The sequence below is a fragment of the Bactrocera neohumeralis genome, unplaced genomic scaffold (genome assembly GCF_024586455.1).
Source record: "Bactrocera neohumeralis isolate Rockhampton unplaced genomic scaffold, APGP_CSIRO_Bneo_wtdbg2-racon-allhic-juicebox.fasta_v2 cluster10, whole genome shotgun sequence".
In the NCBI taxonomy this organism is placed as follows: domain Eukaryota; kingdom Metazoa; phylum Arthropoda; class Insecta; order Diptera; family Tephritidae; genus Bactrocera; species Bactrocera neohumeralis.
The window spans coordinates 18,911,925-18,984,013 of NW_026089623.1; the positions used below are offsets into that span (position 1 = coordinate 18,911,925).

The 72,089-nt window shown below is 37.7% G+C and overlaps 3 protein-coding genes across 3 annotated transcripts; 2 read left to right on the forward strand and 1 right to left on the reverse strand.

Moving 5' to 3' along the window:
• Nucleotides 1-38,165: 38,165 nt before the first annotated feature.
• Nucleotides 38,166-39,550, forward strand: LOC126765288 (putative nuclease HARBI1). Its single transcript, XM_050483004.1, has 2 exons — nt 38,166-38,342; nt 38,397-39,550. The coding sequence occupies exon 2, from the start codon at nt 38,561-38,563 to the stop codon at nt 39,530-39,532; it is 972 nt and encodes a 323-aa protein (XP_050338961.1). The 5' UTR covers nt 38,166-38,342; nt 38,397-38,560; the 3' UTR covers nt 39,533-39,550.
• LOC126765337 (putative ankyrin repeat protein RF_0987) lies at nt 39,546-40,471 on the reverse strand. Its single transcript, XM_050483061.1, has 2 exons — nt 40,276-40,471; nt 39,546-40,219 (listed from the first exon to the last, which is right to left on the reverse strand). Exons 1-2 carry the CDS (start codon nt 40,301-40,303, stop codon nt 39,558-39,560), a joined length of 690 nt encoding a protein of 229 aa, XP_050339018.1. The 5' UTR covers nt 40,304-40,471; the 3' UTR covers nt 39,546-39,557.
• Nucleotides 40,472-51,622: 11,151 nt separating this feature from the next.
• Nucleotides 51,623-53,496, forward strand: LOC126765569 (uncharacterized). The gene is made up of 4 exons (XM_050483176.1): nt 51,623-52,797; nt 52,871-52,942; nt 53,044-53,184; nt 53,275-53,496. Exons 1-4 carry the CDS (start codon nt 52,789-52,791, stop codon nt 53,494-53,496), a joined length of 444 nt encoding a protein of 147 aa, XP_050339133.1. The 5' UTR covers nt 51,623-52,788.
• The last annotated feature ends 18,593 nt before the right edge of the window (nt 53,497-72,089 follow it).

Consider the following 72,089-nt stretch of genomic DNA (forward strand, 5'->3'; position numbering starts at 1 on the left):
TGTCTAGGAAGGCGCAGATCGCAAACCCGCCATTATCCAGCGAATCTTGCAGCTCACTCGTGAGTTGGTACAGAGCAGTGTTTGTGGATCTACCCGCTCTGTACGCATGTTGCCTGGCATGTAGGGGTGCGATCTTCAGCGCTTCCAATCTAATGTGGTTATCTATTACACGTGTGTATAACTTGCTCCAAGATTATAAGGGGAAACTCAGGAAGCTGGTTCCACAAGAAGTGCAGCGACTTGAGTGACAGTGGTTTCAAGAAAATTGTTGCTGCGTTTCGGAAAACTGGACGTTTTGTCTGGCGATGCTCTGGTTGTCACTCAGAGGTTAGTATTATTGAGACCGTCAATGACAGTGATGAGAACGATAATGATTTGCCGTTATCAACAAGCAAATCGGAGTTGGAGAAAATGTTTGAGAAATATTTAGCACCGTTCAAGAAAACAATTGAAAATATTCAGACCAGCGTTGCAGGGATTCGGCTGGACTTGAACAAGTTGGCAGAGAACAACAGAGCAATCTCGCAGCATTATAAGCAATTAGAAAAGAGCGTCGGCGCTGTCGAGAATAAATTAACATCGTTCGATGCACTTAATGTGGATCCCAACATTATAATATCGCAGACAAATGATCGCAATAAGCGAGGAAGAGGGGTTATTGCTTTGAACATGCCGGAGTCTAAGAAGCCGATAGGCTATGATCGACGTCTGGATGATTTGGAGAAGGTTGTCGCATTATTACCCCAGGAGATGTCAAAGGTTGGTCCGAAAAACGGTCTCTGTAGACTCGGTCGTCCTGTGGTAGGTAAGATTCGTCCGCTATTACTAACTACAGAGTCCGTAGCAGATGCTACTATTGCGTATCAAGACAGCTGGTGAGTCTGGCATCTCATTTAAGGTGAACCTAACTCGAGCTCAGCAAGAGCATCTCAGAAATCTACGTACGGAGCTTAATAATTTAACTAAGGGCTGAGATAACAGCAAGACAATTAGATATATTAATGGGGTGCCGAGGATAGTCGATAAGCAGACTTTTCGTGCGCCAAAAGAAAAGCATAAAGATTCATAAGTTACATATATACTATCAAATTACCCGAGGGTTAAGAACAAAATTAAAAGAGTTTTTCTCATCAGCAGGGCATCAATGTGACTTGATTTGTGTTAGCGAGTCATAGCTTCATGAATCAATATTAGGTAGCGAAGTGGTAGACGATACGTATTTAGTATTTAGGAAAGATAGAGACAACCAAACAAGCAATTGTACGATAGGTGGAGGTGTTTTCATTGCGGTGAAGCGTAGCATTAATGCTGAGCTACTGCCAACTAACTGTAGTAGTGTCGAGCAAGTTTTTATTAAAGTAAAATGTACTGAGGGCGGATTATTAGTTGGATGTATGTATCTTCCGCCACTGTCGTCGTTGGATAAGTACGCGAGTCCTATGTCAACAATTTCGTATTTGAAGGAAAAATATCCCAACTGTGCATTGATTATCGTTGGCGACTATACTCTCCCCAGTAGCTGTCCTCAAGATGAATGTGAAAATATGGTATACAGTGAGATGAGTGTGGCAAACTGCCAACAGTATAATCTAATTGACTTATGCTCCTCCGTGTCGTGGAAAGATAGCAAATGTGCAAACTAGATGGAAAGCAGGGAGCCGGACCAGATGGAATACCGAACATATTACTGAAGAGCTGTGCAGTCGGACTTGCCAAACCAATAACCCATATCTTTAGTAAATCACTGGAGATGGGTATTTTTCCGTCGGCATGGAAAGGATCGTATATTTGTCCAATTTACAAGGCAGGGTCGAGATCTGAGGTGTCCAACTACAGGCCAATATACATACAGCCGGCAATGGCAAAGTTGTTTGAGAAACTTGTTTTGCAGCAGGTGAATTTCGCCTTCAAGAATACGATCTCGACCAAGCAACATGGGTTCTTTGGCGGCCTTTACCTGTATGTCGATTACGTACTGAGAGCGTTGGACAAGGGTAAAACAGTTCACACTATCTACACGGACTTCAGCAAAGCCTTGAACATGGTAGATCATGAGCTCTTAATAGAGAAGATGGATTGCGTTGGTTTAACTCGTACTTGACTGGGAGATTCCTGCAGGTGCGAGTCAATGGCTATGTGTCATCCAAGTTTAAAGTGTCGTCCGGGGTCCAACTGGGTTCCCATCTGGGGCCAGTGTTGTTTAGCATATTTGTCAACGACATTGGTTAACAAAATATCGTTGGAATTTTTACTATATGCTGATGACCTCGAGATTTTCAGAAAGATAAGCACTGACGATGATATTAGCGCATTACAGCAAGATCTTGATAGACTTGAGGAGTGGTGCGACGAAAATAAGAGTTTGAGTTTAAATTTAAAAAGTACGTGGTGATGTTCTTGTCACGGTCTTTGAGTCGTCCAGCTGTTTACCGTATCGCTGCTCATCAGCTAGAAGAAGTCACAGTAGTAAAAGATCTTGGTGTCATGATTGACAATGCACTAAATTTCGCCGGGCACATTGACAATATTCAGATGTGGGGATGACTTCAGAAATGCTGATGCGTTCGTAAGGCTGTACTCGACCTTGGTGCGTCCGATGTTGGAGTATTGTTCATTGGTTTAGTCTCCTCATACCGACTGTTTCATTGACAAAGTGGAAAGAGTGCAGAAGAAACTCTGTAAATATGTCGCGTACTTCCTGGGTCGTAAAGGATGGAGGTTCGTGGTCAATTTGGGATTTGTGACCTGATGAGTCGGAGACAAGTATCAGATCTCTTGTTTGCTTTTAAATCTCTTAATATGTTTGGTTGTACATATTTGAGCTACGTCTCAAGGGTTAAGGGGTTAAAAATGAATCAATAATGTGTGATTTGTGATCAAACCTAGTCAAAATGCACTCTCCTGATGGTAATACGTTAGTATGCGTGGTTGTACTCGTGAGAGTTAGGTTACATGAGCTAAACTCTAAGAATCTTAGTAATGATCTAGTAATGATACACCAAGATATTGATTTGTGCAATGTTCACAATTAAGTCTCGTTTAAATACTTATATGCCTTTTTCCTTCTTTTTTGTTATACTTCTTTGTATATAGCCGAATGGCGTGAGTAATAATAAATAAATAAATAAATAAATTTTCCTACGAAAATACTATAACTTTTGAAATTATTTCTACACTAATTAATACAATCAATATTTTGATACAATAAAATATTTATTTTTATTTAACGTACATAGTGTAGGGCTATAAAGCTTTTTTTATAACCGCTCAAATTTACAAAACATCGAAAAGTATAAGCGAAACTGCAGCAAAGGTGAAGGACTGATTTTATTGGTACAATTTTCCTTAATTCTCCTTAAATTATATTCTATACAATATTTCGATACCGCTTAATATGTACATAATTCCTCTTTGTATTAATTCATATATACTATACGTATGTATGTATATATGTTATGTACTTCTAACAGTTCATAAAACTAAGTACCTACTTAACGCTATTGCTTCTTCAATAATTTAGTTATTAAAAGGGAAATGTAAAATGAAAATGCAGCATTGCAATATGCTGCTTACATATTAAGCTATATAGGACTACCTAATGTGCACAAACAAACATACAAGTACATACGTGTTAAAGCGTGAGCGAAACATAGCGTTAGCAAAGTGTACAGAGCAAACGCAAGCAAACACAATGCAAATACAATTATTAACTGCGTTGAGATGAATGACTTCTAATGCTTAATAGCCCTGACAGACCAGTAAAATTAATGCGCCTTAAGCAACGCTAATGCGCATTGAAATTTTATGGTGACAGACGGCAGACTTGTGCATTCAAACAGCTGATAGTGAAATTAACGAAAAAAATCGTTTATTATTAACTACGTTAAAAGATAATGGAGTGAAATTTAAAACAATAATTGATTGGAAAAAATGGATAGCAAACTGTGCGTTGCTTATTTTCTGCCATCTAAAAATATAAAAATTTGTTTTTGTAAATATACTCGTACTTGCACATAATTTAATTAGCAATATAAAACTGCTTACCTCTGATGCTGTAAACGCAAAGGAGGCGGCAGACTTTAAGCGACATTTGTCAAAAAATTGCAAAAATCGGTAATTTTTGAGCAGAGATGCCTACTCAAATTTGGTAAATTCAGCTAAATGCACGAAATTATTGCAAACTTGCATTAACATGGGTCAAATGCGCAAGTAAATGTAAATTAAGACCGCTAATGCATATTACCGCTGTCGTCTGTCAGGGCTATTAAGGCGCATTAATTTTGCTCGTCTGTCAGGGCTATTAGGCAAATAGAAATAGCAAAAAATATATAAGAACATATGGTTGAAGTATGCAGTAGTTTGCAATCGGTGACCCAATATCCCGGCCCCGTTGAAAGGCATTTTAAACAGGTAGTAGTGATAGTTTGTGAATAGGTCACCGAATGATTCCCTTCGTTGTTCGAATGTCCACCTCACTTATTTTAGTATTTATCACTGGAATACAGTTTATAACTCTACCAATATGCAATTTTTATGGTGGTAAGTTGTCTTTATGGATGATTGTTGATGTTTGGCTGTTCCGGAAACCACTTTGATCGTATTTTAAGTTTGTTGATATAATCATTTGACCACCTGTTCCAAAACGTCTGTTTAATGCTTGTGACTTGATTCCATCTGTATAAGCTGCTTATTTCAGCTGACAATCTTCGCTCTGGGAGTGCCCTTAGTATTGATTATGCAAAATTGAAATCTTTTAATGCTACTAGTACCTTTGGTCTTGCATGGTAGTGTTTGCGATGTACATAGGTGGCGAGCGTAATGTACAACGAATTCGCATTTGCTTGGCAACAGCATTGGGTGTTCTTTTCTTCTGCAATATATGCTGACTCCAATCGACCTCCAACTTTAAGTATTTGAAATCCTTCGGTATACTCTAAAAACGGATTTAAATAACGAAATGGGCCATTGGTCGTGAGACCTTTCTGTAAAAAATGAATGTCATTAGCAAAATATATATCTTGAATGTTCCAAATTTAGCAAAGTAAGGCGTGATGTAACTCTTGTGGTGAAAGTGTTGATGAAATCATTAAGTTTGGTATTATGTCGACAAATATTGATGAAGCGGAACGTCCAAGCTATTAATCGAAGGCTGCTAGAGAAGTTACTTCGCTGATTCACGATTTCCAAAATATAATTGGTGCTAACGATTGATTTGAATGCAGATTTTCGCTTCTCCTTTTCGACCACTTCCATGTCGATATCATTGCAGCTGTCCTTTGACCAATTATTTGAGTTTTCGTTTAGAAACCCCAGTCCGGTGTACCATATTGAATCAACAAGTTCCTTTACGGCACATCCTCTAGATGCAACATCTACCGGGTTACAATGGGTTGGTACATCTCCAATGGCACGTTTGGTTAAATCCTGGATTTCCGAAACTCGATTGCCAACAAAGGTCGAAAGTGTTGCAGAATGCATCTTCAGCCAATGTAACACTATTTGTGAGTCTGTCCAAAGAAAAATATTAAAAGATTTATGAGAAATTGTTAGTTTGTTTTTTGCTAATAAACGAGCGGGGATAAGAGCGCCACAAAGTTCTAATTTTGGTAACGATTGTTTTTTGATGGGGGCAAATCTGGACTTAGCATTGAATAATCGAATAGTAGCAATGCCAGATTTATTGACAAAACCGAATGTAAATTTCGCAGCCATATACACGATTCGATGCGTCACAAAATCCACGTATCTGAAGTGACTCCATATCTGTCGAAAAACAAGATCTAGGCACCTTAATTGATGAAAGATCCGATAAGGAGTTAAGTAAGTTTTTCCAAACCCATTCAATGTTCTGTGGCACTGATTCATCCCAATCCAACTTTAATAGCCATATTTCTTGCAACAAAATTTTTGAAGTTATAACAACAGGAACAAAACTACCGAGTGGGTCGTAAAGTGACGATGCAACAGAGAGGATGGAACGCTTTGTAAGACGACCATTGAGTCCTAGTTTAGCTTCAATTGAAAAAATAAAACAATCAAGATTTTGGTTTCATTTTAGTCCAAGTGCATTAGTGATAGATGAATCTACGTTTATCGACGATGATTAGAATGCCACTTTATTAATTTAAACTTTCCTAATTCTAACAGTTGTGTTACCTCTTGCTTTATCTGTGAAAGTTCGGTTAGACTCTCAGCACCACACAGTAAGTCGTCTACGTAAAATGATGACTTCAAGATCTTTGCGCCAATTGGGAATTGTTCTGAATGCTGTTCAGCTAGATACAACAAACTCCGTATAGCAAGATATGATGCAGCAGCCATTCCATATGTTACAGTATTTAGTTAGTATGTACTCTCCTCAGTCGGTGGGCTCCTCCACAGAATGTACAGGAACTTTTGATCATCTTCGTGCATTAATACTTGCCGATACATCTTGACTCTGTCCGCAGTGAGTGCAAACTTATTGAATTGGAAACGAATAAGAATAATAAAAAGTTCGCATTGGATTGTAGAACCAACCATCTGAATATCGTTTAGTGAGTTTTGGGATGTAGTTCGACAGTAGCGTCAAGTCGTATTTGAAGCTTTGTTGTTGTACTTGTTGGTTTAAGAAAGCAATGATGTGGTATAAAATAATGCGGTTCGCTCAGATCCGGATTCTTTACAATGCTCATATGACCCAGGCTCTCGTAGTCATTCATAAATTCAACGTACTGTGCTGTCAATTGTGATGAATTGGCTAATCGGCGTTCTTGTGGATTGAATCGTCGCGCTGCCGTAGTGTATGACTCACCCAAGCACGTCGGATCATCCTTGAAAGGGAGTTCGACAACTATTCTGCCGCAAGGCCTTCTTGACACGGTTGCATTGCACAAATGATCGCAAATATGTTGTTCACGAGTCCAAGGCTCTGGGATGGTAGTAACTTCTAATTTCCACAAATTTTCCAATTTGGAATTTAAAGATTCATTGGCTAAAATAAACAAGATGGTTTAGATTTATTGTTACTGCCGGTCTTATAACGCCCTGAAACGATCCATCCTAAGAGCGTTTTTTGCAAGATGGGTAAATTAGACCCAAGATGGATTTGACCTACAGATAACAGACTGAAGAACGTTTCCGTACCCAGCAACATATCGATTTTCTTTGGTATATGAAATTCATCAGCGAGTACTATGTTGTTTGGAATATTCCATGTTCAAATGTTTATTTCCGGAAATTGACTTGCGAACAAGAATCTAGTAGCGCTGTACCTCCCGTTGAGTCACGAACGAAAATTTTTGCTGTTGCAAGGATTACATTATCCAACGATGAATTATTCATATGAATATGTACGGCTGCCTCCTGTTTAGAAAATAGTTGAGTAGCTGTTGGTTGGCCTGGAGGTGAACCTCAGTGAAGTAAACTATGTTGTTGTCGTGGCCAAACCTTGCACCTGTGCGATGATAAACAATTGCCTACCTGATGTCCCATTGATAAGCAATTGACGCAAAGTCCAATTTTCTTTGCATGATCGAAAAGTTGAGTTATGTTTAGCGACTTAAACCGTTCACAATTAAAAATTGTGGGGTTGTTGTTAAAACAGTTGTGAATCCACCAAAAGGTTGACTCCTTGATTTCGGAGTGGAGTGTTTGTTAAAACCTTGATCTGGCGAAATACTACTATGCGTGTTGTCGAGTGACTCCAGATGCTGGCAGTGTTTTCCAAAACTGCGATGCAATCTTCCCATGACTGCAGCGTTCTAAAATCTAGCGACTCCTTCCATCTTTTTTAGGTCTGTTCATAAGACTTCTGCAATATTAGATAAATTAGCATAGCTTGAGAGAGTTGCCTGTCACTAGCCAGTGATGTCAAAGAACCATAAATAGCAGAAGCTTTATCAATCAAACTTCTTAGCTGTAAGCCATTTGATTTCATAACTTCTGGTAAATCAAATTGCGAATTTATTCTCTCCAAAAAAATTAGTGTTTTGTTGTCATAACGTACCTTCAATTTTTCAAACGCCTTTGCGTAGTTTGCATTTGTAACCTCAAAAGCATTTACAGTTTCTAAGGCTTGACCTTGGAGACAATTTAGTAAATTTATTTATTTGTTAAATTGAACTCATGATCAATTATTTATGTATACGAGGTAATAAAGTTTTGACAATTCGAATAGTTGCCATCAAACGTAGGAAGCTTAAGTGGTGGAAGTTTCGAACTTGATTGTACCATGCAAGTTGTATCCGAAAATGAAACGTTGTTATTCTCTGCCAGTTGCGATTGGATAATCAATTTAGTTGTTATGTAAAGTTTTTCCAGGTCAGCACGTCCTCCATCCTCACCATCCAATCTTTCGATGTTAGTTTGAGCTGAGAAAATCTGCTTGAAGTATGACTCCAGGGTGCCTAAACGATATTTGTATTGCGCCACTGAAAGATATTTTATTTTTCTTGGTGCTGGTGCGTTGTTGTTTTAGTCCGTCCAAAGACATTGTAGAACGGGATTCTATCTATGTGCTTTATATTGACTTCAAAATTATTTCAAATAATTAAAATTATCCTTCTAGTGAGTAGTTAGGTAATAAATGATTAGTTAAATTATTGTAAAAAGGTATCAACGAGATTAATATTGTATATATGCGATGCAACAAATATGCGAATATCACCTGGAGGAAGTGGTTCCAGTGAAACGTAGCGGCAACAAGTAGATGTGCTGTGCTGCGTGCGAGCGATGCTGATGTGTCCAATGGTAAAGATGTCCAATGGTAAAGCTCCAATGACGATAATGTCCAACGATGCAGTCTTATACTGATCACCAAACTTCGAAATGATGTGCGAACAACGAAACAACTTACTCGTGCCCCACGTTGGGCGCCAAAAAATGTAGGGCTGTAAAACTTTTTTATAACCGCTCAAATTTACAAAACAGCGAAAAGTATAAGCGAAATTGCAGCAAAGGTCCGAGTAATGACACTGTAAGGTGGTCAGGTATTAGACTAACTTTATTGGCACAATTCTTCTTAATTCTCCGCTAAACTGTTAATACCGCTAAATATGTGCATAATTCCGCTTTGTATTAATTCGTATATACATATATATGTTATGTACTTCTAACAGTTCATAAAACTAAGTACCTACATAACTTTAACGCTATTGCTTCTTCATATATAATTTAGTTATTAAAAGAGAAATATAAAATGGAAATGCTGCATTGCAATATGCTGCTTACATATTAAGCTGAGCACATGGTAAATAGGACTAACTAATGTGAACAAACATACGTGTAATTGTGTGAGCGAAACATAGCGTTAGCAAAGTGTACAGAGCAAACGAAAGCAAGCACAATGCAAATACAATTATTAACTGCATTGAGGTGAATGACTTCTAATGCTTAACATTGAATGTTAGGCAAATAAGAAGAAGTAAAAATAGCAAAAAATATAAAAGAACATATGGTTGAAGTATGCAGTGGTTTGCAATCGGTGACCCAACACATAGTATAATTTAATTACAAACATATTTTGTAATATTTACTTAGATTAGTAAATTACGTGTTTTAAGAACTACTATATTAACTTTATAAAATATTATGCACAAAGTTTAAATTTAAAAAATACTATTTACAAATATTCGTATCTTTTAACTTTTGGAAAGTTGAAAAAATGTTGTTCTCTCTCGCATCCGACTACACACTTTTTTACTTTTTACAAAAATACTAAATTAATCACTTTGAAAATGCATATACATATAAATATTAATATGCATAATCATTAATAAACATATCACACAAAAATTCACTTAACCAAATATGAACACCCTTCAACGAAATTTTATTTCACACTGATTTTGTCTGTTAATTATAGCTGTTTATTTCTGTCATCCCGCCTTTTCTGAAATCAGCTGATCGAAATTCCCTGATCTTCATCGCTACCAACCTAATCAGGGAACGCTTTTTAGAGAAAAATGAGAGCCAATGCCAGAGATTCCATATCATATTATCCATGGCCTTTTCGCAAATGATTATGTTATGATAACAAATGCCCACAAACAGATTTGGCAACGACAATGACAATATATTTGACAGAGAGTATGGAATACTCTTTAGCCTGACAAGATGCTCCGTAATAGATTGCACAAACACATTAAGGGAATTCTCTTGCTCTTGCAAGATGACACAGAATGCAAAAATCCTATATCGAAATATGCAAGTCCAAAAGAGCACCCATTGCAGAATCTAGTGATATATGAACTGCTGATTCGGCTAATTTGTTGAGAATGACTATTGTGAATTGGCGCATCTTCTGTATTCATTCTTAAAAAAAATTTTAACAAATCTTATAGTTTAAGCAGAAATTATAAAATCTATTTAAAACTTATCTTCCTCAACAATTTAATGGTGAAATATGTCTTTATGTATAATGACAGGTGGCACAAGGTTTCAATTATTTTTTTACTTGCGTTTTGGTCTGACATATTTTACTGCCATTGCAAATAATTTTTTGCGTGTGTTTGTTGTTGTGCGAGTGGAATGGTAGAAAGTGTAAGTAAGAGAAAGAAAAACTATCGGCATTCAAGCTCAAGAAAAGGCGATTCATAATTTTTAAAGGACAATTAATAACAGAAGCTAACTTTTGGGTTTCAACATGTAAGTTCTGATTTGATAAATATTTTTATTACGAAGAAATATATAAGTAATTTGTTGTTAACTGAAACTTCTTTATTGCAGATTTAAAAGAAAAGAAAGACTCGTATATGTGTACACTGATAATTTCTTAGGAGATTGCACCATTGCCTGCGAATATAATCCGTGCTAAATCGGTTCGCGATTTATTTGTTTTCTGTTCTTTAAATTGTAATTTTGTTTGCAGTCTTAGTTTACTAAAAACTTATATTATTGTTGTCGCTGGTAATAGAGTGGCAAAGAACACCAAAATTCTGCTAACAGAACATCTCACGAATCTACTGAAGAATCAAGAAAAAATTATTGAAGTAAGTTTACTATAACCGACTGGACATTGCTAGCTGTGAAGTCACGAAATCACGAGATATCTGTTTAAGGTTAGTGTCGCTTAATACTCGTACATACATTAGTATAATAATAAAGTTAGGTAAAAGAAGCTTAATAAAACTATTGATGGGCGATGTTGTGACTTTTAAGAAACACTGCTACTTGTGACTGTGACTTTGTAGTAGCAATGATTTTAAACTGTGACTGTGACTGTAATAAAAATTGTAACAGACAAAGGCTATTAAAGTAGAACTTGTTACCTTTTTTTCATTTACGTGCAATGAACATATTTATTAGAATAAAGAGAAATTAAAATAGTAAATTCATGTTTAGAAAATCAGCAAATATAAAATGTATACATAAAAGCTTAAATTAAATAGTAGCCGTGTTTTATTTGACAAGCTAATAGCTAAATCACGGACAAATAAAACGCATTTAGCTTTTTTCACATTTTCGCTTAAATATGCATTATGTTGGCAACGCGGGCAATAACCATCAGCTGATATTCAAATTTATTGCAACGAAATGTTTGACGTGGAGAAAAGGTAAATTTGAATTTTTAAATTTGTAAAAAAACTTTTCACAAACTAAATAATTATTTATTTTGTTTATATACAGCAAAAGAAAAGTTTGGACAAAGGCCGAGACACTTCTATTCCTGAAGTGCTACAATGAGAGGAAGGATGAGTTCCTGCATGCGCGGAAGAAAAAGTTCGCTTATGAAAACTTCTTGGAGGACATGATATTTCAAGGATTTACAGTAAGAATATTTTAAAGTTATTTTGTAAAAATTTATTACATTTGTTTCCACAGGATACAACAATTAATGCGGCTGCCCTTGTATCAAAAATACGAACGCTTTTGAATGCCTATAAAACAGCGAAAGACAATGAGAAGCAGACTAGCACTTTTCCGTGCACAGTACAGTATATGCGCGAAATGGACGAAATTTTTGGCGAAAATTGCTTGGTGTCCAAAAACCACACCATAAACATTGGGACAGATCCTGAAGAGGTATTGGTTGAGTCTAGTGGTTAGTTAAAATTTAATGTTCATTACGTATTGCTTATATTGCATTCGCTTTTTTATATTTTTAAACAGGTAAGGAGTTGTTAACAGATTCAACTGATTTTGAACCAATGCTCGACGATATTCCAAGTACTTCTAGGCAGAGCCGGTCTGCACTAAGCCGTAGCATGTGCAACGCAGCAAATCCTGTTCCAAATCGTCGTTATCGTAAAAGTGCTAGAGAACGATATTTTGATAAAGAAATCGAACTAAAAAGAAAAAGTACTGAAGAACAGGCGAAGTTTTACGCGAACATAGAAAAACAAATGCAGGATTTGGCTGGAAAACGAGATATTTAGATAGAAATTGAACAAAAAAAACTGAAAATGGAACAAGAAATATTGAAAATTTTACAGCAGTCTTTAATGAATAAAAAATAGAAAAGCTACTTGATTTCATAACGAATATATATTGTTTTATTTAATTTTATTTATTTATAAAAAAATATCTCGTATAATTATAAATAATTTTATTATTTGAGATTGAAAATGGAAAATGTTGCTCTAAAGTGCATTTTAAAATGAATAAGATTAAAATTTATTCATTTCTTCGTGTTAAAATTGTAAGCAACTGATTCCGGCGATCTCCACTTGCTTCTCTCGCCAGCTCATTAGCAGGTTCTGGCTCCGGTTCGGCACTTTCAATTTGAGTGTCAATAATTGTATCTTCGTTTGTAATAATACATATATTGTGCATAATGCATGCACTTGCAACTAAATTCGAAATCGCACATAAATTTCTGTGCTCCGTAAAATTAAGAAGCCTTCGGAAACGTCCTTTCAGTGCTCCAAATGCATTTTCAACAACTATTCTTGCTGAAGAATGTGTTTTGTTAAAGCTGATTTGATTAGGCGTTAATGAACCATACTCTTTTAAACACCGGTATGAGGTAATTTCTGGGGAAGAATTTAGTATACCGTCCCAGGATTTCAAGGATAAAAAGGATATGGTCGGATAGAGGAGATTATCCTGATCAAGGATATATATGGTTATAGCCGCAGGAAGCTTATAGTTTAAGAGATATTCGCGTTTAAAATTTAAAATTTGCAATTTTAATAACATTTTTTCTATATTTAAAATTAATTTTGCACTTATATTTTTCAATTTTATATACACTAACACATCACTAATTCGTTTGTACACATTTATTTTATATCATACTAGCTGTTACCCTGTGCGTTTCGCTACACCTAAATCGATTAAAACTCTTAAGGGTTTTTACTTTGTGTTTTATTTATTGTTGTAAAACTGTTACTTATTTATAGAACATATTGGTATACAACATTTTTGGTTTTTCCACCTGGTGCGTAAATGAATAAGCACCTTGGTGTTCCCACTCTCGAGCATGCGACGAACAATTGGGCGTGGGAGAAGCACGGTTCTTCCAAGTTGACGCCGCACACTTGAAACGTTTGCCCTTGCGATTTGTTGATGGTCATCGCAAAGGCAAGACGTACTGGGAACTGCAAGCGCTTAAATTCAAACGGCATGTCCGTTGGAATCATGGGAATGCGTGGTAAGAGTACAACTTCACCTGCTGCCTTGCCATTTAGTATTGTTGCTTCAATCAAATTTGGCCACAATTTTTTGACTGAAAGTCTTGTGCCATTACACAAAGTCGGTGGCTTCAGATTTCGTAGAAGTATAATGGGTGAACCGACTTTCAGGACCAAACGATGCGGTGGCAGACCGGGGGGATCCAAAGAATTCAAGAATTCAGTTGGATAATTGACTACTTCATCTTGATTTAAAACGCTATCAATCGATTTACATATATATTTTAGCTTCTCCTGGCAGTTTTTCTTGATTGGCAAAATTGCTTTCGTTGACGTGTACATTTTTCGGTGCCAATATTGCGCGTTCACTTAAATAATCGTGGGGTTAATAGTGTTGAACAATATTCGGAAATACACTTTCAATCAATTCTTCTTTCGATTGTAAAAGTGTACAAAAGTTGTTCGGCAATGTGATCAAACCGGTATCATCGATTGGTATTTTGCCTTCGCCAATGTCCAACAACTGTTTCGAAAACGCCGCTGCGGATCGATCATTTTGCAATTGGACTCGCATGTTGATGGTAAGAGTCAGCCTTTGAACATGTCTCCACAAAACTGACGATTTTAAACATACGTTTATTTCGACGGCAGGAGTTGATCGAGGAATGACTGACAAAGTTTGCCGAAAATAGCCGGATAATAAGACTAATGCTCCGCCAAAAATTTGTTGCTTTTGGCGTAAATCTTGCATTGTTCTATTGAATGCTTCTAATGATTTTTTGTTAGCCATTGGGCACTCATCCCATAGAACTATTCCAGCTCCTCGCAAAACTTTTGCCATTGTTGAATTCCTCGATATGTTGCACGTTGGTGTTTCGACGACTTTGATGTTCAACGGTAGTTTCAACGCAGAATGTGCTGTTCGGCCGCCATCAAGTAGAGTAGCAGCGATGCCTGACGAAGCAATTGCCAGCGCAATTTTCTGCTGTGACCGTATAGTAGCAAGAATCAAAGAGACCAGAAACGTTTTCCCTGTACCACCGAGCGCATCAAGAAAGTAGAACCACCGGCGTTATTGTCAACCGCTCGTATAATCTTATCATAAGCATTTTTCTGCTAAATATTCAATTTGGTAATGTTAGCTTAGGAGGATAGAGTCATGTGTAGAAGTTCACGCAAGTGAGAAAAGTTCTCTGATCGCCATTCACTTGGGAGTGGCCAGAAACGATTCTTTTACACATGGCTCAAGCAGCTCACTACTTCCGGTCTTTGACCAAGTATCTTCTGGGTAGCCTAAGAACATCCGTTCGAAGGCGAGCTAAAGTGAGAAGGCGAAACATTCGCTACATAGGGTTGTGCGCTGGGTTTGGGACCCGACACCTAAAAAAAACACCCCCAGTGAAGAGCTATAACCAGCCTCGGATGAGAGACCCCCCTTTTGATGACGACCATGGCAAACGAAATAAGGACTACGAATTGAGGGCATGCACCTGGAATGTCCGGTCCCTTAATTTGGAAGGTGCCGCAGCCCAGCTGGTTGATGTCCTCGTAAAAATAAAGGCTGACATCACCGCCGTCCAAGAAAAGCGATGTTCGGGACAAGGACAAAGACGAGTAGGTCCTTGTGACATTTACTACAGTGGCCATATAAAGGAGCGCAAGTTTGGTGTAGGATTCGTGGTGGCAGAGAGACTCCGTCACCGGATACTATCATTCACTGCGGTGAATGAACGTCTAGCTACAATCCGCATCAAAGCGAGGTTCTTCAACATATCGCTGATCTGCGCCCACGCCCCGACGGAAGAGAAGGACAATGTGACCAAAGATGCCTTTTATGAGTGCTTGGAGCGCACTTATGAAGGCTGCCCCCGCCACGATGTCAAAATCGTGCTTGGCGACTTTAACGCCAGGGTGGGCAAAGAAGGTGTCTTTGGCACTACGTGGGTGGGTGGATCAATTCAGCCTCCACGACGAAACATCCCCAAACGGGTTGAGGCTGATCGACTTCGCCGGTGCCCGAAATATGGTTATCTGTAGTACTAGATTCCAGCATAAAAAGATTCATCAAGCTACCTGGCTTTCTCCGGATCGAAAAACTACCAAGCAGATCGATCATGTTGAGATAGACGGAAGACACGTCTCCAGTGTTTTAGATGTGCGTGTGTTCCGAGGTCCTAACATCGACTCGGATCACTATCTTGTTGCAGCTAAGATTCGCACCCGCCTCTGTGCAGCAAAAAACGCACGCCACCAAACACAAGGAAGGTTGGGACAGATCCTGAAGAGGTATTGGTTGAGTCTAGTGGTTAGTTAAAATTTAATGTTCATTACGTATTGCTTATATTGCATTCGCTTTTTTATATTTTTAAACAGGTAAGGAGTTGTTAACAGATTCAACTGATTTTGAACCAATGCTCGACGATATTCCAAGTACTTCTAGGCAGAGCCGGTCTGCACTAAGCCGTAGCATGTGCAACGCAGCAAATCCTGTTCCAAATCGTCGTTATCGTAAAAGTGCTAGAGAACGATATTTTGATAAAGAAATCGAACTAAAAAGAAAAAGTACTGAAGAACAGGCGAAGTTTTACGCGAACATAGAAAAACAAATGCAGGATTTGGCTGGAAAACGAGATATTTAGATAGAAATTGAACAAAAAAAACTGAAAATGGAACAAGAAATATTGAAAATTTTACAGCAGTCTTTAATGAATAAAAAATAGAAAAGCTACTTGATTTCATAACGAATATATATTGTTTTATTTAATTTTATTTATTTATAAAAAAATATCTCGTATAATTATAAATAATTTTATTATTTGAGATTGAAAATGGAAAATGTTGCTCTAAAGTGCATTTTAAAATGAATAAGATTAAAATTTATTCATTTCTTCGTGTTAAAATTGTAAGCAACTGATTCCGGCGATCTCCACTTGCTTCTCTCGCCAGCTCATTAGCAGGTTCTGGCTCCGGTTCGGCACTTTCAATTTGAGTGTCAATAATTGTATCTTCGTTTGTAATAATACATATATTGTGCATAATGCATGCACTTGCAACTAAATTCGAAATCGCACATAAATTTCTGTGCTCCGTAAAATTAAGAAGCCTTCGGAAACGTCCTTTCAGTGCTCCAAATGCATTTTCAACAACTATTCTTGCTGAAGAATGTGTTTTGTTAAAGCTGATTTGATTAGGCGTTAATGAACCATACTCTTTTAAACACCGGTATGAGGTAATTTCTGGGGAAGAATTTAGTATACCGTCCCAGGATTTCAAGGATAAAAAGGATATGGTCGGATAGAGGAGATTATCCTGATCAAGGATATACATATATGGTTATAGCCGCAGGAAGCTTATAGTTTAAGAGATATTCGCGTTTAAAATTTAAAATTTGCAATTTTAATAACATTTTCTATATTTAAAATTAATTTTGCACTTATATTTTTCAATTTTATATACACTAACACATCACTAATTCGTTTGTACACATTTATTTTATATCATACTAGCTGTTACCCTGTGCGTTTCGCTACACCTAAATCGATTAAAACTCTTAAGGGTTTTTACTTTGTGTTTTATTTATTGTTGTAAAACTGTTACTTATTTATAGAACATATTGGTATACAACATTTTTGGTTTTTCCACCTGGTGCGTAAATGAATAAGCACCTTGGTGTTCCCACTCTCGAGCATGCGACGAACAATTGGGCGTGGGAGAAGCACGGTTCTTCCAAGTTGACGCCGCACACTTGAAACGTTTGCCCTTGCGATTTGTTGATGGTCATCGCAAAGGCAAGACGTACTGGGAACTGCAAGCGCTTAAATTCAAACGGCATGTCCGTTGGAATCATGGGAATGCGTGGTAAGAGTACAACTTCACCTGCTGCCTTGCCATTTAGTATTGTTGCTTCAATCAAATTTGGCCACAATTTTTTGACTGAAAGTCTTGTGCCATTACACAAAGTCGGTGGCTTCAGATTTCGTAGAAGTATAATGGGTGAACCGACTTTCAGGACCAAACGATGCGGTGGCAGACCGGGGGGATCCAAAGAATTCAAGAATTCAGTTGGATAATTGACTACTTCATCTTGATTTAAAACGCTATCAATCGATTTACATATATATTTTAGCTTCTCCTGGCAGTTTTTCTTGATTGGCAAAATTGATTTCGTTGACGTGTACATTTTTCGGTGCCAATATTGCGCGTTCACTTAAATAATCGTGGGGTTAATAGTGTTGAACAATATTCGGAAATACACTTTCAATCAATTCTTCTTTCGATTGTAAAAGTGTACAAAAGTTGTTCGGCAATGTGATCAAACCGGTATCATCGATTGGTATTTTGCCTTCGCCAATGTCCAACAACTGTTTCGAAAACGCCGCTGCGGATCGATCATTTTGCAATTGGACTCGCATGTTGATGGTAAGAGTCAGCCTTTGAACATGTCTCCACAAAACTGACGATTTTAAACATACGTTTATTTCGACGGCAGGAGTTGATCGAGGAATGACTGACAAAGTTTGCCGAAAATAGCCGGATAATAAGACTAATGCTCCGCCAAAAATTTGTTGCTTTTGGCGTAAATCTTGCATTGTTCTATTGAATGCTTCTAATGATTTTTTGTTAGCCATTGGGCACTCATCCCATAGAACTATTCCAGCTCCTCGCAAAACTTTTGCCATTGTTGAATTCCTCGATATGTTGCACGTTGGTGTTTCGACGACTTTGATGTTCAACGGTAGTTTCAACGCAGAATGTGCTGTTCGGCCGCCATCAAGTAGAGTAGCAGCGATGCCTGACGAAGCAATTGCCAGCGCAATTTTCTGCTGTGACCGTATAGTAGCAAGAATCAAAGAGACCAGAAACGTTTTCCCTGTACCACCGAGCGCATCAAGAAAGTAGAACCACCGGCGTTATTGTCAACCGCTCGTATAATCTTATCATAAGCATTTTTCTGCTAAATATTCAATTTGGTAATGTTAGCTTAGGAGGATAGAGTCATGTGTAGAAGTTCACGCAAGTGAGAAAAGTTCTCTGATCGCCATTCACTTGGGAGTGGCCAGAAACGATTCTTTTACACATGGCTCAAGCAGCTCACTACTTCCGGTCTTTGACCAAGTATCTTCTGGGTAGCCTAAGAACATCCGTTCGAAGGCGAGCTAAAGTGAGAAGGCGAAACATTCGCTACATAGGGTTGTGCGCTGGGTTTGGGACCCGACACCTAAAAAAAACACCCCCAGTGAAGAGCTATAACCAGCCTCGGATGAGAGACCCCCCTTTTGATGACGACCATGGCAAACGAAATAAGGACTACGAATTGAGGGCATGCACCTGGAATGTCCGGTCCCTTAATTTGGAAGGTGCCGCAGCCCAGCTGGTTGATGTCCTCGTAAAAATAAAGGCTGACATCACCGCCGTCCAAGAAAAGCGATGTTCGGGACAAGGACAGAGACGAGTAGGTCCTTGTGACATTTACTACAGTGGCCATATAAAGGAGCGCAAGTTTGGTGTAGGATTCGTGGTGGCAGAGAGACTCCGTCACCGGATACTATCATTCACTGCGGTGAATGAACGTCTAGCTACAATCCGCATCAAAGCGAGGTTCTTCAACATATCGCTGATCTGCGCCCACGCCCCGACGGAAGAGAAGGACAATGTGACCAAAGATGCCTTTTATGAGTGCTTGGAGCGCACTTATGAAGGCTGCCCCCGCCACGATGTCAAAATCGTGCTTGGCGACTTTAACGCCAGGGTGGGCAAAGAAGGTGTCTTTGGCACTACGTGGGTGGGTGGATCAATTCAGCCTCCACGACGAAACATCCCCAAACGGGTTGAGGCTGATCGACTTCGCCGGTGCCCGAAATATGGTTATCTGTAGTACTAGATTCCAGCATAAAAAGATTCATCAAGCTACCTGGCTTTCTCCGGATCGAAAAACTACCAAGCAGATCGATCATGTTGAGATAGACGGAAGACACGTCTCCAGTGTTTTAGATGTGCGTGTGTTCCGAGGTCCTAACATCGACTCGGATCACTATCTTGTTGCAGCTAAGATTCGCACCCGCCTCTGTGCAGCAAAAACGCACGCCACCAAACACAAGGAAGGTTCGACGTCGAGAAGCTGCAATCACAACAGACAGCCGAACGATTTTCTACTCGGCTTGCACTCCTGCTCTCTGAGAGCACTCGTCAACAAATCGCTATAAGGGAACTGTGGGACGGCATTTCAAACTCCTTACGTACAGCTGCAACCGAAACCATTGGTTTTCGGAAAGTGCAAAAGAACAGCTGGTACGACGAGGAGTGCCGTGTCGCAGGGGAGAGAAAACAGGGCTGCCTACCTACCACTACACGTGCGGGATGGGCTAGATAGCGAGAGTTGAAGAGGGAAGCGAGACGCATTTGTAGACAGAAGAAGAAAGAGGCTGAAATGCGTGAGTATGAACAGCTTGATAAGCTGGCCGACAGGGCTAATGCTCGAAAATTCAACGAAAAAATGCGGCGGCATACAGAAGGTTTCAAGATCGGAGCATACTCTTGTAGAACCCCTAAAGGTGATCTAGTGACCGATGCCCAGAGCATACTTAAATTATGGAGAGAACATGGCAGTGAACGTACAACGCCAGGAGATGGCGAACCTGATTCCCCAATCGATGACGATGGAGCAGACGTTCCATTGCCCGACCATGAAGAAGTTCGAATAGCAATTGCCCGCCTGAAGAACAACAAAGCGGCAGGGGCCGACGGATTGCCGGCCGAGCTATTCAAACACGGCGGCGAAGAGCTGATAAGGTACATGCATCAGCTTCTTTGTAAAATATGGTCGGACGAAAGCCCGACGATTGGAATTTAAGTGTGCTATGCCCAATCCATAAAAAAGGAGACCCCACAATCTGCGCCAACTACCGTGGGATTAGCCTCCTCAACATCGCATATAAGGTTCTATCGAGCGTATTGTGTGAAAGATTAAAGCCCACCGTCAACAAACTGATTGAACCTTATCAGTGTGGCTTCAGACCTGGAAAATCAACAACCGACCAGATATTCACCATACGCCAAATCTTGGAAAAGACCCGTGAAAGAAGAATCGACACACACCACCTCTTCGTCGATTTCAAAGCTGCTTTCGACAGCACGAAAAGGAGCTGCCTTTATGCCGCGATGTCTGAATTTGGTATCCCCGCAAAACTAACACGGCTGTGTAAACTGACGTTGAGTAACACCAAAAGCTCCGTCAGGATCGGGAAGGACCTCTCCGAGCCGTTCGATACCAAACGAGGTTTCAGACAAGGCGATTCCCTATCGTGTGACTTTTTCAACCTGCTTTTGGAGAAAATAGTTCGAGCTGCAGAACTAAATAGAGAAGGTGCCATCTTCTATAAGAGTGTACAGCTGCTGGCGTATGCCGATGATATCGATATCATCGGCCTCAACACCCGCGCCGTTAGTTCTGCTTTCTGCAGGCTGGACAAGGAAGCACAGAAAATGGGTCTGGCAGTGAATGAGGGCAAATCGAAATATCTCCTGTCATCAAACAAACAGTCGTCGCACTCGCGACTTGGCACTCACGTCACTGTTGACAGTCATAACTTTGAAGTTGTAGATAATTTCGTCTATTTAGGAACCATTATTAACACCACCAACAATGTCAGCCAAGAAATCCAACGCAGGATAATTCTTGCCAACAGGTGCTACTTCGGACTGAGTAGGCAATTGAGAAGCAAAGTAATCTCTCGACAAACAAAAACCAAACTCTATAAGTCACTCATAATTCCCGTCCTGCTGTATGGTGCAGAGTCTTGGACGATGTCAACAACGGATGAGTCGACGTTGTGAGTTTTCGAGAGAAAAGTTCTGCGAAAGATTTGTTGTCCTTTGCGCGTTAGCCACGGCGAATACCGCATTCGATGGAACGATGAGCTGTACGAGATATACGACGACATCGACATAGTTCAGCGAATTAAAAGACAGCGGCTACGCTCGCTAGGTCATGTTGTCCGGATGGACGAAAACACTCCAGCTCTGAAAGTATTCGACGCAGTACCCGCCGGGAGAAGCAGAGGAAGAGGAAGACCTCCACTCCGTTGGAAGGACCAAGTGGAGAAGGACCTGGCTTCGCTTGGAATATCCAATTGGCGCCACGTAGCGAAAAGAAGAAACGACTGGCGCGCTGTTGTTAACTCGGCTATAATCGCGTAAGCGGTGTCTATGCCAATTAAAAAAAAAAAAAAATGTTAGCTTGTATGAAAGCACGCAATTCATTGCAATCGTATTGTTGTTCACGTTGAAGCTAATGGTCAATGACTGGGCGCAGTAATGCCAAGTTGCGCTAATGCCTTATTCGCAATTGTAAGGCACAGATCTTCAACCAATATCAAAGCAGAATTATACATTTGTAACGTATATAGCAAGTCTGCGTCCGATGCTCGATTACGCGCCAAAATTAATAAGTACTCGGTCATGCAGTCTTTGTACTTATTCCACAGTTATTGCGGATTTGACGGAAGGCATGTAGATATTATTATGGCGAATAGTACGCGTATTTGTTTTGGATGAGATGTGAGTGATGCGTCATGAAGTGCGGTGTCCCAATGCATATCATCTTCTAACAAATGCAATCGCTGAGATGCTTCACGATACGTCGCACACAACTGACCGTCAACAGTTTTCAAATCATCAAATGATCTTGGTCCGCGCACGTTGACTAATAGCAGACGCAAATAAAAACATTCGGCGTTGTTCGGATGGATGGTGTAAATGCGTAAACACGCTCCCCTTGCTTTCGTCGTTGAAATGTTTTCGATGATGGATTCCAAGTGAAATATTGTGGTATTTCGGAATATAGCAATGTTCTTGCAAATTCATCGTTTTCACACAACTCGAAAAAGGTAGTTAGTGTTGTCCCCGGTGGTCGTGCTAGAGTATGCATATTTGAAGTACATAAATAAAAATGGAAAAATTAACCTAAAACTACATCTTAAACTATGTATTTTACCCACACAGGCATATGCAATAAGACCCACCAACAGTGAATTTCCGAACCGCATGGAAGCACTTACGAAACAATAACAATACTCACTTGCTTTGTGTGTGTTGCACGGTCAGCAGAAAAACACAAAATCGGTTCGAATAAATGTAGCAAATCGATGGAATTAAATCTGGAAAAAACACACAATGTTGAAACACTTTTTTTTACACACACCGCGCATTTTCAAGCGACAATCGAGCCGCATGGCATCACATATGAAACAACAACAATACTCACTTGCTTAGTGTTGTACGCAGAATATTAATCACGTTGAAATCTGATAAAAATACACACAATGTTGAAACATTTTTTTTGATACACTCAGTGCATTCGGAACACTTACGTTCTGTATGTCTTGTTAGCTTGACAGTCATCCATAGAAAGAACGAATGACAGGCAAAAACAATCAACATGCGATGTCAATGTGTTTTATTAATTGTAAACATCCGCCAGTTGTTTCTTTTTTTTTTGCAAAACGTGCAATGATACACGCATTAAATTTCTTATGTGCACCCTCGAAACAGACCCCAATCACCCCTGAAAATTTCATTGAAATCGGGCAAGCCGTCTAGGAGGAGTATGCGAACAGGAAGTTTTGGAACTTAATTTTATATATATAGATATTGCGAAAATAGCTTTTATTATACATTTAAATTATTGTTGAATTATGACTATTTAATAATAACAAATTAATTTCAAACTGTCAAATGATAAGTGTTACCTTATCGACATCATTTGTAATAAAGTGAACAGATTATACCCCAACTACGAGAATCAACAACCTATAAAAAAAATAAACCTAGTCAGCCCAACTCTGGGGTGTATTACATTTTTTTCGCGTAGAACTCCTTTTTGCGTGGGCGGCCTGATCGAACAAACACCGGAGTGTATCAGATTTTTTTTCGCGTATAACTCCCTTTGGCGTGGGCGGCCTTCGGCCGCGCTTCAAAAAAAATAACCCTGGTCGGTCCCGCACCGGGGTGTACCAAATTTTTTTCGCGTAGAACTCCTTTTTGCGTGGGCGGCCTGGTCGAACAAACACCGGGGTGTATCAGATTTTTTTTCGCGTAGAACTCCTTTTTGCGTGGGCGGCCTTCGGTCGCTCTTCAAAAAAAATAACCCTGGTCGGTCCAACACCAGGTGTATACATTTTTTTATTCCCCTAGAGGCGAGCCTTCAGGCCGCTTAAATTTTTTATTGTTTATCAACGATTAAGTTTCCTTCATTTAGGGTATAATATTTCTTTTTATTTTTTATAAATTTTTTATTGTTTATCAACGATTATGTTTCCTTTATTTAGGGTACAATATTTATTTTTATTTTTTTTTTGTTTTAGTTTGTAAAATATTTTAGTACGTTAACACTAATTATTTGAAAAATATATTTTTACAAATGATGTCGATAAGGTAACACTTATCATTTGACAGTTTAAAATTAATTTTTTATTATTAAATAGTCATAATTCAACAATAATTTAAATGTATAATAAAAGCTATTTTTGCAATATATGATATAAAATAAATGTGTACAAACGAATTAGTGATGTGTTAGTGTATATAAAATTGAAAAATATAAGTGCAAAATTAATTTTAAATATAGAAAAAATGTTTTTAAAATATTGCAAATTTTAAATTTTAAACGCAAATATTTCGAAAACTATAATCTTCCTGCGGCTATAAACATATATATTCGTGATCAGGAGAATCTCCTCTATCCGACCATACCAATTTTTTTCCCGAAATCCTGGGACGGTATACTAAAGCCGACCCAATTTCTGTAAGGGTATGCCGAGTCCCCGAGAATAAATGTAGAATTTGGAAATAAACTTTCCATATTACTTTCCGATTTTCTATAAAATGCTGACCTTTTTAGCACTCTAGTTGTCTGTAGGTAATTGTATTACTTAAATACCGTACATACATGTACATCACTGTTTTAGCAGGAATTTTGGCTTTTCCGGACTTCGTAGCAAAAGGGGTTCGTTCACTTTCTTCATATCTTCCTGTAAAAAATACCCTTACAGAAAAGTCTCATAACAAAAACAAAGCATACCTATTAAGTAATCTAAAGTGGTGCGGCTCAAACAAAAGTGTGATTTGAAATCCTCATCTTCAAAATTATCAATGGCGTCCACAAAATTAGAGCATTTCGGATGCTCTATACGCTCTTGTTCTGAATCCTCCGATGACGAACTTGATTCAGCAGCTAAACCAGCAAGGATGGTCAATATTTCCTTATCCTCTTCATCATTTGAATTTGTGTACATAGTACCAAGCAACTGGAAAATACGCAAATTTAATTTTGTCTTAATTTTAATTTAAAATCCCTACTTACCGCATCTTTTATAAAATTTTCCATTTCGTGCACTTCTATACTTTTCATTTATATACATATTTTTCATTTGTTTGCATTTTTATCTGTCAAAATAAGGGTTGTCGTTATTGCCAACTACTTTTTTTGAGAAAAATCATAGCTATTGTGAATGAAAAAAGCATTTTAACTGGCAATGCCTCTAGTCCAATATACAAGCTATGAAAGCTTATGACAAGACAACGTAATTATGTTGACTAAGTCTTCCCTACAAAATAAGCTGAAAGCTTAATTGGGTGGTCAAATAAAACACGCCTAGTGTTAAAAATAATTACATTAAATAAAAAAGAAGGCTAAAGCATTAGGATTATAAAAATTTCTCATTTGCATTAAAAAACAACAATATTTCAGTATTCCTTTCGCTTAATCTTGACCGACGATCATTTACAATCTGCCCAGCTTTGGAAAAAATTCTCTCGTAAGGAACGGAGGAGGCTAAACCACATGAATACTTTTTTGCTAATTCTGCCATTTTAGGGTATCTGTATTTATTTTCAAGCCGCCAATGAAATGATTCGCAACTAACCAGCCCATCTTCCAAATAGCGCTGAATTTCAATAATGGCTTTTGTTTCTACGCTACTAACTATGTGGTTTATGTTCATTAGCGTATTTATCGAAAGAACTCCATATTAATATTAATTGTTTTACATTTTGTTCTGTTCTTTCAGTCTGAAATTCTATTTCTTTCCTTTGCATTTCTATTAGATAATGTTTTATATATTTTTTTATAATTATTAAATGCTGCCGATTCATCAGCCAACGCCACTAATTTGAATCTGGGGTCGAGAAAAGTATCTATCGTAAATGTATTGCTGTGTTGCAAACTGCTAAAACGTTCTCTAATTACATTTACAAAAATTTCAATCATTTTTTTAAGGTGTTTGAAAATATTTCAGTTCGCAAGTGTCTATATATTGGTATTACCAGTGAAGCCTTGCAATACGTTTCACCCCTAATGCTTACTGTAGCATCTCTAGATGGTTTGCAGTGCAGTGTGGAGTTCCACCTCGTTTCAATCTGTTTAATTAATTTAGAGGTTCTTCATCAGCATTGTCTGAAACAGCTAGCAATAGATTGTCGTTAATTTTCCAATCACTTACGATTTGTTGTATCGCCTCACCTGAGTTTTCAGCTCTATGATTTCGCTTTAGTTGAGATGACGATAAAAGTACTGACGTTAATTCAAAATTTTCGGAGACATAATGTGCCGTTACAGCAATGAAATTAGATGTGTTGCGCGATGTCCAACAAACATTGGTGATGCAAAACTTTTCCTCTTTCCTAATCATTTCTCGCACTTTAAGTTTACATTCCTCATACAATGCAGGAACCTTTGATTTTGAAATCACACGTCTGCCAGGAATGTCATAAGATGAATTTAGGGCTGTTACAAATTCCCGAAAACCTTTGCCCTCAACTATAGAAAAAGGTTGCAAATCCCCCGTAAAGAGCTGCAACAATAAATTGTTTGTAATTTCACTTTTTGATTTTAGCCGCCCGACATTTGAAAGCTTGGTTTGAGTTAAAGGCTTTGGTAATGCAGTAGAAGTTGATGAAATATCCTCTTCAAAAGTAATAGGCGCATTTTGCGGCGCTGGCATTTTCCGGCCGCAAAAACATTTTCACAATACCAATTTGATATAATTTCAAAGTTATATTACCATTTCCAATTGAACAGTAGGATGCCTCCGTTCCATATGTTTTTTTAAATAAGATGTTCACGTTTTATACGATATTTTGAATTTACATATATTTTATTACGTATAAGCAAAATGATTTATAACCGTTTCCTATAAAAATTAATATAAATGATCTCTTATTGTTTAAGAAGCATATTTTTAAGTCACAATAAATACAATATGTGAAGTTTTTTTTTCAATAAAAGGATACTATATAGAAACTATTTAAAGTAAACGAAAACATACTTTTACAAATATTTCGTTACTTATATTTACAGTACCAATATATCTAATATATAAAATATCCATGTCACAATGTTAGTTACCGTAGTCTTCCGAAACGGCTTTACCGATTTTTACCAAATTTTATATGCGTATTCAGTAGGTCTGAGAATCGGCTACTATCTATTTTCCATACCCCTAAAAGTCGGAAAATAGGACAATTCCGAAAATTAACTTCTTTCCACAACTTTTGTTTTTTAAATTTTTTTATTTTGTTTTTCAATATTTGTAAATTATTTGAATCGTTCAATTTGGGTCGCTTGCTTTTTTATTCCGGCTATTCAAAAGGTAAATTATTGAAAATTATTCAGTGAAAACTTTATATGTGTTTCACACAAAGTGATCAATTACTGATTGAAATTTGCTACGAAGTCACGAAAAGACCGCGCTAATATCGGTCGGTGTTCTTTTTTCCATCAACGTATGGCAGCCCAAGCAAGACAAATGAACGAGTACTCCCAGGAGTCATCGTATCCTACGTGTGGAATTATGGATCGCTGTCAGTCAGCAAGCGATCATCACGATGTTGCAGCACGACTTTTCAAACAACAACTACGATGTTTGATGGACTTTATCTTGAAACAACGTATATGTGGTGCTGTTAGATGCTAGATGTACTCTATTTAGTGGCAAAAGAGAGGTTTGCCACATGCACGCATTTTTTTTTGGATGGTGGATGGTGGTTACACCAGATGAAATTGATGAAATCATTTTTGCGGAAATTTCTGATGTAGAGAAAGATCCAGTATTATACGAAGTGATGAAATCCAATATGGTTCATGGACCTTGCGGACACCACATCTCACTTCATATCAATCAAAATTGAGTATTGCTGTTTGGTGAAATCGATCAAATATGTTTGCAAGTACGTTACCAAAGAAAGCAAAATGGCGTTTATTGGCCTTGAACGAGATGAGATCAGAAATTATCAAATGGGTCGATAAATGAACTGCAATGAAGCGCTTTGTAGGATATTTACTTTTGCAATTCATGAACCTTTTCCGACTGTTGTGCATCTCGCAGTTCTTTTGGAGAAGGCCAAAGTGTGTATTTCAACCCAAAGAATTATGTACAGACAACGGAAACACCGCTCCGATAAAATCGACATTGACGAGTATTTTCTCGACCTGCGTCAAGGATCCATTTGCGAGAAAATTGCTCTATTCGGAAATGACTTGATATTATACATGAGATGCATCGTCGAAGAAATGTTTATACAGAAAACAAGGCCAACCAATAGGTGGACATTCAGGTGTGTTCTTAACTAATGCATTAGGATGAATTTACACAATCCACCCGAAAAACGACTACCTTCGGTTGCTATTGATTAATCAACGGTTCAACTTCATTTGAGTCATTGCGTACTGTGAATGGTATGGTGTGTGTAAATTACAATTGCTGGAAACTGGTAAACGCTGGAATCAAACGATAGACGATGTGATAGCTACTTTGCATGCCACTGAAGTTCGCACACTTTTCGCGATGATCATTTCAACATATCAGCCTTCAAATCTGTGTCAATTATGGGATACCAAAATTACATTGCCGAAGACATTTTACATTGTATTCACTAATAATTGGAAATGGGCAAATTCCGGTCATCTTGACAATGAAGACGAAGCCGTGAATTATCCAGTGGAATTTCCAAATTATTTGGAGAGGCTTGATATGCCGCCGCTTCATTTGCGTCTCAAAGTTGGATCTGTCATTATTATGTTTCGCAATCTTCATGCGCCGAAACTGTGTAATGGAACAACAACTGATTGTGATGCAGCTATCGAATGCTTGATTCTACGAGTTCCTATGAGTTCTAACGATTTGCCATTTCAGTTTAAACCTATACAGTTTCCAGGGAAAATTGCATTTGAAATGACAAGAAGTCAAGTGTGTGGCATAAATCTGGAAATGCCATGTTTTTCACATGGCCTGCTATACGTAGCGTGTTCATTAGTTCGAAACCCTTCCTCTCTATACATTTACGCACCGGAACAGAAACAAAATAATCTTGTTTATCAAGCTGCGCTACATTGAAAACAATCTAGAAAAATCGCAAATAAATGATTTAAACACAAAATATAGTACATTTAATTTTTTTTCATTTCAAAACACACAATTTCACGCAAGAAAACGCTTGCGGGGTCTGCTAGTTAATCAATAAAATTCTCAAACGTGTTAATGAGTCCGGCTTCTACGCTGTAATTTTTGACGAAACTCCATATACAGCTGGGAAGGCTCAGGAATGAAAAAATAATTTTTGCAATACCATTTTACGAAATTAACTGACGAATAAATGTACAATCGTTTGTATATTTATAGTAATATTGTAAATTTAAGGTTTAATTATTCATTGGAGAGTATTCAAATGAACCTGTCATCAGGGAGGATTTTGTGACGTTCATAGATACTTTCGGTGAACTTATGAAATATACTTATTAAAATGAACCAAAAGACTCTTTAGGTACTGATCAAGAACCGAGCACGAATGCAAATGTATGTATTGAAGAAAACAACCACGAGGAGATATCACTAACGGGAGCTGTGTTAGAACAGATGGTCATGAAAGATATGGGGCTGGATGTTCGGAAATGCATTGCAATAGGTATTGATGGTTGTTTTGTTACGTTGGGAGATTTCGGAGCCGTGAAGGAAATACAAAAAGAAGCTACAAACGCTGAGATGATATCATGTTTTTCCCATTAATTGAACAGCAGCATTTCGAAATTTGTCTAAATTGCTTTCTTTGGAAAGATATCTGAAATATTCAGAGAGGTTACAACATTTTTCCAAATTTCAAGACCGAAACGTAAGACTGCCTTAGCTCAATTCTTGGGCAAAAATATTGTGCAGTTTTGAGAGACAAGGTGGGTACAAAGATATGATGCCGTTCTTCAATTCACAGTCGCCCTTGCAGAAATCGGTCAAGCAGTGACAAAAATAAGCGACTGGAAGAACAGAACGAATGCAGCAAAAGCGTCGAATCTAGCCACAGTTTTGTGCAACTTCGAATTTATTATTGGAATTTTCTGTCTCAGTGATGTTTTGACACTGACGCAGCCACTTAGTGTGGTTCTGCAATAGGAATAAAGTGACCTTGCGAAAGCATCAAACGTCATAACAACATTGATTGCAACATTGAACACACGAAGAATGCATGCTGATCATCACTTTAATGAAATTTTTTCAAATGCTACACAGATGGCTGAAATATTAGATGTTGAAGTGAATAAACCCAGAACATTTGGTCGTCAGAGTCATCTAAACAATCATCCATCTCAAAGCTGTGAAGGTTTCTGCATACATTTCACTTATTGATACGGTCATGCAAGAATTAAAAACGCGGTTTTCCGATTTTTGACATACATGTGGAAGAAAAGGATTTAACTGTACTCATTAAATGCCTAGTTAAACGTTTTGAGAAAATCTTGTCAGGAAACAAAGAACTTCAAAAAACTCAACTCAAAGCAGGAGTAGCACTTTGGCAGCAAGAACGGATAATGAAAATGACTACGAGAATACAAGTGCTTTCTGTTTTAGAAACCCTCAGCACTTGCGTTAAGGATATATATCCGACGATTCATATCCTCCTTCACGTACTCGGTACTTTGCCAGACACAAATGCTGGCGCCCTCCCGAAATTCTAACCTGTATCCGCCCGTAAATATTGATATAAGTAATAAAATTTTGAATGTTTTGTCAACAAAAAAAAAAATTATTTTCACATTATTCAAGTTTTTTTGAATTAAAAAGATTCCAAATATATTGAAATTTACAAAAAAAACATCAATTTGGCTATATACAATGAATTATAAGCTATTAGATATACAACAAAACTCATATAAAATCATTCATGTCAATTCTCAATCATTTGAGTAAACTTAGCGTGTGATTCTGTACTGTGATACAGTCACAAGTCCCTAAATTTGAGATTTTAAGTGACAGTCACAAAACTCTATTACATTTCATTATTAAGAGATATTTTTATACTTGAATGAAAATAAATATGTCCATAACAAATACTAAGTTTTCTATAAGATAGTTAAAAAACATAATTACCAATAAAAATTAAAATATATGTTTGTATGAGAATATTTGCTAAATTTATGTAAAATTTATTTATTTTGAACATTTTGTATTTGAGTTGCTTACAAAAAATATATATAATTTACCACTTCCCTTTTCACTTACTTTTCACACCCCCTCCGGAAAGAATACTTTCAGAACGCAAAGTTTTACTAAAGCAGGGATCACAATTTTATTTAAGGCTGATGGTAAACGTTATAATAAAAAACTCCCTGGTCGGATACCAGTGGAGGCGTAACAATGTAGGTGTGTAAAACTAAATTGATGGAATCACTGGTCGGATACCAGTGCAGGTTGAATGTTTATGAAATTATATAAAAAACTCGAAAATATGATAATATCGGTTGAACTGCTGCGCGCTGACCAAAATACGGAGAAATGCCAAAAAAGATGGCCGATGTTTTCTAATCGAAATTCGTGATCGAAGTGGTGTGTTCACTTCCAGGATGAAGCTTTTTGCTCGGTGGTGGATTGGTAGCTGCGTGTATTGGTGTATGTATGTGGTGTTTTCTGCTGCTTCCAATTAATGTGTGGTGTGTGGGGAAACTGCTGTCTTCAGGTGTGGTGTCTGGGCCAGTGTTCCTTGTGAGTGGTGTGATGCGTGGTGTAGTGGCGCGTGAGTGCGGGAAGCTTAACTCATTTAGCCATCCCGGCGCCCCCAAGGCGAATGTTCAGACTAGCAATCGCTGAAGCTGCTGCAACGTTGCCACAACGTTGCTGAACCCGGAAGTACGTCGATGCTGCGGCCTTTGATAACACCTTATCGAGGCTACATTGCGCTGACGGGACTCAGGGGGAGGTGCCGGTCTTCGCCGACGTGCCACACGGCTAGTTTGCTGCGGTGTGGTCGTGCCGCGGCTGCGAGGTGCAGGTGCCCGGCCGACCTCACGTCTCGAAGTGCGGTGGAGCAGCGTGTGATGCTGCCTGTCACAGATGTGGCACAAAGCCCTTGAATCACATTCATGAGTTGCGTGCGTGGGCGCCAGACAATTGTGGCAATGCGCATGCGCCTGTGCTATTTGCTGTCGTTGTATTGGTGACAACCCCTTGAACAGCCCACAGTATTGCCCTCGGTGGGGGTGGCTCCGCTGGTGATGACGGTGTTGTAGTTGGGGCTCGTACGATTCTACGAGCGGAAGTTGACGGTGTTGTTGCGGTAGTTGTTCGGGGTGCCAGTGTTGGGGCAACCACAGGACGGGGCACACTGATGGCCGATCGCATTGTTGGCGTTGGAGGTCGATTATTTTCTGCATCCATATTTGCCCGTATGGAGAAAAAGTCGTGTTTAGTTGCAACTCATTACTATAGATTATGAAATTGTGCGAGTTGTAACCAACTTTATTTGGTTTGTCAGAGTTTGTGATCTACCCATTATTTTGTAGTATCTTTATGATTTATCATATATGCGATTGATTTCGGTTTTAGTTATTAGGCAGATTTTTCAATTTCTGCGTGTCGGTATTATTGTACGGAATGTTTATTATGCGCATTTTCGTTATTATCTGCGGTTGGTAAGAAGCATAGTTCAACGAGCGGTCTTGTTAGAGTTCCTTTTTGAGTACGGAGGTCAACTACTCGTATGTGACCGTCGGAGCCGTGATGTAGCTTCTCTAGGCGACCCAGCCGCCATTCTGTAGGGGTGAGACAGTCTTCATCTATTAGGACAAGATCTGCAAGCTTTGGCGACTTTTCGGGAGTTTTCCAGCGGTACCTTTTGTGAAGGTCCTTTATATACTCCTCCTTCCATCGGCGGCTGAAATCATGATGAAGAATTTTTTCCCATCTATTTAGTAAGGAAAGCGACTCCAAGCCTGGCTCAGATATGGCCAGAATGGGTGTTCCTTTGAGAAAGTGCCCTGGTGTAAGAGCTGTTAGATCTGAGTGATCTTGCGAGAGTGTCGTCAATGGCCGTGAATTGAGAACGGCTTCAATACGAATTGATAATGTTGTAAATTCTTCAAAGTTAAATTTGTAGTTTCCAGCTACTTTTTTAAAGTGGGATTTAAAGCTTTTTACCGCTGATTCCCATAAACCACCCATATGAGAAGTGCTTGGAGGGATGAACTGCCATCCTTTGGGAGCGTACTTTTGTACAATATAAGGTGAAACTTGCTTGATAAAGTCCACAAACTGTTTTTCAGTGGCTCTTTGACCTCCTATAAATGTCTTGTAATTGTCGCTCATGAGTTTTGACAAAAAACCACGTCCTCCGACGAAGCGAGCAAATGCCGCGAGAAAAGCCTCTTTTGTCAGATTAGTACATAGCTCGAGGTGTACTGCTTTTGTCGTAAAACAGACAAAGACAGCCACGTAGCCTTTCATTAGTGTGGAAGACTTTAGCATGGAGGCCTTTATTTGAAAGGGCCCAGCAAAATCGACAACTGTGATAGTGAAGGGCAGAGCAAAGTTGCACGTTCCGGTGGAAGTGCTGCCATAATCCGCGTTCGCATCTTTTGCTTATGCATAGTGCATATCTTGCACGGAAAAATGCATTTCTTTATTTTTTGATGGAGTCTTGGGATATAAAACTCTTGGCGGGCTATTTGTTGCATGAGGCGGTGTTCTGCGTATAATAATAGTACGTGGACATAATTGAGATATAATGTGGCAAGGTGCGATCTCTCTGGTATAGAATCGGGATATTCTGTTAACCATCGGGGGCCATTCCACCAGAGGGTGGTGGTGGCAAGGTGCAGAGGTTTGCACCTTCTTGTACCTAGATCAGCAGGATTGTCAGCACTGGCTACGTGTCGCCAAGTGGCTGATCCCACTAGGTCAAGAATTTGAGACGTTCGATTGGAGTTATACGTCTTCCATGCATGTGGTGGTTTTTCCAACCAGGCTAATACAGTCTCGAAATCAGACTAGAGATATAATTTATTTTTTGCCATATTCAGTTGCGTTTGCACTATGGATGCTAGTTTGGCAAGTAGTAGTGCTCCACATAGTTCTAGTCGTGGTAGACTTATTGTTTTTAGAGGAGCCACTTTTGCTTTTGCAACTAGTAAGTGGCGTGTGGTCGCCTTGTCGCTTTGTGTGCGAACATATATGGTGGCGCAATACGCCTTTTCAGAGGCGTCACAAAAGCCGTGTAGTTCGACTTTGTGCTCTGGGACATAATTTACCCATCGTGGGATTTGTATTTGTGTGATATCGTTTAGATTGCTCGCGAACTGGGGCTACTTTTCTAAACGAAGTGGTTTTACTTGCTCGTCCCAGTCGGTCCCATCTAGCCATAATTCTTGTATCAGGATTTTGGCTTGTATCATAATTGGCGATAGCCATTCTGCGGGGTCAACAAGTTTTGCCACAGAGGAGAGAATTTGGCGTTTTGTAATGGTGGATAAAGCGGATATGGACTCAGTTGTGTATGAAAACTGGGCCGATATCGCATTCCATTGGATGCCCAGAGTTTTTGTTGTACTTTCCTTTTCGAAAACAAGGAAATTAGTGTCCAACAAATTTTCTTTTGGTATATTTTTTAATATAGTTGGGTGATTTCCCGTAATCTTTTTTAATGGAAACCCTGCGGTTTTGAGGGCTTGGATTACCTGTGATAATGATTCGTATGCTTGCGGAAGACTGTGACTTCCAGACAGAATATCATCTACATACGTTTGTGTTTTTAACACCTGGGTTGCCAGAGGAAATTCTGACTTGGTGTTTTCAGCTAATTCTTGAAGTGTTCGAATGTTTTTCGCTTGAAGTCGCGTAGTGGACTACTGGGGGATTTTCGGAAAATAATTCGCTGAAAATCTTGATCGTCTTTATGTACGACAAATATACATTTTTTCGACGTCTCACCTTTTCTAAGAAGGTTTTTTTCACATGGGCTTACTTCCTCCATGTGATCTAAATGAAGGTATTCTTCTAAGACACCATCATAATCTTGTTTCAGCTCACCTTTTCTAAGTAGATTTTTTTCCATACTTAGAAACTGCTGTATTGCAGAGGTGCGAGAGTGACCTAAGGCGAGTGTGTTAGGAAGTTGTTGCTTAAGTGGTAGTCGTATGACGTAGTTGTGGTTTTGTAAAAGTCCTCACAATACTGATCTTCCGGGGTTGTGACTGATATGAGGGGGAATTCTTCTAATTCCCAAAATTTTTTCAATTGGTAATTGAGGTACTCGTTTGAGATTTCCTCAACTTGAGTTGTCATTGCTGTGACTACTGCACTTAGGATCCAACCGAAAATAGTCTTTTGTGCCAAAAGTGTGTTTGAAATTTTCTCAATACCTTCGAGTATTATTTGTGGTATGAGATCGCTGCCTAATAGAAGGTCTATTTGAGCGGGGGTGTTGCAGTTGGGATCTGCTAACTTAAGGTGTGAAACCTTTTCCCAATGCTTGCTATTTATATAATAGCTTGGTAACATATTGGTTAATTGCGGTAAGACTATAGCTTCTGCTTGAATTCTTATATCCGCTTGGGGGGAAAATAGGGTAATGGGACAAATTTTATTAGAGTTGGCTTGTTTTGTTGGCAGATTTAGCCTATTTGTGCCCTAGACGCTATGAAAGATCGTTGCGATCCTTGGTCTATTAGAGCTCTGAGCTTAAACAGTTCTCCTCGATGTTCGATGGAGACGACTGCTGTGGGTAGTAGTACCCTACTTTGATTTTCGCTATGTAGAGTTTGAGTTTTTAAAGCCTTTAAGCAGCATGGTGCTTCTTGGCAATTTTGTGGATTTGGCACTTCGGGATTCGTTGTTGCAACTAAACCCGTGGCTCTCTTGATATTTGCGCTGTTTGAGGGTAAGCTGAAAAAATTATTTATATGAAGCATCGAATGGTGTCGTTTATGACAATAGACGCAGTTAAATTTGCTTTCGCACTCTTTGAGTGTATGCGCATGTGACAGACACTTTTTACAAAGTCTTTTAGTTTTCACGAAATTGTTGCGGTCGATAATATTCAATTTTTTAAATCTCTCGCAAGATTTGAGCTTATGCCCTCCTGTACATAGTTCGCATGATCTATATTTATTCTGTTCAGATGAGAACGATTGCGTTTTGAAGAAGCTTCTATTCAAATTGTTGTTGCTATTGGCTTGGGGCTTGTGGAAGCTTCTATTGAAGTCTTGCTGAATACCTTTTGGTTTACTTGTATTTATTTTTTTTGCCTACCCTTTCTGCGATTTCGTGCTGGGTAGTGAGAAAATCTTTCATTTGTTGCCACGTTGGGCATTTTTTACGAGATGAGAGCGATTGCTTCCGCAATAATAAAGACTTTTCTGGTAATGCTGCTATGCATATATTTACCAGTATACCAGGATCCCAGTTGTCTTTGGGAATGTTTTGTGTCGATAAAATCGACAAACAATTGGAAACCGTGGATTGAAGTTTGATAAATTCTTCACTGGTTTCCTTTTGAATTTTTGGCAAGTTCATTAAGATTGTTATCTGCTTATCGACCAGTATTCGTTCATTCTCGTATCTTGATTTTAAAGCTTCCCAAGCCATATTAAAATTGTCGTCATTTAATGCGAACTGTTTTACTATGACGCCAGCTTGACCTTTCGTTTTGTATCGGAGGTGATACAATTTTTGTGCATTACATAATTTTGGGTGGTTTATGTAAACGGCTGTGAACATGTCCCGGAAGGACGGCCATTGTTCATAACCCCCATTAAAAATTTCTGTGTCACATGCGGGCACCTCGAGGTGGATGCCTGAACTTGCTTTTAGACTTTGTACTTGTGGCATCTCTACTCGCGGAAGTGGAGCAGGTGCAATTACTTTAATTAGTTTCAATTGATCAGTAAGATTCTACTATTGCGTCATAAGAAGCTTGGAGACGTATCCAAAAATTGTCCAGATTTTCTTTTTTGATTTCTAATGCTGATTCAGAACTATCTTGAATCGGAGAAGATGAAAATCGAGTGCAGTATTTTATAAAACTGTCACTCTCAGCAATAAATTTACTTGCCTTTTTTGTTTTGTAACACCATGCTTTGAGCGTGTAGCTTCTGCAGGTGTACATGAACTTTTTTCGTCCGAAATCATTTTTGGAACTTTCAGTAGTTGTGAAGATTTAGATTCTTTAGAATCTGCGTTCATTTAGAAAAAATAAAGTAACGAAATAATTTCTTTCAGTGTAAACTGATTGACTTTAAATGAAATTGCTGACTGCAAAACGATAATAAAATTTAAATTTTTTTTTTTGTTTTATTTTGTTGATTGGATTAAATTAAATAACGCGTTTCGTTTTAATTAATCTCGAAAAAAGTATAAAAGTATTACCGAATTTATTTATTATTATTTAATTGCTAATATATGCAATATTTATTTTATTAATTTGTTTTGTGTTTGTATGTCTTATAGGGTATACCTATAGACGAAACCGTTGGTATGTTTTTGCAACTTTTTTTTTTGTTTACCGAACCGTTTAATAGGTATGTAATATTTTGAGGTACCCTCGTAGGGTATAATCAACGTTCCGTATATAATTATGTACTAGTGTATATGCAAGCGTGCATATCTTGTTTCTCAGTGGAGCGAACGCGGAATGTATGTATTTCTTATAATAGTAACAAACATCAAAACGACCTTTTGTTTTAGTAAACAGAATGCAGAAACAACCTTGAGGTGAAACAATTGAAATACACTATCACTACAACAAACAATCCTAAACAAACAAGTATCAAAACAACATTGAGTTTGAATACCACAACAACCTTATCTTAAAACAAAGCAATTGTATCTAAGCAAGCATAATATACATATGTAAACAAACCTAAACAAATAATATAATCTGTATCTTAACAAACTATCAACTAGTAATAAGTAAACATACTAGTTAGTATAAATAGAAGTAAGAAACATGTAATAAGTTAGTCTTAATAGTATAAATAAAGAGTACACATTTCGGTGCAGCTCAAAATATATTCTTTTGACTCATTTTTATTTTATGTAAAAATTAACTCGCGCATAAACGGAATTGAAAAACGAAATAATCGGGTGTGCACTTCGATTAGTAAATGTGCACTCTTTGTATATCCCGTAAATATATATGTACGTATCAATGTGAGTACTGTCTATTGGCCTGTACTCAAATGTTCTCAAATAGTTTAGTTTATAACAAAAATTTATAAGGGTAATCAGAATCCGATGCATCGTTGCATATGCCAAAGTGTAAATGTAGCATTATCCAATAGATCGTGAGCGACTGTTTCTTTATATCTGAATGCAACCCTATTCATTGTAAAATTGACAGCTGATTTCTAGTTGTAAAATGTGAAATAAAATATTTGGTAAATATTCTCAGCAGCAATCATGCCAAGGAAAAGAGAAAGAGAAAAAATTATTAATTATTTGGTAGAGAATACGGCAAATGATATTCTTAATATAATAGGTAAAAGTTGGTGACTAAATATCTTTTTATATTCATGGTTCCTTTTTTATACAGAAGTTGACGAAGATGGTGAGGCGGTCGATAAAATTTTAGATGAATTGGATATGAATGTTCAAGTAGTGCTTTCATGCCGGCGTGGAGTTGAGCATGAAGTCCCAAAGTCACCAGTATGGTGAAATGAAATCTTGAATAAATTCGACGAAAACCGGTTCCGCCAAATGCTTCGAGTAAGCAAGGAACAATTTAACAATATATTTCACGTAATTAAGAACGATCCGGAATTCAATAAAGCACATTCCTCGAAACAGATTCCTGTGGATTTGCAGTTAGCAATTGTGCTTTATCGTCTGGGCTCATGCGGAGAGGGTGCTGCATTGAAAAAAATTTCAACATTATTTGGTGTAGGAGATGGTGGAACTCTATCCATTATTACGAAAAGAGTTTTCAGTGCTATTCTAAGGTTAAGAGACTCCTTCCTTTTTTGGCCAAATGAAACAGAGCGATCAGAAATTGTTCATGCTACGTATTCCGAAATGCCATTTTGCATTGGCTATATTGATGGTACGGAGATTAAGCTAGCAGAATCGCCAGTTATCGATCCTATATCATTCTTTTCTCGTAAGCACATACACTCTATCAAAGCCCAAATAGTTTGCGATTATAAACTTAAAATACGACACGTAATGGTGGGACATGTTGGCAGTTGGCATGATGCGAGAGTATACCGCAGCAGCTCACTTTTCTTGCAAAAAGACACTTTTTTTTCGACACAGCAGTGGTTAGCTGGTGACTCAGCCTATCCTTTGTTCGAAACTATGATAACTCCATTCCGAAGTAATGCTCGAGTGCTAGACATAAATTCTCGAATTAATTTCAATTTGCGTCACAGTAAATTTCGAGTTCAAGTCGAGCATTGCTTCGGCCTATTGAAGGAGCGGTTTTGCAATCTTAAGGAGTTCAGAGCACGCCTTATAAATAAAGAAAGCCACAATCTATGTTGTGATTGGTTTGTAGTGTGTTGTATATTGCACAACATACTACGAGAGGATGACCGCACAAACTACGAATATACAAATCTCGATGAGGACACCACGTACACTGATGACAACGGTGAGGAAAGCGAAGATGTACAACCAAACAGAAAAGGGGAAACTAAAAGGCTAGCCATACATTCATTAATGTTTGAATAAAAAAGTAAAAAAGTTAAATTTTGTATTACTTCATGTATTTCATTTTTATTTCGTACATAGCTATTCGTTCGTCTTTTTCTATTTCTAGCCTTTTTATTTTTTCATCTTGCTCCAATTTCATTTTCTGAAGTTTAAGCTCTTCTTTTTTCAACTCAATTTCAGCTTTTGATAGTTCTAGCTGCTTCTCCAACTTTTCTTTTTCAAATTGAAGCTTATCTTTTTCAAACTCCATTCTGTTTTGCTGGTAAACCATCAAACAAGCCGCTGATGTTTTGGGAGCCTGCATTTTCATTTTTTTAGCCATGGTTTTAACTGATTGTGGAAAATCAGCCCCAAGTGGGAGTGATTGCTGCGAAACTGTTGGCAGTGGAACTGCTGGCGGCGAGGCTATTGGCGGTGATATTGCTGGTGGAGAGATTATTTGTGGTGATATTGCTGGTGGGTAGATTATTTGCGGTGGAAATGCTGATGGCGAGGCTATTGGCGGTGAAATTGCTGGTGGAAAGACTATTGGCGGCGAATGTACTGGTAGGGAAATTGTTGACAGTGAAATTGTTGACGGCTGTGGCACGATAAGCAGCAAGTCATTGCCCGTGTCGACAGCGCAGAAATTATTTTGCGCATGCGATTTAGCTCCGAAAATTTTGTTTAGGCGATTGTAATGGGGGCACATTTTCTCAATTTTTTCTGTAAAAGATTTAATCATTTAAGTTTCCAAAGCACTTTCAATTCTTATTATTTACCTTCAAAACTGCCAACGCCAACATCCATTTCATCAATTCCAGCGCCAGTTGAGGTGCGATAATCATTCGCTTTTTTGAATGTACTTTTTAGGTGGCGTACCTTCCACCGCAGCAAGTCCCACGTGGCTTCGATCCCCTTAACCTGAATGCATTTTTTGTAAAAAAAATTGTGCTGTTGGAGCCTAATAAAAGTAAATAAATAAGCATTTATACATTTCAAAATCTTAAAATGTTTACCTCAATTTCATCTGCTTCCTCCAAAAAATCCAAAAGCTTGTTGATTTCTTCCTTCGTCCATTTTTTGTTCGGTCGCTCCCTTTTCACTTTTTTATCGCTCATTTTGCTGTAAATAGTTTTATTAAGTTTTAAATTGTTAATTCTTTCAAATTACTTTTCTTACCAAAAATTTTTCCTGACGCGCCAAAAATCGAAACAAATATGTATGCAAAAGAAATCAGCTGTTTGAAATGCTATACTAATTTGCACATATACAATAGGGGTTGAGTGTAGCATTTGCAAAACACATGTAATTTGTTTTTGTTTAAGAACATGGTGTAAAAATATTTTGCACTTGCACCGAAATTTGCATTTGCAAGACCATTTGCACCGGATTATGATTACCCTTATATATATATACGTATGTTCAATGTGTAAATATATCAACGCATGTAAAAGATTTGTGCATATGTGTACATATGTAATTTTTTTTGTTTTCTTTTATTTTGAATTATTTATTTATTTGCTTACTTATTTAAGGCAATCCTGCTTATTGCTTGATTAAGCATAAGAGGATTTTTTTTTGTTTTCGAAGGGAGAATCTTTCATAGATACTGATACTTAGTGGTAAACAGTATGCATGATTCGTACTGCTCGCTAAAGGTGCACCTCATTCAGGACCACGCCTAATAAGTAACATCTTACTATATTGGACTTGCGGAACAGTACGCCTAAGTACTAAACCCTTAACTCCGTCATCTGAAGCTTTATGGAAAGGACCGCCGCTAGGCATTACATCGCAGGGCCAGCTTAGCCTATTGGCTCACGTCATTAGTTCACTATTTGCGGCTCTATCTTCACTGCTTCTTTGGTGTTCGGCTCTTCTCAGCTCTTGCAGTATCAGAGCTGTCGTCCTCTCCATGGCATACCATACTCGTCTTTTTTGCAGCATATGATTCACTATGTTATCAGATGTTACCCGGCCTGCCACTTCTATCTCCAGGGCCTGGCACTCTGACTTAAATCTCGGGCAGTAGAAAAATATGTGCTCCGAATTTTCACTACTGTTACCACAAAAAGAGCAAGTAACGCCATTGTCATTACCATACCTATGTAGGTACTCTCTGAAACATCCGTGTCCTGTCAGAAACTGCGTCATGTAAAAGTCTGTCTCGCCATGCTTTCGTTCCACCCATTCTTGTACTTTCCCGATTAATCGGTGCGTCCATCTTCCCTTTGTTGTTGTGTCCCAACGATTTTGCCATTCCTCCATGCTTTCTAGTCTTTCCACTTTTCGCTCTGCCATTGTCAGCTTTCTGCCAATGATTTTGCTTTTGTCATAGATCCGCTTCAGTTCCCGTGCCATTATGTCTGGCGGCATTATCCCAGATATAATGCTAGCGGCTTCATGAGATACCGTGCGGAACACTGATTGTGCCATTCTTGCATATGTATGTTTTTTGCATAAGCGATGGTCCCCATACAGGCGCGGCGTACATTACGATTGACTGGCTAACCTTGGCCAAGAGTGCTCTGCTACTTTGTTTTGGACCTTCTATGTTGACATTAATTCTGGTTAGGGCCGCATTTACACGGTCAGCTTTATCGCAGGCTTTCTCAATGTGAGCTTTGTAGCTCAGTCTCGCGTCGAGCATTACACCAAGGTACTCTAGTGCTGATTGTGTTGTAATGCTGTGTCCGTCAATGTTGGGGGTGATATTCTCTAGTTTTTTTCTGCTCGTGATAAGCACTGCTTCCGTTTTTTGTTCCGCGAGTTGAAGTTTTGAACTATTTAGCCAGAGTTTTATTTTTTGTATCGTTTCACTACATATCCTCTGGATTTGGTGGAATTCTTTGGCCACTATGGTTACTGCTATATCATCGGCGTATCTGATAATCTGTACTTCTTAGGCAGCGGGAGGCGTAATACTCCATCATACAGGACATTCCATAAGAGTGGACCCAGTACGGAACCTTGTGGCACACCACCAGTTACCGTATACTCTTTTGGACCTTCGTCTGTGTCATAGAGCAGCAGTCCTTCGGACAAATAGCTCTGTACGATGCTCAACAAGTAAGTTGGTATTTTTTTCGCCTGTAGCGCACGCAATATGTGAGGCCGAGTTAAATGCGTTTTTCACATCCAGCGTTATGACCACGCAGTATTCTTTATTGCCGTACATCCATCTTTCTCCTTCTATGGCCTTTTCTGCAATACCTGTGAGCTTCTTAATTGCGTCAACAGTTGATCGTTTTTTGCGGAAGCCGTATTGGTTATTTGATAGGGTATTTGATGCCTCTCCTTCTAAGTGACTTTCTAGTCGGACACAGATAATCCACTCCAGCATTTTTCCCATTGTGTCGATCATGCATAATAGGCGGTAAGAGCTCGGTTCCCCTGCTGGTTTATTTGCCTTCTGCAATAGCCCTAGACGTTGAATTTTCCATATCTTGGGGAAAATTTCGTCTCGTAGGCATCGTGTAAAATGCTCCACAAATGGTTTTGGTATATGTTTCACTGCGAGCTTCAGGACCTTGTTCGGGATTCCATCCAGGCCACCAACCTTTCACCTTCTTGGCTTTGGGACAAAGGGACAGGTCGGTGCTTGCCCTTTGCCTCCTCCTATCCTTCCCATTACTATCTTGTACGCCTCTCCCCATGGGTTTTCATCTACTTTTTCACATAACATCTTGAAGCAAGAGTTTTTGCTCACCTTTATTGCTTTTTTGAGGTCCCTGCGCTATCCCTCAGCCTCGTATAGTCGCTGCTGCCTATGCAACGTTGAAATCGGCGCCTCGTTTTGTGGCACTCGCTTCTCAGTAAAGCGATTTCATTGTTCCACCAATATACCGGCTTTCATGGGATGTTTGCTTCCTTTTGGACATAGCCGCATCGCAGGCTTTGGATATGTGTTCTACCAGCAGTTTGGCTTGGAGTTCTACATCCGTATCTTCCTTCAGATCGTCCAGCATAAATTGGAAAAGTTCCTCGTCAAGTTTTTCGATCCTCCACCCTTTGGACTGCACCCTTTGGCGACAAATGGTTCTGCGTAGTCCTTGCGAGGGTTTCCTTATATTTATTAATATAGCCTGGTGATCACTCTGGGTATATATATCACTTACGCGCCAGTCAGTTAATCGAATTAAGGTTCTGCCAGCAAAGGATACGTCAATAATGGAGCCACGTCCATTATTTTCAAATGTGTTCTTTGTCCCTATATTCAGCAGGACAACGTCTAGCACCGCGAAGGCTTTAAGCAGTGCTCTTCCTCTCGGGTTAGTTGCTTTGCTTCCCCATTCTATCGCCCAAGCATTGAAGTCTCCCGCAATTATGTTTGGCGTAGTTGCCGTTGCGTCTTTCACAAGTTCGTCAAGTATTTTTTCATATTCGTCAAGGGGGATACTTGGCGGTATGTAACAGCTGTAGAAGTTGATCCCATATATTTTCGCTCTTGCGTAATAGGCCCTTTCGGTTAATGGTTTGTGCTGGAACGTTTTGTCTCCACATGCCCATATTGCTAACTTTTTTGTGGTATCTGAGATCCACTTGTCAGTCGTTTTGTTTTTGTATTGTTCACAAATTATTGCTACGTCAGTCATATATTCATAAGCCGTTTGCGTTAATAGCTTCTTAGCCGCCTCGCAGTGGTTCAGGTTTATTTGCAGGATCTTCACCTTACGTTACTACTGCACGCTGCTTTGTAAATGGGACATTTTAGTCTCCCTATTTGGTGTTCGGAGTTCGCTTTTCCACTCTTTTTGCACGCAATGCAAAGGGGTTTATTAGTACAGGATTTCGCAAAGTGACCCTCTTCTCCGCACTTAATACAGCACTTGCTCCTGTCTTCCAAGTTGCTGCACGTCTTCGCCACATGTCCATATTCGAGACACCTAAAGCACTTCTTCAGTTGAGCTTTCTCCCTTATCCTGCAGATTGTCCAGCCGATCTTAATCTTCTGGGCCTGTAGCAAATATTTTGCTTCTTGCGCAGGAAGACTTGTCACTGCTATCTGGGTGCCCGCGTAGGCCGCTCTGATGGCTTTTATTGCTGATACATTAAAGAGGCCAAGTTCTTTAATTTCTTATCGGATTGCATCCGCTATGTCTTCTTTTGTTGTGATATCGTCCAGGTCCCGCAACTCCACTGTGGTTTCTTGCTTCAACGTTTTGATTTGTGACTGATCGCCCAATATTCTGCTTATCTCTTCTTTATATCCTTCAGTGCTTCCTTTTTGCTCCTTTTTCGGTTCAAGCAGAATCTCTCCTTTGTCTGTCTTTTTTACTCTCGAGACATTTTTGCCAAGTTCTTGCAGTTTCCCATTTGCTTTAACTGTTCGAAGAATGTCTGCGTAAGTCATTTCTCCAACTTTTGCAATCACGATAGCATCAGGTCGAAGACGTTGTGTCGTGTTTGCAATCTTCTTAGTCCTTTTTTTTGGGTCTTACGCTGGACCGTGACCCATTCTTCGTCTGTAGCTGGTTTCGCTTTAGTATTTTTAGGATAGCTACCTTTGTCCTCACTTGTCAGATCGACTACCATTCTCATTGATAGCGGTTCATGAGTGGTTTTGGTTTTTTTTGGGGGCGTTCTTCTCCCCATTTGCTGGCCGTCACGTGGCCGGTTAGGTGTTATTTCAACTGGCACTTGCGTGAAGCTTCGCGATTGAGGTAAGTAGCTCCCGTATGGGGTTGTTGATGGAACGATGTGATGGGCGCATCATATCAGCTAACTTCTGTATCATTTCTCCTAACTCCGTCATGTGGTCTTGTTTGCCTAGTCTTCCCCTTAATGTCGGCGTATTTTCCTGTAACGCCGGGGGTGAAGATTTGGCTCGCGCAGGTTTATTCAGCGATAGCACATTCACCGGTGATCTGGCCAATCGCGAAACCTTCTTAAAGGGATCCATCTCTGGGTACTCCATATTTTTGTTGCTGCTATTGTTGTTGTCATTGTTGTTTTTTCCATTGTTTTCTCCATTAATCAGTTTTACCAGCGCATCGTGTGCAGGGGGCCGAGCCGAAATAGACAGGAACGGGTGCCCGAAGGGGCTGGTTACTGATTCACATCGCGGCTAACACTTCGAAAGAGCAAGTGGGAAACACCTGATGGTGCTTCGTGGGACTCCCAGTACGCCCCGGCATGGATCGGTCATGTTCGCAGCCGCACCTAACATGGTGAACAGACGCTGACCAGGAAGCCGCTCATTGTGAGTCCGTCGCGCCTGGATTTTTGTATTACCCATCCACCCATACATGATGGGAGGGACACCTATCGACTCGCCTCTGTCGCAGGGGTTTGATCGGCTTAGCTGATTTTTATACCGCATCCTCCACTCCTGCTGCTCCTCGTCGGGTGTTTTTTTTTTGTTTTTTGTTTTGCAAAAGAAATAAAATAAAATGAGAATAACTTGATGAGTTATTTAATGCGAAGTGTTTCTTTGTTTTTTTTCCCAATTTTAATAACCGAAATGAGAATAACTGGATGAGTTATTCTATGCAAATAAAATACATTTGACGCAAAAACTTTTTATTGTAATGATATATGTAAGTTGCATATATATATTTTTTCGTCACTATGTTTGGATGTATTTGTAAACTTCTACTGTTTTTTTTCATTTTTATTTTCTCTTTATTTTTTTCTTTTTTCTTTTCCTTCGTCACTATGCTTTTATATAAGTATTTATGTAATTCCACTGTTTCACTGCACATGCATTTGCAATTGCGCACTTTTAAAAATTTTGGTTGCCACCAATTTATGTTTTTTTTTGTATAATTTAATATTTTTAGCTTTTTTTTCAAAATTTGCTTATTATTATTTTTCTTCACAATAGGGCCATTCAGGATGGCTCGAAGGACCATATATAATTTACCACTTCCCTTTTCAATTACTTTTCCCACCCCCTCCGGAAAGAATACTTTCAGAACGCAAAGTTTTACCAAAGCAGGGATCACAATTTTATTTAAAAAACTCCCTGGTCGGATACCAGTGGAGGCGTAACAATGTAGGTATGTAAAACTAAATTGATGGAATCCCTGGTCAGATACCAGTGGAGGTTGTATGTATGTTTATGAAATTATATCGAAAATATGATAATATCGGTTGAACTGCTGCGCGCCGACCAAAATACGGAGAAATGCCAAAAAAGATGGTTGATCTGCGTGCCGAAAATACGAAAAAAGGTAGAACGTCCGCCGATGTTTTCTAATCGAAATTCGTGATCGAAGTGGTGTGTTCACTTCCGGATGAAGCTTTTTGCTCGTTGGGCGGTGGTGGAATGGTAGCTGCGTGTTTTTTTTTCGATGGTAGCTGCGTTTATTGGTGTGTGTGTGTGGTGTTTTCTACTGCTTCCAATTAATGTGTGGTGTATGGAGAAATGGTGTAGTGGCGCGTGAGGGCGGGAAGCTTAACTCATTTAGCCAATATGAAAAAAGACAATCGATTAACGCTTTCTACTTCCTTCTTTACTTGTTACATTTCCTTACTTCACGATTCTCAAATTTAATTATAAATTACTAGTTTCTACTGCAGCTTCACTCACTTTTAGTCCTTTGATTGATTTTGCCTAAAAAAAGACATCCGTAAGGACCTTTTGCAGCAATAAACGAATAACTGTGCAAATTTTCATGTTCTGCAAGTACTCGTATATAAACAAATAGTGTTTAATTTTTACATGTATAAAAGTTGAATTATAAATTTTATACTTTAAATGTCTTGTGTCAAATATCGATAATATCATGACATTACTTGTCCGAACCTCTAGCTTGCAGTGCCCAGTACATTGGTCGAATAGTTACATCCGTGAACGTATCACTCGTCACGTAAAAGCCTGTATTTCGTATTATGAATACAGAGAACGTTTATAATAAAGAAGGTTCACGTTTCAAATATCGTAAGTTTTCGAAGGGTACTCGGCAGAGATGGAGGAGTCTCACCACAGACCAATTATAAGCGTGTTTCACCACATTTAACAGCGATTGAGGGGTTTTTAGAGTCTATGAGAAATAACATGTTAATGTAAATAAAAGAGAATCAATGCAGGGCAATATACATACATGTGTATTTATATGCAGGTGATTTTTGGTTGGCGGAAAAGTTCCTGTATGCTACATATGACGTTTTCTAAAGCTAACATATATATGTATGCTTTACGAGGGAAATTGTGCCAAAATGAAAGATAAAGAAGGGATTCTGCTTTTTGATTGGAAAAGTTTTTTTATACTACTAGCTGTTACCCTGTGCGTTTCGCTACACCTAAATCGATTAAAACTCTTAAGTTCTACTTTGTGTTTTATTTATTGTTGTAAAACTGTTACTTATTTATAAAACATTTATAAAACATATTGGTATACAACATTTTTGGTTTTGCCACCTGGCGCGTAAATGAATAAGCACCTTGGTGTTCCCACTCTCGAGCATGCGACGAACAATTGGGCGTGGGAGAAGCACGGTTCTTCCAAGTTGACGCCGCACACTTGAAACGTTTGCCCTTGCGATTTGTTGATGGTCATCGCAAAGGCAAGACGTACTGGGAACTGCAAGCGCTTAAATTCAAACGGCATGTCCGTTGGAATCATGGGAATGCGTGGTAAGAGTACAACTTCACCTGCTGCCTTGCCATTTAGTATTGTTGCTTCAATCAAATTTGGCCACAATTTTTTGACTGAAAGTCTTGTGCCATTACACAAAGTCGGTGGCTTCAGATTTCGTAGAAGTATAATGGGTGAACCGACTTTCAGGACCAAACGATGCGGTGGCAGACCGGGAGGATCCAAAGAATTCAAGAATTCAGTTGGATAATTGACTACTTCATCTTGATTTAAAACGCTATCAATCGATTTACATATATGTTTTAGCTTCTCCTGGCAGTTTTTCTTGAATGGCAAAATTGATTTCGTTGACGTGTACATTTTGCGGTGCCAATATTGCGCGTTCACTTAAATAATCGTGGGGTTGATAGTGTTGAACAATATTCGGAAATACACTTTCAATCAATTCTTCTTTCGATTGTAAAAGTGTACAAAAGTTGTTCGGCAATGTGATCAAACCGGTATCATCGATTGGCAAATTGCCTTCGCCAATGTCCAACAACTGTTTCGAAAACGCCGCTGCGGATCGATCATTTTGCAATTGGACTCGCATGTTGATGGTAAGAGTCAGCCTTTGAACATGTCTCCACATACGTTTATTTCGTTGGCAGAAGTTGATCGAGGAATGACTGACAAAGTTTGCCGAAAATCGCCGGATAATAAGACTAATGCTCCGCCAAAAATTTGTTGCTTTTGGCGTAAATCTTGCATTGTTCTATTGAATGCTTCTAATGACTTTTTGTTAGCCATTGGGCACTCATCCCATAGAACTATTCCAGCTCCTCGCAAAACTTTTGCCATTGTTGAATTCCTCGATATGTTGCACGTTGGTGTTTCAACGACTTGGATGTTCAACGGTAGTTTCAACGCAGAATGTGCTGTTCGGCCGCCATCAAGTAGAGTACCAGCGATGCCTGACGAAGCAATTGCCAGCGCAATTTTCTGCTGTGACCGTATAATAGCAAGAATCAAAGAGACCAGAAACGTTTTCCCTGTACCACCGAGCGCATCAAGAAAGTAGAACCACCGGCGTTATTGTCAACCGCTCGTATAATCTTATCATAAGCATTTTTCTGTTGAATATTCAATTTGGTAATGTTAGCTTGTATGAAAGCACGCAATTCATTGCAATCGTGTTGTTGTTCACGTTGAAGCTCATGGTCAATGACTGGGCGCAGTAATGCCAAGTTGCGCTAATGCCTTATTCGCAATTGTAAGGCACAGATCTTCAACCAATATCAAAGCAGAATCATACATTTGTAACGTATATAACAAGTCTGCGTTCGATGCTCGATTACGTGCCAAAATTAATAAGTACTCGGTCAAGCAGTCTTTGTACTTATTCCACAGTTATTGCGGATTTGACGGAAGGCATGTAGATATTATTATGGCGAATAGTACGCGTATTTGTTTTGGATGAGATGTGAGTGATGCGTCATGAAGTGCGGTGTCCCAATGCATATCATCTTCTAACAAATGCAATCGCTGACATGCTTCACGATACGTCGCACACAACTGACCGTCAACAGTTTTCAAATCATCAAATGATCTTGGTCCGCGCACGTTGACTAATAGCAGACGCAAAACATTCGGCGTTGTTCGGATGGATGGTGTAAATGCGTCTTATGGCATCGGTTTTACGGACATTTGGATAACCGTCAACACGCTCCCCTTGCTTTCGTCGTTGAAATGTTTTCGATGATGGATTCCAAGTGAAGTGAGTTCCCCAGTGGTCGTGCTAGAGTATGCATATTTGAAGTACATAAATAAAAATGGAAAAATTAACCTAAAACTACATCTTAAACTATGTATTTTACCCACACACGCATATGCAATAAGACCCACCAACAGTGTATTTCCGAACCGCATGGAAGCACTTACGAAACAATAACAATACTCACTTGCTTTGTGTGTGTTGCACGGTCAGCAGAAAAACACAAAATCGGTTCGAATAAATGTAGCAAATCGATGGAATTAAATCTGGAAAAGACACACAATGTTGAAACACTTTTTTTTACACACACCGCGCATTTTCAAGCGACAATCGAGCCGCATGGCATCACATATGAAACAACAACAATACTCACTTGCTTAGTGTTGTACGCAGAATGTTAATTACGTTGAAATCTGATAAAAATACACACAATGTTGAAACATTTTTTTTGATACACTCAGTGCATTCGGAACACTTACGTTCTGTATGTCTTGTTAGCTTGACAGTCATCCATAGAAAGAACGAATGACAGGCAAAAACAATCAACATGCGATGTCAATGTGTTTTATTAAATATAGTGGAAGAAGAAGAAGAAAAAAAAAGCGCAAACAAGTGTAAACAAGTGCAAGCAAGTGAAATAAAATTTTTAAAGTTAAAAATTTCGAAGAGGAATCTATTTTAAAACATTAAAAAAATAAGTGAAATGAAAAGAAGACATTTTGCTAATTGTCTTTCAAAAGAAAAAAGGACTTTCCAGTCCAATATAAAAGATATAAAAAAATATTTGAGAGGTGAAAGTGAAAATGAAAGTGGAAGTGTTAGTTCAAGTGCGTTTTCTGAAGGGATTCCTCTTGTAAGTAATTGGGAACCTGATCCTTCAGTGTTAGGTTCAGTAGTAGCAAATTATGAAAATGATGCTAGTGATACTTTGAGCTTTTCTAGCGATGTAGGTTCTGATTCTGAGCCCAAAGCGTCCACCTCTATAGGGCTTAGTGTCGTTTCAGAAAATAACGACGAAATAAATAAATGTAATGAAATTAAGTCGTGGGCTATCAGAAACGACATATCGCAAATGTCTTTAGAAGATCTTCTAAAAACATTGCGCAAAGTAGGTGTTGATGGTATGCCACTATCTGCAAAAACACTACTAAATACTAGTAAAGAAAAAATAAATATCACTGAAATGCAAGATGGGGAATTCTTTTTCCTAGGTATTCAAAACTATTTTGTTTCAAGTCCTTTTAATTACTTGGAAGGGAAAAATGAGGTTTATTTAGATATAGGAGTTGATGGGTTAAAATTGTACAAAAGTTCAAACAGGGTATTATGGCCTATCTTGGGTTCAGTTGTAGGTTTCCCTAATATAAGCCCGTTTATGATAGCATGCTATTCCGGGTTCAAGAAGCCAAGTAACATAGATCAATTCATGTCCGAATTTTGTGCCGAGGTCGTGTCGCTAAGGGCAACCGGCATTAAAGTTGGATTTAAGCCAAACGTTTTGAAATTTAACATTCGTCTTTTTGTTTGTGACTCCCCAGCGAGGGCTTTTGTAACAGGTGTTATATCACACAACGGGAAAAATGGTTGTCCAAAATGCTGCCAGGAAGGTACTTACCAAAAAAATAGAGTAAGTTTTCAAAAAAAAGTCGGTTCCTTAAGATCGGATACAACATTTATGTTACGTTCAAATCCTGCGCATCATTTGGAAGATTTCAAATTCAAAAAGAGCATTTTGGAAGAATCAGATTTTGGGATGGTTTCTCAGTTTCCCCTTGATAGTATGCACTTAGTCAACTAAGGAGTAACAAAGAAATTTTTTAAAATTGCAACAAAAAAGGCCAATCATACTATTATTAACGAAAAGCTTGACTATGTCTCTAAATTTATCCCATCAGAGTTTGGCCGCATATCTAGAAGTTTAGATGAGATTCATAATTGGAAATCGACTGAGTTTAGGCAGTTTTTGCTTTATTCTGGTATATTCGTTCTTAAAGATTGTATCAGTACCGATCAATACTATCACTTCCTGCTGCTACATAGTAGTATTCGACTTTTGTCAAATGAAAAATCGCACCGAATCGAAGCCGATATTGCCCAACAAATGCTAACAGATTTCGTAAATTTTTTGGAATTTTATATGGTGATGAATTGGTTAGCTTTAATATTCATGGACTACTTCACTTGGCAGATTGCGTAAAACAGTTTGGACCATTAGATTCTTTTTCAGCGTATCGTTTCGAAAACTATATGCAGAATATAAAAAAAATTGTAAATAAACCCAATAAAATTCTACAGCAAATATATCTTAGACTTCATGAAAAACAGGATATTGAATCAAATTCAGAGAATGTGCCAAAATTTGCATCATTTGATTTAAATCCTAACAAGCCGAAAGATAGTTTTTGTTTTAGTGAGTTGACAGGACCAATGAAGGTATTTAATGTCATAAAGTCTCAACAGTCGCATCAAATTGTCTGCAAAGTTTTCAGAAAGACTGAAAGCTACTTTAATGAACCTGCAGAATCGTCAAGTGGCCTAGGGATTGTAGTCGCAAGTGAGTTAGATGAAGAAATGGTAACAGTTCCTATCGAAGACATTGATTTCAAATACTTTTGTATTCCTATCGAAGAGAAATATTTGCTAATACCACTTTTACACCATCTTTTTAACACATTTTCCCATTAACCACTGATTTGCACATTCCACTTTCAATTCCACAACTTTCAAATTTAATATACAATTTTGGTTTTACTAATATAACCAAAACTGTATATAAATGCAATATATTAAAAAACATAATAACAAATATAAAACATCATAAAAAATATACAGTATTGTTCATATGTTAAGCAACAAACTCCAAATGCAATATGTTGAACGACATTTTAACAATACTGTATATTTTTATGATGTTAACCTAATATAATTAATAAAATATAATATAATAATAATATAATTATTATATATACAAATGAGTAACATATTCGAGACGCAAGATGAAGGTGGTAAGTTAAAAGGAAAATACTCATCGAAATAAGTATAAATATATTAAAAATATAATTATTAATTTTTTAGTAGAGATTCCAATCGTTGAGAGGATTGAGCGGCGCCAATATTCAGTGGGAATATCAAGAACGCAACAAAACTCAGGTCATTTTTAACATAAAGCTTCTAATAAAATATACTATATATTAACTTTTTAAATTTAAGATATACTTGAAGCGTTAAAAACGATCATTGCGGGCCAAAAGAATATTCAGGAAAGGCTGGAAAAATTGGAGGAAAATATATGTATAACTTTGCAGAGCCAAAAAACGCTTAGTGAAGGCCAATCGTCACTGGTTCACAACCAAACTGCAATATTTGAAAAACTGAATGAGATGGAGTCGAAAGTAAGTGTTTTACAATATTGTATGTACACTCAGTAATAAAAGTAAATCTAAGACTTTATTTATATCTTTTCGTCTAAATTTATTTCTTAGATTGTCGAAAAGGCTGAGGTTTTGGCGCAAAATAAGTCAATCAGAGAATGCAAAGTTCTCTTAAAACGAGTTGAGCAGTCAGTGTGCCGCATGACCGGCGAAGTGACTGATAAGGAGCTGGACGACGTCGCTAGCACTTTTCCGATGGAGTCGCAAGCAACAGTTGCGGAAGTGGAAGATAGACTGCAAAGCCAAGACTATGCCCAAGCAATGGTAACCTAAAAAATAAAATATAATAAGTTTACTACTAGTTACAATACTTTTACTTCTTTTAAGACTGCATTCCTCCACAAACTTAAAGGCGCCAGTGATAATGTGGCTGACGTAATACCTAAGGTTTTCTCAGATGAGCTCATGGAAGGTTATAATTGGGATGGCAGATGGAGCAAGAAATCCCTATGCAAGTTGGCGCTGGTTGATACCATTTTAAGAAGTACATACATATACATAATTGCAACTTAATGTTTACTTAAAATGTTTACTAATATATATTTTTCTCTTAATTTAGATGTGTTTCAACAACAAGGATGTAGGAGTTTTGAGCAAAATATAAAGCGGTCAATACTGCTCAGCCATCACAGGTTAAAGCAGCGTAGTTATTTAAAAAAAGGAAACAATAATTACATTTAAAAACTAAACAAATTAAAACCAAAAAATGAAGCTTTAATTTTATATCAATTTGTTTTTACTTTTTGTAGAATTTTTTTATAACATGAATTAATGAATATTGTATGAATTAAAATGAATTTTTTCTAAATAAAATAAATTACAATAAATTAATAAATACATAATTTTTACATGTGCTTACATCATATATGACTGTCACAACTGCATGATATTTACATCATATGTGATAGTCACACATGCCTGAGTTTTACATCACATATGATTGTCACAACTGCATGATTTTTACATCATATGTGATAGACACACATGCATGATGTTGACATCAAGCATAACAGGCATTCATGACAGAGATTTATATCATTAATGACACAAATTTTTATTCTAAACATCGTTGGAGTGAGCAGTGTAGCTATATGTTGTTCGGGTTGTTAAACCCAGTAAGTAAGAAAGAAATGCAATATCACATGTATACAAAAGTTTTTGTCAACTTTTTCATATTGCCCTTAAAAATGTGATAGAAACTTGCACTGAGCCAGTGACAGAAAATTGTGTCACTAGTGAATGTCATATGATTGATCATTTGATTATCATCGTTCTTGTAGGGAATATATAAATACATAGATGTAAATTTTTTTCTGTATGTAATTAGGGTACGAAGAAGCACCTGCCACGGAGAAGGTGCTGCATTCGCTGTTGTGCTTCCAGACAGAAGACGATTTTCGAGTTTCCAAAAAAAGAAGATGTTCGACAGAGTTGGGCAAAGGCTTGCAACTTAGTTGTGTCTCCTTCCGATACCCTTTTTATTTGCCGAAATCATTTTGAGTCGCAGTTTGTCAGTAGATACAAACTTTTGCCTGGAGCTTTTCCATGTTTACGATTAGAGCCAGCACTAAGTCGTAGCTCATCTAGTGCTGACTCTAATGGGGTGTGCCCACCCATCACAGCGACTTATGAACGTCCTAAAGTAGCTATAGGAGTAGAAGAGGACGACATAACATTGAAAGAGTTTGAACAATATTCCATATTAGAGGAAAGTAGATTAAGATTAGGACCCCAAAATAACGACGTAGGGTCTGCTTTAGACAGTCGCGAACGATTTGCTCGATCGGCACGGTATTACCAAAGTAATGCGCTTAGATTAAATAAAATGATCGAAGTGTTAGAGGGGGTGATTAAAGATTTAGAAAAAAAATATGAAGACCTAGAAAAACGTGCAATAGTTGCGGATGTAACTTCATGCTCTGACGCTATAACATTCGCTAGGATGATCGCCACCAAGCGCATTGTTTTTAGTGACAATGAAAGGACATTGGCACAAAACATTAATTATATGTCCACTAAATCATATAGTTTCATGCGTGACGATTTAGGTTTTGCTTTACAAAGCACGAGTTCTCTTTTGCGTTGGCGCCCCATTAGGTATGTTGTCCCTGATATCGATGCCAATGTCTTGGGAAATTTAGAAAAAATTTCTAAAAAAATGTCCGTTTTAGAACGAAATTGCGTTTTGTTATTCGATGAAATATCAAAAAAGTCCGACCTAACTTATAATACAGTTCGGGATGTTATTAACGGGTTTGTGGATCATGGGGATGGCCAACGTGATATGATTATATGTAGTAAGTGTTGTTTTTTTATGGTAAAAGGGTTATGTTCCAATTGGAAATATGTATTTTCATACTAAATTTCCAAGACGGGACTTGCTCCGTCTGAAATGAAAGAAATTTTGAGCAAAAACATCGCATCACTAAAGTCAATAGATCTTAACGTAAAGGCTTTAGTCTGCGATCAAGGGCCTTCAAATTCTTCACTTTTCAATTTGTTAAAAATTACTGAAGAAAACCCCTTTTATATGCACGAAGGTTTAAAAATATATTGTTTATATGACTATTGCCACCTTATTAAGTCCGTCCGTAATACATTTATGAAATATGATATTTCAACTCCAAATGGCATAGCCAGCTTCAAAGTTATAAAAAAACTTTACTCTATCGATCAGAGCAATATGCATTTTAAAATATGCCCAAAACTTACAGAGGCCCACGTTTATCCCAGCGTGTTTGAAAAAATGTCCGTGAAACGTGCAACTCAAGTTCTGAGCAATTCGGTTGCTGCTGGCATTGAAATGGCATATAGCCAAAGTCTATTCGGCTCCAACGAATAGGTATTAAAATGTGCACAGCCTACCCAGTTATTTATTAAAAAATGAATGATATTTTCGATGATCTATACTGTAAGAATTTTGTTTCTAAAAATCCGCTGAATCCGTTATTGAAGAATGACTCCGAGAAGGTCCAACGCCTCTATGATTACATAAAATATTTTAAAACAATCAAGCTTCCAGTCTCTAGTCAGGTTAAGTGTATAGGTGGGTTTTGTTCCACAATAAGTGGAATGATTCAGTTGAGCGAAGAGCTATTTAGGGATCAAGAGGAATTGATGTATATATTCCTTGGGAAAATGAATCCAGATGCGTTGGAGAATTTTTTTTATAGAGTTCGTGCAAGCCAGGGTATCAATACTCATCCCTCTGCCCATGAGATACTGTATATTGTAGGTAGATTAATTTCGATGAAAATTTTAAAGATAAGGGGGCTAATTGTGAGGATGATGACGACATAAATTTAGATTGGAACCTAGACCCCGAAGATCGTCATCTAGATATACAGGGAAACGAACAGGAATCTGAGCAATTCGACCTGGAATCTTTCACTATTCCAGATGAAAATTTTGTTGAAGAAGACGACAAAGCTGACGTCCAGATCAAGCGTTATTACACTGGCTATGGTATTTACCAAAAATTTTGTGTAAAATCCATTGCGAAAAATGCACCAAAGCAATGACGAAGACACAAAGCGATTTAACGCTGTATTCGGAGGCCCTAATCAGAGCTAAAAACTATAAGGATGACGGCGACTTAAGGCTAGTCAATCCTAGTGATAGGGTCTTCGAAGAGTGTCGACTGCAGATGATGTGGTACGTCAAGCTCTTTAACAAATATGCTCACTATGTAAATGTTCGTAGTCTGATGTTGTCCGCCATAAAACAAAAAACGGAAAATGTTTTTCCTCATGGTTTGATAAAACCAATGCATGTTTCGCCCATAAAATGAAACTATTAGAGTATTTAGTGACTGTTCTGTTATTCAAAAATTCAAAATGGTTTGAAAAGCAATAAATAAATACTGAACGACATCGGAAGCGCGATGCTAAAATAAAAAAAACTTAAGTAAGTTGCAGGCCAGAATGCTTTGATTAAGAGCATCTTACTTTCGGGTTAGTAATGAATTAATAAAATAAATATTTACATTTTATAATTTTTTGCATTCTATCATTTTCGGGTTTTTTTATTTTCAGGTTTTTTTTCTACTTTCAGTTTTCTTTTATTATTATATTTTCAGGTAAATTTTTTTTTTTCAATAGCATGCCAACTGAGCCTAGCTTTTTTAAACACAAATATTTCACTTAATCTAGATGGATTAAATTGTGTTTAAAAAAGCAGGAGAAATTAAATGACTTATTTTAATCAATAAGACGTGAGAGAAATTTTCATTTCATATGGACAATTTTGTAATTCGGCATTATTTATTTTTTTAAACATTTTATTAAAATTTTGAAATTGTTAAGTTTCTAATAAATAATAAAAATAATAAATAAAATTAGCATATTTCATCTGAAAAGAATAAATTGGTCTTTAATTCGTAGTAAAAATCATTTAGGATTGAATAAGATTGATATGGTGAACACAAAGAGAGCGACATCTGTAAAATATTAAAGTACACATGTTCTTAAGGACACAGTTATTTTGACAGCTGCACGGCTACATAACTCTGTCCATAAGACCGTGTGTATTTTAATATTTGACAGATGTCGCTTGAACTTTGTCGCTCTCTTTGTGTTCAACACATCAATTTCTGCATATGCATAATGTTTGCAAAGTTGTCAACATGCCACATTTGTATGTAAATATATATACTCTTGTCTACAAACCAGATTTTTATGTATACATATACACGCAGTGCTCCATGCAAAATCTACGTTGACACGGACAACCAAGTGCCGAAGCTCATGTTTTGTCAACTGACCTACGCGACAACAACGCATCACAACATTGTGTTGTTGATAGAAAATCCGAGCTGTGCCGAAAACACAAACAAACGATCGCCAATTGCCACTGGTTCCCTTGCCGCTGTAACAGCTTCTCCAACAAACTAGCGTAAATATGTATGTTTCTGTATGAGCTTGCATACATATCAACGCAGATTTTTGCAAGCCGCGTAAACATATCTTTTACATTCCTTGACAAATACAGTCAATCCCGGTTATATGCCACAATCAAAGATACAGATTTTTGTGATTTGTTAAAACTAAAAATATAATATGGCACATAAGCGAGTGCGGATACTTAACGAGTTGTACTTAAAACAATAATTTCTATGTATTTCAAAAAACCAACCGTAAGATGCAGCAAGATATAGGCAGTTAAGAGGGATGATTTTCATTTAAGCGGAGTACTACTTAACCGGGATCCACTGTACACATAAATCAGAGGAATACTGAATATTGACTCGTGACGCCGCTGATGCTATTTCAGACATTTGTTGTTTTTGTAGAACAATATTTGTAATTTTTGCGGATGACTTACGTATCTACATGTGAACGCATATAAGTATGTATGCTGTGTATGCATTGTTTATGTGAGAATGTCATACGCACATATGTATTTACATGTGTACGTATATAAGTATGTCTGATGCCATTTCAAACGATTGTTGTTTTTGTAAAGCAATGTTTGTAGTTTTTTTTTTTTTTTTTTTTTTTTTTTTTTTTTTTTTGTTTTTTTCCGAAGGGGGAATCTTCTAAAGATACTACCAGGGTGGAACTGGTAGCATGCACGATTCATATTGTCCGCTAGGGTACACCTCTTTCGGGACCACGCCCAGACAGTAATACATAACTATTCTGGACTTGCGGGACATTATGCCTATGCCTACGTACTAAACCCTTAACTCCGGCTGCTATAGCTTGTATTCGGACCTGCGGGACCGCCGTTAGGCACTACTTCGCAGGACCAAGCTGGGCAATAACTGCCTCTTCACGACCTACCGCTCGGGTTCTTCATGTGGTCTTATGCTTCTTCGCTGCCTTTCTTTTGTTCGCAGTTCTAGGAGCGCTATTGCGGCCCACTCTTTCACTTTAGCCCACACCAGCTGTGATCGCAGCATGTGACTCACTATGTTGTCAGGCGTTATGCTTTCATTTGTCAGCTTTTCTATCGTCTCTCTCTCTACTACATACCTTGAGCAGGTGAAAAAGACGTGCTCTGCGTTTTCTGCGGCATTTCCGCAGAAGGAACATTGTATTTCGTCATCGTGGCCAAATTTGTGTAAGTATTCCCTGAAACAGCCATGGCCCGATAAGAACTGCGTTAGGTAGAAATCTGTCTCTCCGTGTTGTCTGTCAATCCAGGCTGAAACATTCTTAATTAATCTATGGGTCCATCTTCCTTTATCTGCCACATCCCATTGCTTTTGCCATTTATCGAGACTTGGCTTTCTCTCCTCTTTGCGCTCGTCGACCGTTAGGCGCCTATTCATTGTTTTTGTTTTATGGTAGACTCTACTTAGCTCAGAGGCCATTATATCCGGTGGCATAAGACCAGATTTGATAGCACTCGCCTCGTGCGACACCGTTCTAAATGCACAGGCAACTCTCAGGGCACATAACCTGGACGCAGTCTTTGCCATATTTACACTGGTTTTTTGACGCAGGGCTGTCCCCCATATGGGAGCTGCGTACATAAGCATTGACTAATTGTAGTTTTTGGGGGTGACATATTTGCATATGTACGCATATGTATACAAGTATGTAGGTTTGTGTATGCGTTATTTGTGTACCAATATCATACGCACATATTTAAGTATGTACATATGAGCAGCGCGCACATGTTATTATTGATAAGTGATAATATGATTTGAATTCGCGAAGGTGAACATAAACACATACGTAAGGTCGTGACACATGTGAACATACCCACATACATAAGTTTTGAATGATAACCATTATTTACATTTATCACTATTATAATATGTATAATTTTTTATACTCTCGCAACAATGTTGCTAAGGAGAGTATTATAGTTTTGTTCACATAACGGTTGTTTGTAAGTCCTAAAACTAATGGAAGAAATCGGATAATAACCACGCTCACCTCCCATACAAAGGTTATGTTGAAAATCACTAAAAGTGCGTTAACCGACTAACAAAAAACGTCAGAAACACTAAATTTTACGGAAGAAATTGCAGAAGGAAGCTGCACCCAGGCTTTTTTTAAAAATTGAAAATAGGCGTGGCCTCGCCCACTTATGGACCAAAAATCATATCTCAGGAACTACTAGACCGATTTCAATGAAATTCGGTATATAATATTTCCTTAACACCCCGATGACATGTACTAAATATGGGTGAAATCGGTTCACAACCGCGCCTTCTTCCAATATAACGCTATTTTGAATTCCATCTGATGCCTTTTCTGTATAATACGAGTATATACATTAGGAACCAATGATGATAGCGGAATAAAACTTTACAAAAATACGGTATTTGAAAAATATGTAAATGACGTATAATGAAATCTCGATTATCACTTTATCATGCGAGAGTATAAAATGTTCGGGGACACCCGAACTTAGCCCTTTCTTACTTGTTTTAATATATTATGATAGTTTCTTATATACATATGTATATACATATGTTATGAAGTATACACATAAGTATGAATATATCAAATACAAAAAATAATTTAAAAAATAGGCTTTATTTCCACATTAACTAAGAATATTGCTTTGAAAAAATAATCAAATTTCAAATTCGAATGTATTCAATTGCACATGTATTCATTAATACGCACAAAAAAAATTCATACGAATACACATCTATATATGTATTTATATAAAATTAATTTCAATTTCAATGAAATTTTCAGGGGTGATTGGGGTCTGTTTGGAGGGTGCACATAAGAAATTTAATGTGTGTATCATTGCACGCTTTGCAAAAAAAAAAAAAAACACAACTAGCGGAAGTTTACAATTAATCAAAAAACATTGACATCGCATGTTGATCGCTTTTGCCTGTCATTCGTTCTTTCTATGGATGACTGTCAAGCTAACAAGACATACAGAACGTAAGTGTTCCGATTGCACTGAGTGTATCAAAAAAAATGTGTGTATTTTTATCAGATTTCAACGTGATTAACATTCTGCGTACAAGACAAAGTAAGTGAGTATTGTTGTTGTTTCAGATTTAATTCCATCGATTTGCTACATTTATTCGAACCGATTTTGTGTTTTTCTGCTGACCGTCCAACACACACAAAGCAAGTGAGTATTGTTATTGTTTCGTAAGTGCTTCCATACGGTTCGCAAATACACTGTTGGTGGGTCTTATTGCATATGCGTGTGTGGATAAATACATAGTTTAAGATGTAGTTTTAGGTTAATTTTTCCATTTTTATTTATGTACTTCAAATATGCATACTTTGGACGACCACCGGGGACAACACTAACTACCTTTTTCGAGTTGTGTGAAAACGATGAATTTGCAAGAACATTGCTATATTCCGAAATACCACAATATTTCACTTGGAATCCATCATCGAAAACATTTCAACGACGAAAGCAAGGGGAGCGTGTTGACGGTTATCCAAATGTCCGTAAAACCGATGCCATAAGACGCATTTACACCATCCATCCGAACAACGCCGAATGTTTTTATTTGCGTCTGCTATTAGTCAACGTGCGCGGACCAAGATCATTTGATGATTTGAAAACTGTTGACGGTCAGTTGTGTGTGACGTATCGTGAAGCATGTCAGCGATTGCATTTGTTAGAAGATGATATGCATTGGGACACCGCACTTCATGACGCATCACTCATATCTCATCCAAAACAAATACGCGTCAAATCCGCAATAACTGTGGAATAAGTACAAAGACTGCATGACCGAGTACTTATTAATTTTGGCGCGTAATCGAGCATCGGACGCAGACTTGCTATATACGTTACAAATGTATAATTCTGCTTTGATATTGGTTGAAGATCTGTGCCTTACAATTGCGAATAAGGCATTAGCGCAACTTGGCATTACTGCGCCCAGTCATTGACCATGAGCTTCAACGTGAACAACAATACGATTGCAATGAATTGCGTGCTTTCATACAAGCTAACATTACCAAATTGAATATTCAGCAGAAAAATGCTTATGATAAGATTATACGAGCGGTTGACAATAACGCCGGTGGATTCTACTTTCTTGATGCGCTCGGTGGTACAGGGAAAACGTTTCTGGTCTCTTTGATTCTTGCTACTATACGGTCACAGCAGAAAATTGCGCTGGCAATTGCTTCGTCAGGCATCGCTGGTACTCTACTTGATGGCGGCCGAATAGTACATTCTGCGTTGAAACTACCGTTGAACATCCAAGTCGTTGAAACACCAACGTGCAACATATCGAGGAATTCAACAATGGCAAAAGTTTTGTCTATGGGATGAGTGCCCAATGGCTAACAAAAAGTCATTGGAAGCATTCAATAGAATAATGCAAAATTTACGCCAAAAGCAACAAATTTTTGGCGGAGCATTAGTCTTATTATCCGGCTATTTTCGGCAAACTTTGTCAGTCATTCCTCGATCAACTTCTGCCGACGAAATAAACGTATGTTTAAAATCGTCAGTTTTGTGGAGACATGTTCAAAGGCTGACTCTTACCATCAACATACGAGTCCAATTGCAAAATGATCGATCCGCAGCGGCGTTTTCGAAACAGTTGTTGGACATTGGCGAAGGCAAAATGCCAATCGATGATACCGGTTTGATCACATTGCCGAACAACTTTTGTACACTTTTACAATCGAAAGAAGAATTGATTGAAAGTGTATTTCCGAATATTGTTCAACACTATCAACCCCACGATTATTTAAGTGAACGCGCAATATTGGCACCGAAAAATGTACACGTCAACGAAATCAATTTTGCCATTCAAGAAAAACTGCCAGGAGAAGCTAAAACATATATATACATCGATTGATAGCGTCTTAAATCAAGATGAAGTAGTCAATTATCCAACTGAATTCTTGAATTCTTTGGATCCCCCGGTCTGCCACCGCATCGTTTGGGCCTGAAAGTCGGTTCATCCATTATACTTCTACGAAATCTGAAGCCACCGACTTTGTGTAATGGCACAAGACTTTCAGTCAAAAAATTGTGGCCAAATTTGATTGAAGCAACAATACTAAATGGCAAGGCAGCAGGTGAAGTTGTACTCTTACCACGCATTCCCATGATTCCAACGGACATGCCGTTTGAATTTAAGCGCTTGCAGTTCCCAGTACGTCTTGCCTTTGCGATGACCATCAACAAATCGCAAGGGCAAACGTTTCAAGTGTGCGGCGTCAACTTGGAAGAACCGTGCTTCTCCCACGCCCAATTGTTCGTCGCATGCTCGAGAGTGGGAACACCAAGGTGCTTATTCATTTACGCGCCAGGTGGAAAAACCAAAAATGTTGTATACCAATATGTTTTATAAATGTTTTATAAATAAGTAACAGTTTTACAACAATATATAAAACACAAAGTAAAAACCCTTAAGAGTTTTAATCGATTTAGGTATAGCGAAACGCACAGGGTAACAGCTAGTGTTTGCATATAAACGAATAAAAATATGAGCAAAAGAGGGATCATACGTCTGTTAGAGCAATATATAGTTTTGAGCATAATTTTTATTCCACGCTCAGCTCTGTTCAAGCGAAAATGTTAAAATTTCTCATGCCGAGCAGTGGTGAAACACCTCCATCTCGACCGAGTTAGCGAAAAATATTTTATGATCTATGATTGACGTTCTCTGATGAATACATACATACGTGATCGTAACACTTCTATTGTAATTTGACATGATGACATACATGAACGAGTATATAAACGTATCCGTTCGTTCGAATCGTCATTCGGACGCAAATTAACAATCGTAATATACAAATTTATGGATATATGAGCAAATTTTTTTAAATTTTAATTGTTCTATAATTTTTAGTAATAAAGAACATAAATAAGAAAACAAAAAATGGAATATCTCATTAAGAATTAAAAAGAAAATTATTTATATGAACAAAATTTTTGTATTTTTGTTGAGATAAAAAATAAAATTATTTGCAAGGTAAAGGACATACAAATTTTTGAATTAAATTTATTAAAGAATACTTTGGTCGATTGCGGTGAGGCGGTTCGCTACCCCGGTGTCCATTTCTTATGTGTGATAATAATCGCAATTTTGAGGGTTGTAACTTATTGTAAATTTTATGCAGATGTTATGTAATGCCTCACAAACGTTAGCAAATCTTCCACTTTTGTGGGGTGATACATTCCTCTCTTGCCATATCCTAAAATTCTGCACCGTCTTTTTAGGATTCCAAAGATTTGTTCAACGATACATCTACAAAGAAAATTTTGTTAATGAGGATTTATAATTTGTTTTTTTTATACCTACGCTATTGCTAACTCTTAGCTATCACCGCACTATTTTTTTATCCCCATCACTTTCACTAGAGCTCAAATAAAAACCAAAGTTGGATCCATTTTGATATTTAATTAGCGTTTGTTAGTTTATTGAAAATTTCGCAACAGTTTTGACAGTTCCATATCTATTTTGACCTAAAACTACGATCCAAAGCAATGTGGAATTTAAAAACTATTGTGAATTGAAAATACATTACGATCCGTTTGCTATCGTATGTCATAATGCCAATTTCCGCATAAGATTGACGTATCACGTAATTTTCTTTCGTATGTTTTCCGATCAGATTGTCATTGAAAAAGTATATCATGTTCTTAAACTTGGCAAAAACTTGGCCGAAACTATGTAATGGAACCCGACTGACTGTGATGCAGCTATCGAATACAAGGGCGCCGAAAGCTTGGTGCTACGAATTCTTTTTAGTTCCAACGATTTGCTATTTCAATTCAAACCTATTCAGTTTCCAGGGAAAATTGCATTTGAAATGACAATCAACAGGACACAGGGATAGTCGCTAGAAGTGTGTGGCATAAATCTGGAAATGCCAAGTTTTCACAGGGCCTGCTATACGTGGCGTGTTCATAAATCCGAAACCCATCTTTTCTATACATTTACGCATCGGATCAGAAACCAAAAAATCTTGTTCATCCAGCTGCGCTATATTGAAAAAAATCTAGAAAAATCGCAAATAAATGATTTAAACACAAAATATAGTACATTAAACTTTTTTTCCATTTCAAAACACATAATTTCACGCAAGAAAATGCCTGAGGGGTCAGCTAGTACGAGTATCTATATAAAATTGATGCAATTTTAAGATTAAAAGTTTTATAATTGGTACCGCATTGAGGTTTTTGTAATCAATTTGATTTGTTCATAAGTATTACCCGTTTAAGGCTCTTTCATTTTTAGATACATAAGTAAAAATTGGTTGACATATAAAATAACTTAATATGTCAACCAATTTTTACTTATCTAAAATGGAAAGAGAACTTATAGCTTTAATGAATATGGATTCATGTGAATGTGAATGCTATTTTGCAACAGTCACAATTTTTCATGTTCCACTGCGAATTCTATTTTGTCACAGTCGCAATTTTTCATGTGACACTGTGACCGCTACTTTGTTGAAGGTTCCCATGTGTTCCATAATTCCAGTCACTGCTATTTTAGGAAACTTGTCACAACTGTGATCAGTTATTTTTAAGTAGCAGTGAGAAAATCACAGGTACTGAAATATTTTCCATCTCTAAATAAAACTATGAAATTACTTTTTTACAGTTGCAGCTGCGTTATTATATATTATTTCAAACCGCTGCCTTTGAAACAGCAACTTAGGTATATCACCTATGACGGGTCGGCTTTAGTATACCGTCCCAGGATTTCGGGAATAAAATGGGTATGGTCGGATAGAGGAGACTCTCCAGATCACGAATATAAATGGTTATAGCCGCAGGAAGCTTATAGTTTTCGAGATATTCGCGTTTAAAGTTGAAAATTTGCAATATTTTAATTGCATATTTTCGATATATAAAATTAATTTTGCACTTATATTTTTCACTTTTATATCCACTAACACTTCACTAATTCATTTGTACACATTTATTTTATATAATATAGTGCAAAAATAGATTTTAATATACAATTTAAATTATTGTTGTTAAATTCTATAACTATATATATCCTTGATCAGGATAATCTCCTCTATCCGACCATATCCTTTTTATCCGGGAAATCCTGGGACGGTATACTAAATTCTTCCCCCTATGACATCGAGATGAATCAGTAAGTAGCGTTGTAAACCAAGAGTTTTCAACTAACGAATTTTACTAATATAATATTTTTCGTTCTCTACAATTACCCGTTGGTTGTGTGGTAAAGGTTTTAACACCATACAAACGGGCGATATCGGTATATAACGGGAATTGTACAAGCGCATGTGGATAAATAAGCGATAAGTTACTGCAAATGAATAATCGAAGATCTAACATTCAATTGTAAATGGTGTGGTGGTATGCTCTCGTTGGTATCACAAACTGCATCGATAGATTTATATGATACCAAGTCCCCAATCAACAACTCTTGTATCTTTAAGTTTAACTCATTGACGTCCACATTTTTACTCTCCAAAATCGCTCTTTTTGCCAGCCACTTAAGATTTGCACATTGTGTGTGTACGTCGGCAAATTCGTATGTAATCGATATAGGTATTTTGCAGCAGTCCGCATGTAATTTTATGCATCCAATATTTTCATGTAGGTACTGCAACTTTTCTATCGCCAATATCTAATAATTGTTTAGAGAAAGTTTAAACGGATGGATCCTGAAGCATTTGAACGCGCATGTTCACCGTCAGTTATACTTTTCAACATTACGCCACAGCCGCAATGTTTTTAAGCAACGGTTGATTTCATCAGCGTACGTTGAACGTGGAATAACGGGAAGTGTTTGTCTGAAATCATCTGAAAGAAGTAACAAAGTGCCGCTAAATAATCGATCGTGGTTTTTTATATCCTTTAGTATCCTATCAAATGCCGAGCAAGTGTGCATAGTGCATTCATCTCAAATAATAATTTTACAGCTGAATGAGCTGCTCTGCCCCATCTAATAAAGTTGCTGCAATTCGAGAAGAAGCAGCAGTCAATGCGATGCCATTTTTTTTTAGCGTATCTCGGCAAGAATTAGCGTAATAAGGAACGTTTTGCCAATTCCACCTGGTGTATCTAAAAAAAAAAAAAGAATCCTCCTTATCCTGCCGAAACTGCCATCATAATACGGTCGTAAATAATTTTTTGTTCATCGTTTAGTAATGGAACATTGCGAATAACAATGTGTGCCATTTCCACAGCATTGTAATGTAGTTCACGATTCATATCTGTGTTGAGTAAATCGGATGCACTTCGATTCGGTGAGCTCATACCGAAATGACTGATTGCTGAATTCGCAATAGCAATGCAAAGATCCTCGATAGCAATCAATGATTCATTGTATAGTGCATCACTGAAAGATATCGTTAGACTATTGTACCTTGTACGATATCGATTCAAAATGTCATCAGTCATTACATCTATGCGATTATCCCACAACATATACGGTCGGGCCGGGAAGCATGTAGTCAGTACACTTAGCTGCCTAAATGAATAATTGCTGGATCCCGTTCATGAATTGGGAAACCGAAAATACGCCAGACAGCTTCATTTGAAGTCCGGCCTATTTGGTAATTCGTAATTTCTTCATTTTCATTCAACAGAGGAGCGTTTACATTAGTATTTTCAAATCTAACTACAGCAATATCACTTCCTTTATTAACATATTTTCAAATGTATTTGATACTCTTCACTGAACTGCATGACTCAACATTAATATGAGTAATATGATACCACCCAACGAATGTCAATGTCGCTGACTGCGTTACTGATAGTTTTCATCAGGACGGATTTTGTCGATTAACCAAACCAAAATGTGCGCATGAGGTAATCCTCGCTTTTGCCACTCAACTGAATACAGTCAGCAACGTGTGGGACCGAATACATGTAATGTAGTAATGAAACTTATTAGAGACTTCAGTTTTTGTCTCAATATACTTACGTGCTGTAATGTCATGACGATGTATTGCATTTTGGCCATGCAATAGCAAAGATGTAATCACTGGCCATTTTGGACTACATGTGAACGTGATAAATAAACGCAGTCGTCCATATTCGCGCACGTAAGCCATATCATCCTGTATATATTCTTGCATATATTTGTGCATGTGTGATTTGAATATTTTCAACAATTCATTGTGCTCGTTCAATAGAGCGTCCAAGTCGCTGACGATGGGCCAGGCAAAAAATTAATCAAGCTTATTATAGTCACAACGTGTATTCACGCGATTGGCAAGTGCGCTTCCGGAATCCTCGCCGCCCATGAAGCAGATTTGTAAAAATTTATGTGTTTCGTTTGGCATTGGCAGAATGATCCCATTTTATGATAAACTTGGCCTCTGATTTTGAATGTAGAATTGTATTGTTGACCATTAGTATTAGTATTTCGAACTATTTCTGTTGCTCCAATGTTATTTGAAAGCATGAATTGAATATTCGAATTGACTTAATAAGTAAGCCGTTTAATGGTTTAGGTGGTGTTTCAATTTCAGGTAGCTGCACTTTTCCAGACGCACCACATCCCAGGTGACTTATTTTTGAATTTGAGAGCATGACAATGAGGACATTCCTTATCCATAGCAGCAATTACAACTTTTAAATGAGCATATGTAATATTTAATATGTGGCTCATACTGGAATTCTAGACGCAAAAAAGAAACAGATGTAAATGCACGATGTATCTGTTGGCCTTGTTGGTCATTTGTTCTGTGTCTATTAACCGTGAAATGGCGTGATTATCGTTGTTGTAAATGAATAACTTCATTGCCCTCAGCTCGTTTATCTTCTCATTGTTCTTGACAGATACAGATAGATCACAAATTCCAGCGTCTCAAATAGGTAGAATTTAATTATCTTCCAGCATCGTACAATTTACATTATTTTTTGGTCATATTTTTTGGCACTGCCGATTGCTGTTGATATGCTAAAACAACATTTTCAGTTTTCATTATATACTTATGGAAATCGTTGCATGACATGTTCTTATAATTAAACATATTATATTTAGTGACAATCATGCTGCGAACATTTTCCACAAGGAGACGATTGCGTTCATCACTCCATTCTTTCACAATTAGCATTATGTCCGGGAATAGAAAAAAAGTACTGCGCAATTTTCAAAATTTCAGAAACGGAATCAATGTTTGAATTCGCTTCAAAAAATGCACAAATCTGGTCATTTGAAGTTTGTGAAAAAATTTTATAGAATCCTCGTCATTATCTTTTTTCTTTTCTATCGGGTGATTTTTTAAGAGCTTGATAACTTTTTTTAAAAAAAAAACGCATAAAATTTGCAAAATCTCATCGGTTCTTTATTTGAAACGTTAGATTGGTTCATGACATTTACTTTTTGAAGATAATTTCATTTAAATGTTGACTCATGTGGTTTCAACAAGATGGCGCTACATGCCACACAGCTCGCGATTCTATGGCCATTTTGAGGGAAAACTTCGGAGAACAATTCATCTCAAGAAATGGACCCGTAAGTTGGCCACCAAGATCATGCGATTTAACGCCTTTAGACTATTTTTTGTGGGGCTACGTCAAGTCTAAAGTCTACAGAAATAAGCCAGCAACTATTCCAGCTTTGGAAGACAACATTTCCGAAGAAATTCGGGCTATTCCGGCCGAAATGCTCGAAAAAGTTGCCCAAAATTGGACTTTCCGAATGGACCACCTAAGACGCAGCCGCGGTCAACATTTAAATGAAATTATCTTCAAAAAGTAAATGTCATGAACCAATCTAACGTTTCAAATAAAGAACCGATGAGATTTTGCAAATTTTATGCGTTTTTTTTTTAAAAAAGTTATCAAGCTCTTAAAAAATCACCCGATATAAAATTGTTCAAATTCACCAATTGATCTATTATCTTCTCTTCATGGATATGAACATTTTTCGACTCAAGAAACTGCATTGTTTGCACAACTTCTTCATATCGAACTTCTTTTGATGTGCGATCAAATTTCAACCATTGGAAAACTTTTAATTCGGACAAATATAAAGTCCATTTCAACAAGTATTCAAGAGCTGCCTGATAAACACTGACGGTTCTTTCATGGAAATCAAGGCATTCCTTTTCTTTTCCTTCTGATTTCAAAGTGTCAGGATTTGAAAATAGAGTAAGAAGCAAAAACTTGTGCTTGATTCTCTCGCGCAAGGAATTAGTACAGTATCTTTCGATAACGATCGATATATTTTGTCTCTTTTCATCCGATTTAAAAATCCTTCTTTGCGTTAATATAATGTGCGCGTGTGTGTATCCAATAAAATTAGATAAATTTACGAAAAAAAGGCGTTTGCGCCGAAAATCAGTACACTTCATTGAAAAATCAGTATATCGGTACGGGGGTCTAAAAATCAGTACTGATAAAATCTGTACATCTGGTAACCCTAAGCAGGATGAATAATGATTAAATTACTAAAATGGCTATAAAAAATAGAGGCTCGTGATAAAAAAGTAAAACTTTAGGGTTATTAGTATTTTTTAATACCACATTATAAAAAATGAAAACAAAAATTTCGTCCAAAAATTAAAAACATGTTAAGGGTGATCGACCCTTATCGCTTAGAGGTATGGAAAATAGATAGTAGCCGATTCTCAGATCTGCTGAATATGCATATAAAATTTGGTAAAAATCGGTAAAGTCGTTTCGGAGGAGTGCGGTAACTAACATTCTGACATGGAAATTTTATATATTAGATGTTTTTTTTTTATTGTTTTAAAACTAATGTTTTAGAAGTGCGCTTTTGAGTGGTATGTTTTTCTTTATACATCGGTTTCAGGTATACAAAAAGTTGCGATCCCTGTATCGCCCTCAAATGAGTCAAGTTTGCTTATATTAGTTAATGTTTTCTAAATTTGTGCTTTTGGTTTCAGCTGCAACCTTTTGCATCTCTCTTCGTTATTCATGTTATTCTACCAGGCATACGATTTTTTGTCTATTATTTTTCATAATTTTTTGTATTTACGTATATGTATATAAGTGTAAATTTTTATTATTTTTCATGTCTTTTTTCGTCATATATACTTGAGCTTTGGTTTTCATTTCCTCATTTTCTCACTTTTATCAAATGTTTGTTTTATACGTACTTTTATGCAAGCACATCATATCGGTGTAAACTTTAACGCCTATATATACATATAGTATATTACTTATCACCGTAGAAAATTTTATAAAGCATCAGTATCTACTTATTAGGAGCTTCGTTAACAAAAAACTTGATATTAACTTTTTACCCTGCTATGATAACATTTTACAGGATTCTTTATTCAGTTATCCTTTGCAAATAAAGATCTCAGAATTTGATTTTGAAGTTGTGATAAAACATGATTGTACCACATTGCGTCACGAATGTAATTAATGAACGCAATGAATGCTCCCATTATCTATTATCATTATCCATTATTAATGGGCACAGCGAATATAAGTAGAAATTGGAAAATAATAATTTGGAAGACAATAATTTATTTGTCACGACATATGTATGTATGTCCCTCTATAACTAATAATAAATTCAATATGCACCAGTTTCAATTGGAGAGCTCTCAAAAGAATCTGCTGAGTCAAGCAATAAGGACGTTAAGATGAATAGACTTATATGATATACGAAAGAACTAAAGGGGCGCTACAAATCAGGACTTGCTAAACCTGAAGATCCTTTCATCACCAGTCAAAGAAAACTATCATGCAAAATGAAATCAATTTTATTAACATCAGTTTTTGATTTTAGTTAAATAACTTTCAAAGATTTTTTCGTTTATCAACTTTTTTAATTTAATATAATTAATCAAAATTCGTTACTATCGTTACTCGGCGACGGAGTCTCTCTCCCGCCACGAATCCCACACCGAATTTGTACTCCTTTATATGCCCACTGTATTAAAGAACCATTCCTTATCCTGTCCATCACATTTCTTGGACTGCGGTGATGTCAGCCTTCACTTTAACGAGGACATCAACCCGCTGGGCAGCTTCAT

Coding starts and splice junctions, on each gene's coding strand:
- LOC126765337 (XM_050483061.1), bottom strand. CDS start 40,303: ATGGATGTTGGCGTTGGCAGTTTTGAAG. Junction 40,220..40,275: donor TGGCGTTGGCAGTTTTGAAG/GTAAATAATAAG, acceptor AATCTTTTACAG/AAAAAATTGAGAAAATGTGC.
- LOC126765288 (XM_050483004.1), top strand. CDS start 38,561: ATGCTTCGAGTAAGCAAGGAACAATTTAACAATATATTTCACGTAATT.
- LOC126765569 (XM_050483176.1), top strand. Junction 52,943..53,043: donor AAGAACGCAACAAAACTCAG/GTCATTTTTAAC, acceptor GCGGGCCAAAAG/AATATTCAGGAAAGGCTGGA. Junction 53,185..53,274: donor TGAATGAGATGGAGTCGAAA/GTAAGTGTTTTA, acceptor TTTATTTCTTAG/ATTGTCGAAAAGGCTGAGGT.